The 54,051-nt window shown below is 40.4% G+C and overlaps 1 protein-coding gene across 2 annotated transcripts; it reads left to right on the plus strand.

Moving 5' to 3' along the window:
* The first annotated feature begins 23,940 nt into the window (after positions 1-23,940).
* On the plus strand, positions 23,941-52,815 carry LOC109561560 (zinc finger protein 26-like). 2 transcript variants are annotated; one of them, XM_019964098.2, is made up of 6 exons: positions 23,941-24,146; positions 44,965-45,054; positions 45,573-45,699; positions 46,344-46,424; positions 47,260-47,342; positions 47,824-52,815. In XM_019964098.2, exons 2-6 carry the CDS (start codon positions 45,022-45,024, stop codon positions 49,708-49,710), a joined length of 2,211 nt encoding a protein of 736 aa, XP_019819657.1. In that variant the 5' UTR covers positions 23,941-24,146; positions 44,965-45,021; the 3' UTR covers positions 49,711-52,815. The 2 variants fall into 2 exon arrangements, with proteins under 2 accessions (XP_019819657.1, XP_019819656.1); XM_019964097.2 differs by lacking the exon at positions 23,941-24,146 and adding an exon at positions 24,153-24,319.
* Positions 52,816-54,051: the final 1,236 nt, after the last annotated feature.

Raw genomic sequence — 54,051 nt, forward strand, 5'->3', positions numbered from 1 at the left:
CTGAAACCTTTTAAATTAACATCTTTCACCAAAGTCTTTATACCTTTTCCCTCATACAAAGTGTACTGGGACTTGTGATCCCAGTTGACAATGCTGATTGTCAACTTCTCAGCAGCAAACTGACCCAGAGACCCAAAAATCAGAACACAGTCAGAAGAGGCACTAAACAGGCCCAGGTGAGGGGAAAAAAAACAAGTCCCCCCCGAGAAGTGGCAGAGCCCTTCCTTCTTGAGAGAGGTTACAACTGACAGTGACTTAGAAACCCCTGTGGGGAAGTCCTCAGTATCATCAGCAACAGTGAAATTAATGCACTATTGTGAGGTAAATTGGCTGGCTCCTTCCACAGGAACACAGCCATGGAGATGGACTGCATGATTGCCCTATTGTGGACATAACCGTAATGATGATGGAAATGACTGTGACTGTTACCCCGCTTTTCCTGGGTCATGAACGCTTCACACTGGACTTTTCTTTTTCCGTGCAGCTTGATGTGTGGGATCTTAGTTACCTTACCAGGGAAAAAACTCTCATTTTCTGCAGTGGAAGAACTGAGTCTTAACCATTGGACCACCAGGGAAGTTCCACACATTGGCCTTTTCTGCCCCAGACAACTTTGGACATGGCTGTCAACCTCAGTCCCCAGTGGTGCCATCCTTTGAGTTTCCCATTTGCTTTGTCCTCTGTTTCTGGGACCCTGCAGTCAATGGATTTCTGGTTCTTTCTTCCCTCTTTGCCCAAGCCTGCTGCTCTCACAGGCAGCTGTCTTCCTGTGGCCTTTTCTCCCTCCTCCGTGTTCTGTCATTTGTTACATAAAGGGTGGCCTGTGCATCCCTGTGGCAGGGACATTATAAAAGATGTTATTGCACCTCAGCAGTGTGTTTTTCCACATGGCATAACAGCAGACAAGTATCTCTTTAGTACAGGAGCTTTGAGGGGGGAGCTGCTGCTGCTGCTGCTAAGTCGCTTGAGTCGTGTCCAACTCTGTGTGATCCCATTGACGGCAGCCCATGAGCCACCCCCCCCCCCCGCCCCCATCCCTGGGATTCTCCAGGCAAGAACACTGGAGTGGGTTGCCATTTCCTTCTCCAATGCATGAAAGTGAAAAGTGAAAGTGAAGTCGCTCAGTCGTGTCTGACTCTTCGCGACCCCATAGACTGCAGCCTACCAGGCTCTGTCCATGGGATTTTCCAGGCAAGAGTACTGGAGTGGGGTGCCATCGCCTTCTCCATTGAGGGGGGAGTGGGGGGTGTTATTCGTTAAAGTGGGATTAGATCAGGGTCAGCTTACATTTGTGCTACATGAGGGGAGGAGAGATCTGCACTATAATTATTTCAGTGGAAGATGTGACAAGTTTTGTCCAGCTGCAACTGGACAACACCTTGCCATAGGCCCGTGCCATATACCTCCTGCTTTCTGCCTTAAAGCTTCTTTGATATTACACTATGGGACACCTGAGAGAATCTGCTCTGTATTCAGAAATGTACAACTCAGACATAGAGGTATGCTAATTTCTCTGGGACCACCTCTGGCCCATAGAATGGATGAGCTGCTTTCTTTTCATTTACTGACTGGAAAGTTCTGAGAGACATATCATGAGGTACTTCAGAAGGGGGTTTAGCTCCAGTCATTCATAAAGGAATCAAATTGATAATGATTGCTTTAATTGGTTTAGTTTTCTGTCCTTCCCTGGTGGGTAATAATAGATGATATATACTACACACACACACACACACACACACAACACACACACACAAACATCAAGACCATTCCCATGGAAAAGAAATGCAAAAAAGCAAAATGGCTATCTGGGGAGGCCTTACAAATAGCTGTGAAAAGAAGAGAAATGAAAAGCAAAGGAAAAAAGGAAAGATATAAGCATCTGAATGCAGAGTTCCAAAGAATAGCAAGGAGAGATAAGAAAGCCTTCTTCAGCGATCAATGCAAAGAAATAGAGGAAAACAACAGAATGGGAAAGACTAGAGATCTCTTCAAGAAAATTAGAGATACCAAGGGAACATTTTATGCAAAGATGGGCTCAATAAAGGACAGAAATGGTATGGACCTAACAGAAGAAGAAGATATTAAGAAGAGGTGGCAAGAATACACAGAAGAACTGTACAAAAAAGATCTGCATGACCAAGATAGTCACGATGGTGTGATCACTCACCTAGAGCCAGACATCCTGGAATGTGAAGTCAAGTGGGCCTTAGAAAGCATCACTACAAACAAACCTAATAGAGCTGATGGAATTCCAGTTGAGCTACTTCAAATCCTGAAAGCTGATGCTGTGAAAGTGCTGCACTCAATATGCCAGCAAATTTGGAAAACTCAGCAGTGGCCACAGGGCTGGAAAAGGTCACTTTTCATCCCAATCCCAAAGAAAGGCAATGCCAAAGAATGCTCAAACTACCACACAATTGCACTCATCTCACATGCTAGTAAAGTAATGCGCAAAATTCTCCAAGCCGGGCTTCAGCAATATGTGAACCGTGAACTTCCAGATTTTCAAGCTGGTTTTAGATAAGGCAGAGGAACCAAAGATCAAATTGCCACCATCTGCTGGATCATGGAAAAAGCAAGAGAGTTCCAGAAAAACATCTATTTCTGCTTTATTGACTATGCCAAAGCCTTTGACTGTGTGGATCACAATAAACTGTGGACAATTCTGAAAGAGATGGGAATACCAGACCACCTGACCTGCCTCTTGAGAAACCTATATGCAGGTCAGGAAGCAACAGTTAGAACTGGACATGGAACAACAGACTGGTTCCAAATAGGAAAAGGCATACATCAAGGCTGTATATTGTCACCCTGCTTATTTAACGTCTATGCAGAGTACATCATGAGAAACTCTGGGCTGGAAGAAGCACAAGCTGGAATCAAGATTGCTGGGAGAAATATCAATAACCTCAGATATGCAGATGACACCACCCTTATGGCAGAAAGTGAAGAGGAACTAAAACACCTCTTGAAGAAACTGAAAGAGGAGAGTGAAAAAGTTGGCTTAAAGCTCAACATTCAAGAAAACTAAAATCATGGCATCTGGTCCCATCACTTCATGGGAAATAGATGGGGAAACAGTGGAAACCGTGTCAGACTATTTTTGGGGACTCCAAAATTACTGCAGATGGTGATTGCAGCCATGAAATTAAAAGACACTTACTCCTTGGAAGGAAAGTTATGACCAACCTAGATAGCATATTCAAAAGCAGAGACATTACGTTGCCAACACAGGTCCGTCTAGTCAAGGTTATGGTTTTTCCTGTGGTCATGTATGGATGTGAGAGTTGGACTGTGAAGAAAGCTGAACACTGAAGAATTGATGCTTTTGAACTGTGGTGTTGGAGAAGACTCTTGAGAGTCCCTTGGACTGCAAGGAGATCCAACCAGTCCATTCTGAAGGAGATCAGTCCTGGGTGTTCTTGGAAGGACTCATGCTAAAGCTGAAACTCCAATACTTTGGCCACCTCGTGCGAAGAGTTGACTCATTGGAAAAGACTCTGATGTTGGGAGGGATTGGGGGCAGGAGGAGAAGGGGATGACAGATGATGAGATGATTGGATGGCATCACCGACTCGATGGACATGAGTTTGAGTTAACTCCAGGAGTTGGGAGGCCTGGCGTGCTGTGATTCATGGGGTTGCAAGGAGTCAGACACGACTGAGTGACTGAACTGACTGACATACACACATATATACATATGTATCTACTACCTAAGTGTCTGTATATATACGTATATATACACATTTGTTCTGTTTCTGGATAATCCTAATAACTACCCAAAAGAAATGAAAATATGTCTGAACAAAAGGATATACATGAATTTTAAAGCACCATTACTTATAACATGCACAAAGTGGAAACAATCCAACCCAACATTCATCAACTGGTGAATAAATAAATGGAATATTTCTGCAATAAAAAGAAATTATGTATGCTATAAAGGACATGAATCTTTAAAAATACACTAAGTGAAAAAATTATTGATGACTTTATTTACGTGAAATTCTAGAAAATGCAAATGTATAGAAATAGCGGAATCACGGCAGTGCAGATGTTAAGTGTGTGGGGAAATGGTGTAACAGCTAAAGGTAATGGAACCAAAATTCCAGTATATTTTTACCACTAAATTTTAAAATTACATAAATCTATTTTTATCAAGAGTCTGATACAGGCATATGTAAATATTAACTGGCACAGAAGAGTCTGAAATCTAATATAGGTATATATAGGACTTTGTTATTTATTAAAGGTGAAATTTCAAATTAGTATGTCAAGGATAGATTATCAGTAAACAATTGGCTGTCTTTCCATAGGAAAATGTAATTGGAAATACTACCCCACACCACATGCCAAAATATATTCTTCAAAGATTAAAGACTAAAATGTCAGTTAAAAAAATTTTTTTTAATTTTATAAGAAAATTAGGAAATCTATGAATCCTGGAGTTGGAAGAGAATTTTAAGGCCAGCAAGAAACCCAGAAATTATTTCAAACAAGAAGAGAGTCCTTTGGCTAAATGAGTTGTTTTTTTTTTAATTTAAATGTATTTATTTTAATTGGAGGCTAATTACTTTAGAATATTGTATTGGTTCTGCCACACATCAACATGAATCTGCCACGGGCGTACACGTGTTCCCCATCCTGTACCCCTCTCCCACGTCCCTCCCCAAACCATCCTTCCAGGTCATCCCAGTGCACCAGCCCCAAGCATCCTGTATGGAACCTGGACTGGCGATTCATTTCTTATATGATATTATACATGTTTCAAAGCCATTCCCCCAAATCATCCCACCCTTGCCCTCTCCCATAGAGTCCAAAAGACTGTTCTATACATCTGTGTCTCTTTTGCTGTCTCGCATACAGGGTTATTGTTACCATCTTTCTAAATTCCATATATATGCATTAGTATACTGTATTGGTGTTTTTCTTTCTGGCTTACTTCACTCTGTATAATAGGCTCCAGTTTCATCCACCTCATTAGAACTGATTCAAATGTATTCTTTTTAATGGCTGAGTAATACTCCATTGTGTATATATACCACTGCTTTCCTATCCATTCATCTGCTGATGGACATCTAGGTTGCTTCCATGTCCTGGCTATTATAAACAGTGCTGCAATGAACATTGGGATACATGTATCTCTTTCAATTCTGGTTTCCTTGGTGTGTATGCCCAGCAGTGGGATTGCTGGATCATAAGGCAGTTCTATTTCCAGTTTTTTAAGGAATCTCCACACTGTTCTCCATAGTGGCTGTACTAGTTTGCATTCCCACCAACAGTGTAAGAGAGTTCCCTTTTCTCCACACCCTCTCCAGCATTTATTGCTTGTAGACTTTTGGATAGCAGCCATTCTGACTGGCGTGAAATGGTACCTCATAGTGGTTTTGATTTGCATTTCTCTGATAATGAGTGATGTTGAGCATCTTTTCATGTGTTTGTTAGCCATCTGTATGTCTTCTTTGGAGAAATGTCTGTTTAGTTCTTTGGCCCACTTTTTGATTGGGTCATTTATTTTTCTAGAATTGAGCTGCAGGACTTGCTTGTATATTTTTGAGATTAGGTCTTTGTCAGTCACTTCATTTGCTATTATTTTCTCCCATTCTGAAGGCTGTCTTTTCACCTTGCTTATAGTTTCCTTTGTTGTGCAGAAGCTTTTAAGTTTAATTAGGTCCCATTTGCTTATTTTTGCTTTTATTTCCAATATTCTGGGAGGTGGGTCATAGAGGATCCTGCTGTGATGTATGTCAGAGAGTGTTTTGCCTATGTTCTCCTCTAGGAGTTTTATAGTTTCTGGTCCTACGTTTAGATCTTTAATCTATTTCGAGTTTATTTTTGTGTATGGTGTTAGAAAGTGTTCTAGTTTCATTCTTTTACAAGTGGTTGCCCACTTTTCCCAGCACCACTTGTTAAAGAGATTGTCTTTTCTCCATTGTATATTCTTGCCTCCTTTGTCAAAGATAAGGTGTCCATAGGTGCATGGATTTATCTCTGGGCTTTCTATTTTGTTTCATTGATCTATATTTCTGTGTTTGTGCCAGTACCATACTGTCTTGATGACTCTGGTTTTGTAGTAGAGCCTGAAGTCAGGCAGGTTGATTCCTCCAGTTCCATTTTTCTTTCTCAAGATTGCTTTGGCTCTTTGAGATTTTTTGTATTTCCATACAAATTGTGAAACTATTTGTTCTAGCTCTGTGAAAAATACCATTAGTAGCTTGATAGGGATTGCATTGAATCTATAGATTGCTTGGGTAGCAATGAGTATTTTCACTATATTTATTCTTCCAATCCATGAACATGGTATATTTCTCCATCTATTAGTGTCCTCTTTGATTTCTTTCACCAGTGTTTTATAGTTTTCTATATATAGATCTTTAGTTTCTTTAGGTAGATATATTCCTAAGTATTTTATTCTTTTCATTGCAATGGTGAGTGGAATTGTTTCCTTAATTTCTCTTTCTGTTTTCTCATTACTAGTGTATAGGAATGTAAGGGATTTCTGTGTTTTGATTTTATATCCTTCAACTTTACTATATTCATTGATTAGCTCTAGTAATTTTCTGGTGGAATCTTTAGGGTTTTCTATGTAGAGGATCATGTCATCTGCAAACAGTGAGAGTTTTACTTCTTTTTTCCCAATTTGGATTCCTTTTATTTCTTTTTCTGCTCTGATTTCTGTGGCCAAAACTTCCAAAACTATGTTGAATAGTAGTGGTGAGAGTGGTCACCCTTGTCTTGTTCCTGACTTTAGGGGAAATGCTTTCAGTTTTTCACCATTGAGGATAATGTTTGCTATGGGTTTGTTATATATAGCTTTTATTATGTTGAGTTATGTTCCTTCTATTCCTGCTTTTGGGGCAGTTTTTATCATAAATGGATGTTAAATTTTGTCAAAGGCTTTCTCTGCATCTATTGAGATAATCATATGGCTTTTATTTTTCAAATTGTTCATGTGGTGTATTACATAGATACTCCAGTACTTTGGCCACCTCATGTGAAGAGTTGACTCATTGGAAAAGACTGATGCTGGGAGGGATTGAGGGCAGGAGGAGAAGGGGACGACAGAGGATGAGATGGCTGCATGGCATGACCGACTCAATGGACATGAGTTTGGGTGAACTCCGGGGGTTGGTGATGGACAGGGAGGCCTGGCATGGTACAATTCATGGGGTCACAAAGAGTCGGACATAACTGAGTGACTGAACTGAACTGAGGGAAGATGTGGAGACTCTCTGGAAAAATACTCTTCACTGGAAGAGGTTCTAGATCCCAAGAAGGGAGAGAAAGAAACAGCCAGAACTAGAAAAGACTAATTTCATTTGAAACTAAAGCACCTTCAAAAAACAGGGACTTCAATGTTACACATCAAGTAAATATGAGACTCCCCCAGTCTCACTATTTTACAAGTCAAGCCAATGAGGACGGACTGTTTTCTGCCACATCAGTAAAGAAGGATGTCACAGTCATCAGCAATTGCAGCCTTCCTTCATGAACCTGTGAGCCCTGAGGGAACACAAGAAGAAAAAGATTACCTGCCATCTAGCAGCTATCTGAGCACAGCCCCTATGGTGAGCCCTGAGGAAACTCAAGATGTGAAATCTTAGGATACTGGCCCTACATAGCTGATATGCATATCAAAGGAATAATCTTGGTAAACCCAGACTCTTGAATCTTCACAGGCATAGAAAATCACTAAATTCCTAAAGTGGCATACCCAATTTTTTTAATTAACAATAATCTTTTGACATTCAGACTACTTGCCCTTGGTTATAAAACTTCTATATAACCTGGCTGCCCCCTCCTCACCTTCTCAAAGAAGTTCTCTCCGAATTCCTTTAGATGCTGCCTCCCAGGCTTGAAGTCCTAAAAATCCCTGCTGAATAAAACACAGCTTTGAACTTTTAGGTTGTCAGTATTTTTTTTTTAATCTTTTTTTTAAATTTTATTTTATTTTTAAACTTTACATAATTGTATTAGTTTTGCCAAATATCAAAATGAATCCGCCACAGGTATACATGTGTTCCCCATCCTGAACCCTCCTCCCTCCTCCCTCCCCATACCATCCCTCTGGGTCATCCCAGTATTTTTAAGTCAACTCCCAGTACTATCTCTCTATTCCTTCTTATTCCAGCAGCACATCCTGAGAGACACACTCTCTGATGTTTATCACTGAAGCTTTCTGTTCTCCATTGTCTGTTCTTGGGAAGCCCAGTTGTGTTTTCACTTGGCTAGAGTCAGAAAATTATAGGAATGGGACAACAGAAGAGTTTTAAAGTCTCCAGCATCTCAGAGGTTGGATCCTCAAAGCTCCACATTAAGTAAACTGTTCTATTGTCTCTGCTCTCCAAACAATTCACTTCCTTTGGGGTGCATAGATAAAGAATGGAAAATTTTCAGCCAGTGTGGTGTCTTTGCAAGTATCCTTGGAGGGAGATGGATTCATTTCCTCCAAGGAGAAATTTTTCTTTCTTTGTTTTGACTTAAAATTACAAGGTGTCCCCCAGAGAAACTTTAATTTCTACAGGAACCAACTTTCTATAATGCTCTTCCCTTGATGAATCTTTGGAGGTTTCATGGATTATTTGGTGTCCACAATATCATGGAGAAAAAATGTCCTTTCTGAAGAAAAACAAACTGGTTAATAGTTTTGGTTTTCTTGAAATAACTATCAAAATGAAGACTGAAAAATATCCCCTGGTATTTGCTTATGTCAGGAGACCTTTGTTGCTATTAGAGAGGTCTCCATTTATTATCTCTAAAGAGAGGGACAGAAATAACCCAGGTAAAGTGGGTTGAAAAATATTAAAGACGTATATGTGGCAAATATAAAATAACTATAAAGAGAAGGAAAGAGGAATGTATAGTCTAAAAGGAGTATAAAATATAGGAAAGATTAAAAATTTTAATAGAAGACACAGGAAGAGGTTTAATTTCATAAAGAATGATCATATTTAGTGTAGGCATTTGAACACACAGGGTATTCTAACTAATTTGCAAAATGCAGTATACACTCTAAGTCAATGACAATCATTATGTGCTGTATCTCCAACAGAGTACATGGGTCTCTAAATGAAGAATTTGATGTGGGGAAATGGGCTTATGGAACATAACTCCTGTTGGGAAAAACTGCACAACATGACAGTTACGAGTTAAGTTGTTTTGTTGCTGCTTTTTGTTGTTGTTGATATTGTTTTTTTGGCTGCACCTCATGGCGTGTGGGATCTTAGTGGCCAGACCAGGGCTCAAAACTGCATCACTTGCATTGGAAAGCAAAGTCTTAACCACTGGACCACCAAGAAGGTCCCCAGCAAGTTAAGTTTTAGTGGGGGCCAAATGAGAAGTGTATCCTGGGAAACAGAATTTCAGATAATCTGAGAAACTGTTCCAAGGAGGTGAGAGATGAGCTAGGATATAGAGGAGCTTTTGCAACAAAGACCAGGTAACCTGAAAGTCAAAAGATTATTGTTAATTAAAGAAGTCAGATACGTCAAGGTAAGGAATTTAGTGATTTTCCGTGTACGGGGAGATGCAAGGGTCTGGGCTCACTGAAATAATTTCTTTGATACTCTCTTTCATAGTTTCCATGGGTTGTTTTTAGGGGTGAGGGTGAGTAAGATAAACCTCTACTTAAAAGAGGGTCAATGGGTCAATCTATAGCCTCTACTACTGTAGGTGGCCTCAGGGCCACAGTTGATTCTCATTGTCTCCCTCGTGCACTATCCATCCTCAACTCTTACCCCCAGATAATACTCTGCTAGATCAGATGGCTTAGTTGGTAGGGTGACCCTGAACCTCATCCCTGAGTGTTGTCAGCCCTGGTCATCATTTCTTTCTCATGTTGTATTTTACCATTTACTGTCAAAACTGGGAAAGGCAATTCCAAGAAATGCCCATTTTCCAATTTTTAAATCTTTTTCCTGGAGACATTTTTGGCTTCTCTGGTAGCTCACCTGGTAAAGAATCCACCTGCACTACAGGAGAACCTGGTTCAATTCCTGGGTCAGGAAGATCTGCTGGAGAAGAGATAGGCTACCCACTCTAGTATTCTTGGCCTTCCTGGTGGCTCAGCTGGTAAAGAATCAGCCTGCAATGCAGAAGACCTGGGTTATTTTTATCACCCCAATAGGAAACTCTACCCATTCAGCAGTTAACTATTTTGCTCTCTCTACCAGGCCCTGGAGACCACCAATCTGCTTTCTTTCTCTATGGATTTACTTATTCTCAATATTTCAGATAAAAGGAGTCATACAATGTGAGACCTTTGTATCTGGCATCTTTCACCGAGCATGTTCATGAAATTAGTATTTCATTCCTTAGAAAATATTTCTGGCTGTGTTCAGCTCAGTTCAGTTGCTCAGTTGTGTCCAACTCTTTGCGACCCCATGAACTGCAGCACACCAGGCCTCCTTGTCCATCACCAACTCCCAGAGTCCACCCAAACCCATGTCCATCGAGTTAGTGATGCCATCCAACCATCTCATCCTCTGTCGTCCCCTTCTCCTCCTGTCCTCTGGCTGTGTAATCGATATTTAATTGCTCCATTCTTTTTTATGACTGAATAATGTTCCACTGTATATGTATACCACAGTTTGTGTATCCTTTCATCCAGTGATGAGCATTTAGGCTCCATGATTTTTAACTGGGAATAGTGCTGTACGTATTGGATTGCATGCACATATTGGTTTGGCCAAAAAGTAACGTCTTATGAAAAACTCAGACTTTTTTGCCAACCCAATATATTTGTTTGAGTGTTTTCAATGATTTAGGAGTAGAATTGCTGAGTCATATGGTAATTCTGTTTATCCCCAAAACATGCCCCAAAAAGCTTCCTAAAAGTCTGTCCTTGTCTCAGAATCAGCTTTTCAGGGAGCATGACCTACACTAGTATGAACAGTGTCTGATGACAACTTATTTGTGCTGCATGGGGTTCCATAGTTGGGAAAGGCTTTTCTTAAGAAGTGACAGCTAAACTGAGAACAAATTCAATGTTTTTTCCTTCTTTCTTTCATTCCTCCCTTCCTTTCTTCAGAGGGATGGCATAGATTTTTTACACAGTATGTACTTTCAAAACTTTTGCATTTGAACCCTGAACTTATTGATAAGACAAAAAATATAAGCAGGGTATTAAGGCTAAAATTATTAATATCACAGAAGCATTATAGTGAAAACTTGGATTGGAAACAATTTATTAGTAAAAACTATGGGAGTTTTTTTAAATAATAATTTTGATAGAAAACTTGACAAATGAGAGTGTATAGAGAGAATATTGGTTATTTGGAAAATTGGAAGCACTTCCCTAGTGGTTCAGTAGTAAAGAATCTGCCTGCAGTGCTCAAAAGGCAGATTCAACCCCTGGGTCAGGAGGATCCCCTGGAGAAGTCAGTGGCAACCCACTCCAGTTTTCCTGCCTGGGAAATCTCATGGACAGATGAGCCTGGTGGGCCAGAGTCCATGGGGTCACAGAAGAGTTGAACAAGACTTAGCAACTAAACAACAACATCATAATATTGATGGGTTACACAAATTCTTCCATTTACTTGAAAAAAGGAGTTTTAAGTCAGCTTGGGTTGCTGTAAAAAAAAAAAAAAAAATATATATATATATATATATATATATATATATATATATACCATAAGTGGGAGTGGGGTGGAGGTGGAAAACAAGAAAAATGTATTTCTCACAGTTCTACAGACTGGAACTCTGAGATCTAGGTACCAGCAAAACTGTGAACCTCAGATTGGGACTTGAACCCATTACAATACTCACCTGGTGTCTGAAATTACCGAGGCTCAGATTCTTTGTGTCTCTCTGAACAGATGGAATTCAGCAAGAGGCAAAGTAGTAGGCATGAAGTTGATCTGTTAATATATTAGGACACTTGTGAAAGATGCAAGCAGGCCATGTGGAGGGGACTCCACCCCAAGGATTGGTGGTGGTGGTGGTTTAGTTGCCAAGTCGTGTCTGACCCTTGCGACCCCATGGACTGTAAACTGCCAGGCTCCTCTGTCCATGGGATTCTCCAGGCAAGAATACTGGAGTGGGTTGCCATTTCCTTCTCCAGAGGACCTTTCTGATCCAGGAATCGAACCCGTGTCTCCTTGCTCTTGCATTGCAGGCGAATTCTTTACCTCTGAGCCACTAGGAAAGCACTCCCAAGGATTAAATAGGCTATATTTTTATATTCAAAAGAGAGTGGGGGAGAAAGAAAAGACCTCTTTCTTCCTTGTTGTTCAAGTAGTTGTTAAGCTTTTGATACCAGCTCCCTCTTCGTATGGGGCAGAAGAGTGTCCGACCCTATGAGGTCAAACTAGGACTGTCATAGCGCTTATTCACATCATCAGAAGATTGATAACATTTTTTTTCTTTCACTTAATGAGCTGGGGCATGTCTCATACTTTATACTTAAGCGAGCCTATTTCATTTCATGAGGTTTTGATAGCCTTCTTTTTTTTTTTTAATTTTTAAACTTTACATAATTGTATTAGTTTTGCCAAATATCAAAATGAATCCACCACAGGTATACATGTGTTCCCCATCCTAAACCCTCCTCCCTCCTCCCTCCCCATACCATCCCTCTGGGTCGTCCCAGTGCACTAGCCCCAAGCATCCAGTATCGTGCATCGAATCTGGACTGGCATCTCGTTTCTTACATGATATTTTACATGTTTCAATGCCATTCTCTCAAATCTTCCCACCCTCTCCCTCTCCCACAGAGTCCATAAGATTGTTCTATACATCACTGTCTCTTTTGCTGTCGTACACAGGGTTATTGTTACCATCTTTCTAAATTCCATATATATGCGTTAGTATACTGTATTGTGATAGCCTTCTTAAGCGATCATTAACTAACAAAGTTCACTAGGTTTCTTTCCTTCTGTATCTGTAATCCCCTACCAGGATTTCAGTAGCATATTGGGCACCTACTGATCTGGGGAGTTCCTCTTTCAGTATCCTATCATTTTGCCTTTTCATACTGTTCATGGGGTTCTCAAGGCAAGAATACTGAAGTGCTTTGCCATTCTCTTCTCCAGTGGACCACATTCTGTCAGATCTCTCCACCATGACCCGCCTGTCTTGGGTTGCCCCATGGGCATGGCTTAGTTTCACTGAGTTAGACAAGGCTGTGGTCCTAGTGTGATTAGATTAACTAGTTTTCTGTGAGTATGGTTTCAGTGTGTCTGCCCTCTGATGTCCTCTTGCAACACCTACCATCTTACTTGGGTTTCTTTTACCTTGGACATGGGGTATCTCTTCACGGCTTCTCCAGCAAAGCGCAGCCACTGTTCCTTACCTTGGACGAGGGGTATCTGCTCATCGCTGCCCTTCCTGACCTTCAACGTGGGATAGCTCCTATAGGCCCTCCTGTGCCGGCGCAGCCACTGCTCCTTGGACATAGGGTTGCTCCTCCCGGCCGCCGCCCCAACCTCAGACGCAGGGTAGCTCCTCCCAGCCATCACCCCTGACCTCGGATTGGGTAGCTCCTCTCAGCTGTTCCTGCGCCGTCGCAGCCTGGCACTCTCAGCCGCTGCCCCTGACCTCGGACATGGGGTAACTCCTCTTGGCTGCCGCCTTTCGGGCATGGGGTTCTCCCGGCTTCTGCCCCTCACCTTGGACATGGGATAGCTCCTCTCGGCCACACTTAGTGCACCAGTCGCAGCCGCCCGCGCTAAGCAAAAACAATACCCAGCTGTGGATGTGACTGGTGATAGAAGCAAGGTCCGATGCTGTAAAGAGCAATATTGCATAGGAACCTGGAATGTCAGGTCCATGAATCAAGGCAAATTGGAAGTGGTCAAACAAGAGATGGCAAGAGTGAATGTCAACATTCTAGGAATGAGCAAACTAAAATGGACTGGAATGGGTGAATTTAACTCAGATGACCATTATATCTACTACTGCGGGCAGGAATCCCTCAGAAGAAATGGAGTAGCCATCATGGTCAATAAAAGAGTCCGGAATGCAGTACTTGGATGCAATCTCAAAAACAACAGAATGATCTCTGTTCATTTCCAAGGCAAACCATTCAATATCACAGTAATCAAAGTCTATGCCCCAACCAGTAATGCTGAAGAAGCTGAAGTTGAATGGTTCTAAGAAGACCTACAAGACCTTTTAGAACTAACACCCAAAAAAAAAATGTCCTTTTCATTATAGGGGACTGGAATGCAAAAGTAGGAAGTCAAGAAACACCTGGAGTAACAGGCAAATTTGGCCTTGGAATATGGAATGAAGCAGGGCAGAGACTAATAGAGTTTTGCCAAGAAAATTCACTGGTCATAGCAAACACCCTCTTCCAATAACACAAGAGAAGACTCGACACATGGACATCACCAGATGGTCAACACCAAAATCAGATTGATTATATTCTTTGCAGCCAAAGATGGAGAAGCTCTATACAGTCAACAAAAACAAGACCAGGAGCTGACTGTGGCTCAGACTATGAACTCCTTATTGCCAAATTCAGACTTAAATTGAAGAAAGTAGGGAAAACCACTAGACCATTCAGGTATGACCTAAATCAAATCCCTTATGATTATACAGTGGAAGAGAGAAATAGATTTAAGGGCCTAGGTCTGATAGATAGAGTGCCTGATGAACTATGGACAGAGGTTTGTGACATTGTACAGGAGACAGGGATCAAGACCCTCCACATGGAAAAGAAATGCAAAAAAGCAAAATGGCTATCTGGGGAGGCCTTACAAATAGCTGTGAAAAGAAGAGAAATGAAAAGCAAAGGAAAGATATAAGCATCTGAATGCAGAGTTCCAAAGAATAGCAAGGAGAGATAAGAAAGCCTTCCTCAGCGATCAATGCAAAGAAATAGAGGAAAACAACAGAATGGGAAAGACTAGGGATCTCTTCAAGAAAGTTAGAGATACCAGGGGAACACTTCATGCAAAGATGGGCTCGATAAAGGACAGAAATGGTATGGACCTAACAGAAGAAGAAGATATTAAGAAGAGGTGGCAAGAATACACAGAAGAACTATACAAAAAAGATCTTCACGACTCAGATAATCACGATGGTGTGATCACTCATCTAGAGCCAGACATCCTGGAATGTGAAGTCAAGTGGGCCTTAGAAAGCATCACTACAAACAAACCTAATAGAGCTGATGGAATTCCAGTTGAGCTACTTCAAATCCTGAAAGATGATGCTGTGAAAGTGCTGCACTCAATATGCCAGCAAATTTGGAAAACTCAGCAGTGGCCACAGGACTGGAAAAGGTCAGTTTTCATCCCAATCCCAAAGAAAGGCAATGCCAAAGAATGCTCAAACTACCACACAATTGCAGTCATCTCACATGCTAGTAAAGTAATGCTCAAAATTCTCCAAGCCAGGCTTCAGCAATACGTGAACCATGAACTTCCCGATGTTCAAGCTGGTTTTAGAAAGGGCAGAGGAACCAGCGATCAAATTGCCAACATCTGCTGGATCATGGAAAAAGCAAGAGAATTCCAGAAAAACATCTATTTCTGTTTTATTGACTATGCCAAAGCCTTTGGCTGTGTGGATCACATTTTTATAAACTGGAAAATTCTGAAAGAGATGGGAATACCAGACCACCTGACCTGCCTCTTGAGAAATCTGTATACAGGTCAGGAAGCAACAGTTAGAACTGGACATGGAACAACAGACTGGTTCCAAATAGGAAAAGGCATACATCAAGGCTGTATATTGTCACCCTGCTTATTTAACTTATATGCAGAGTACATCATGAGTAACACTGGACTGGAAGAAACACAAGCTGGAATCAAGATTGATGGGAGAAATATCAATAACCTCAGATATGCATATGACACCACCCTTATGGCAGAAAGTGAAGAGGAACTCAAAAGCCTCTTGATGAAAGTGAAGTGGAGAGTGAAAAAGTTGGCTTAAAGCTCAACATTCAGAAAATGGAGATCATGGCATCTGGTCCCATCACTTCATGGGAAATAGATGGGGAAACAGTGGAAACAGTGTCAGACTTTATTTTTCTGGGCTCCAAAATCACTGCAGATGGTGACTGCAGCCATGAAATTAAAAGACGCTTACTCCTTGGAAGGAAAGTTATGACCAACCTAGATAGCATATTCAAAAGCAGAGACATTACTTTGCCAACAAAGGTCCGTCTAGTCAAGACTATGGTTTTTCCAGTGGTCATGTATGGATGTGAGAGTTGGACTGTGAAGAAGGCTGAGCGCCGAAGAATTGATGTTTTTGAACTGTGGTGTTGGAGAAGACTCTTGAGAGTCCCTTGGACTGTAAGGAGATCCAACCAGTCCATTCTGAAGGAGATCAGCCCTGGGATTTCTTTGGAAGGAATGATGCTAAAGCTGAAACTCCAGTACTTTGGCCACCTCATGCGAAGAGTTGACTCTTTGAAAAAGACTCTGATGCTGGGAGGGATTGGGGACAGGAGGAGAAGGGGACGACAGAGGATGAGATGGCTGGATGGCATCACTGACTCGATGTACGTGAGTCTCAGTGAACTCCGGGAGTTGGTGATGGACAGGGAGGCCTGGCGTGCTGCGTTTCACGGGGTTGCAAAGAGTCGGACATGACTGAGCAACTGAACTGAACTGAACCAGGATTTCAACAACTATCTGTATGACTATCCTGTTTCATCTCTTTCACCAGGATCAAGTTATCTTCCGGTTTGCGGATTGTTTCCTTCTCATTGAGTCCTGACAGGGCAGAGGGCAGAAAGAAAAAGCAAGCTCTCTCGTGATTAGCAAGGGTAAGAATCACGTCGTAAAGGCTTCACCCTCGATAGAAATGAGAGCTTCTATCGAGGGTGTGAAGCACTGCTACAAAGATCAATAGACCATGTGTTTACAGAGAGAACTACTGGACTGGCCAAAAATATCGTTTGTGTTTTTCTGTAAGATATTATGTAAATAATACAATATATAATAAGTTGCTCACAGAATAGATTCATCTGTCTTCCCCAAAAAAGTCTCTGACATCAGTGGTCCATTCCTGGAAATTCATTATTCCTCAAGGAAATCTATACTCTCATTTAAAAAAAAAAAAAAAAAGAACAACAAATGAAGTTACATGAAAGACACAAAGGACTTTTCCGGCTCTAAGGTTTGTTGATTAAACCTGTTAGTCCAAACTTAGTTCCAAAATGTACCTCAAATATGGTTTCATTCACTTAACAATATTTGAGAGGCTCACTGTGGTACAGACTTGCTATGCAAGCCAAAGTTGGCCAAATATATATCTTGACTCCTAGGGAGTATATAGTCTAGACTTTAGAAAAGAGTAGGGAAGAGAGTGAGTCAGGGAGAAGCAGGACTAGAAGAAACCTAAACAGGAGGCTTGAGATAATTTATCAATATAATCGAAGGTATTTAGGCAAATTAGGTTAATTTTATTTCATCCCTGCAGACCATATACACTTCCTTTGATTCTGAGGGTTTTAGTTTATGCAGTCCAGGCCCCTTTAAGGAGGAGGTGAACATTGTCAGTCTTGCTTTCCTTAAGCCTTGTGCAACAATGTGTTTTGCCTGAGATCTGGCCTTTCTTTAGGAGCTAATGATTACACAGCATAATGTCTTACTCATGGAAATGCTTTTCTCAATGGCACCCCACTCCAGTACTCTTGCCTGGAAAATCCCATGGATGGAGGAGCCTGGAAGGCTGCAGTCCATGGGGTCACTGAGGGTCGAACATGACTGAGCGACTTTACTTTCACTTTTCACTTTCATGCATTGGAGAAGGAAATGGCAATCCACTCAAGTGTTCTTGCCTGGAGAATCCCAGGAATGGGGAAGCCTGGTGGGCTGCCGTCTATGGGGTCACACAGAGTCGGACACGACTGAAGTGACTTAGCAATAGGCTCTATGGTAATTGTTATAATTGTAACAAATCTTGCCTGGGAACCTGTGTCTCAAGACTTGTAGCCCAGATTACACAGCAACAGTATATCTTGCTCAGAGAGCTTGCCCAGAACCTGCTATCTCTGGCTAATCTTGTGCCCAAATTATCTCAGGATGTATGCTTTGGGAAAAGGTCTGATGGAATTCTTTCCACCTTGAGGTATCATTTTTGTTTATTCCCAGCAGCCAGTTGAAAATTATATAATGCCCCACTTAAACTAGTGATGCGGGCACTCTTGTGCCCCTTCCAGTGATTTTATCGGAAGCTTTCTCTATCACTGTTACTTTAATAAACTTTACTGCACAAAGCCCTGAGTGACTGGGACTGTGTCTTTTGGTCCTGGACTGAAATCATCTCTTCTGGGGCCACGAACCTGTTTGACACTGGTCTCAATGCTAAGCTATCAATTCTAAATTTCATATAGTAAATAAAACTTAAATTTTGAATGACATATATTAATTTTGAAGAGACAGTTTTCAGTGAACACAATGTCATGGCTTTATATAATTGGCATTATCTCATTTTTATTTTCTTAAATTAAAAAAATATGTATTTGTTTATTTATTTGACTGCATCAGGTCATAGCTGTGACTAACAGGATCTTGCATTGTGGCCTGTGGGCTTCTCCCTAGTTGTACCTTAGTTGTTCCACGGCATGTGGGATCTAGTTCCTTGACCAGGGATTGAACCCATGGCCCCTGCATTGGAAGGTAGATTCTTAACCACTGGACCACCAGGGAAGTCCTATCTCTTTTTTATTTTAATTGATGCATAATATAATAACATAATAAGATGCAAAAATATTAAACACATGAAGAGTTTTTACTAATATATATCTTCATAGCTACTCACCTGATGAAGATATAAAACACTTCCATCACCCAAAATGTGTCTTTGTGACCTTTCTCAGTCAACATTTCCCACATTCAAAGTACCCACTATACTGATTCCTATGTCCATCAATGAGTTTGACTGCTCCTAGATTTCATAAAAATGGCATCATATAATGTATACACTTTCATGACAATCTAACTTATGTCTGAAGTTTGTCAATGTTGTTGTGCATAGGAGTATTTGTTCTTTTCATATTAATGTGGAATTTTCTGTATTTTGGTGTGCCATATTTTGTTTATCCAATCTAGCACTGATGGGCATTTGAATTATTTCCATTGTGGTGCTATCTTTCAAATTGCTGCTGTAAACATTTTCAGACATGTTCTGTGAATATAAGCACTCATTTCAGTCAGGTGTATACCTAAGAGCAGGAGGGCTATGATGTAGAGTAGGAGTATAATTAGATTTAGTGCATGTGCGTGTTTCCAAAGTAATGGAATCCATTTATGCTCCAGTATAAATATCCTAGTACACTAGTAGTATATGAAAGTCCCCATTGCTCCATGTCTTTGCCAGCCCATGGTATTTTTAATCTTTTGAACTTTAGTCATTCTGGTGGGTGAATTGATGATTTTTTTGCAGGAGGGAGAGGGGCACATAGTGTGCCATGCGGGACCCCATTTCCTCAACCAGGAATCCAATTCAAGGCCCGTGCAGTGGAAATAAAGAGCCTTAACCACTGCACAACTAGGGAAGTCCCAGTGATTATCTTGATATGCCTAATGGTATATGAAAGAGACCAAGGATGAACACCTTTGCATGAAATGTTCCCTTGGTATCTCTAATTTTCTTGAAGAGATCTCTAGTCTTTCCCATTCTATTGTTTTCCTCTATTTCTTTGCACTGATCACTGAGGAAGGCTTTTTTATCTCTCCTTGCTATTCTTTGGAACTCTGCATTCAAATGGGTATATCTTTCCTTTTCAGGAAATGCCTCCTCAGACAGCCATTTTGCTTTTTTGCATTTCTTTTTCTTGGGGACAGTCTTGCTCCCTGTCTCTTGTACAATGTCATGAACCTCCATCCATAGTTCATCAGGCACTCTGTCTATCAGATCTAATCCCTTGAATCTATTTCTCACTTCCACTGTATAATCCTAAGGGATTTGATTTAGGTCATACCTGAATGGTCTAGTGGTTTTCCCTAACTTCTTCAATTTAAGTCTGAAACTAAACAAAAACTATAAAAAAAAAAAAAAGACCTTCATCACCCAGATAATCACGATGGTATAATCACTCACCTAGAGCCTGACATCCTGGAATGTGAAGTCAAGTGGGCCTTAGGAAGCATCACTATGAACAAAATTAGTGGAGGTGATGGAATTCCAGCTGAGCTATTTCAAATCCTAAAAGATGATGCCATGAAAGTGCTGCACTCATTATGCCAGCAAATTTGGAAAACCCAGCAGTGGCCACAGGACTAGAAAAGGTCAGTTTTCATTACAATCCCAAACAAAGGCAATGCCAAAGAATGCTCAAACTGCACAATGGCACTCATCTCACACACACACTAGCAAAGTAATGCTCAAAATTCCCCAAGCCAGGCTTCAACAGTAGGGAACCATGAACTTCCAGATGTTTAAGCTGGTTTTAGAAAAGGCAGAGGAACCAGAGATCAGTTTGCCAACATCTGTTGGATTATGGAAAAAGCAAGAGAGTTCCACAAAAACATCTACTTCTGCTTTATTGACTATACCAAAGCCTTTGACTGTGTGGATCACCACAAACTATGGAACATTCTTAAAAAGATGGGAATACCGGACCACCTGGCCTGCCTCCTGAGAAATCTGTATACAAGTCAGGAAGCAAGAGTTAGAGCTGGACATGGAACAACAGACTGGTTCCAAGTAGGGAAAGGTACATCAATGCTGTACATTGTCACCGTGCTTATTTAACTTATATGCAGAGTACATCATGAGAAGCGCTGGGCTGGATGAAGCACAAGCTGGAATCAAGATTGCCGGGAGAAATATCAATAACCTCAGATATGCAGATGACACCATCCTTATGGCAGAAAGTGAAGAAGAACTAAAGAGCCTCTGATGAAAGTGAAAGAGGAGAGTGAAAAAGTTGGCTTAAAGCTCAACATTCAGAAAACGGAGATCATGGCATCTGGTCCCATCACTTCATGGGAAATAGATGGGGAAACAGTGGAAACAGTGACAGACTTTATTTTCTTGGGCTCCAAAATCACTGCAGATGGTGACTGCAGTCATGAAATTAAAAGACGCTTACTCCTTGGAAGAAAAGTTATGACCAACCTAGATAGCATATTCAAAAGCAGAGACAGTACTTTGCCAAAAAAGGTCCATCTAGTCAAGGCTACGGTTTTTCCAGTAGTCATGTATGGACGTGAGAGCTGGACTATAAAGAAAGCTGAGAGCTGATGAATTGATGCTTTTGAACTGTGGTGTTGGAGAAGACTCTTGAGAGTCCCTTGGACTGCAAGGAGATCCAACCAGTCCATCCTAAAGGAAATCAGTCCTGAATATTCATTGGAAGGACTGAAGCTGAAACTCCAATACTTTGGCCACCTGATGGGAAGACCTGACTCATTTGAAAAAACCCTGATGCTGGGAAAGATTGACAGAGGGAGAAGGGATCAACAGAGGATGAGATGGTTGAATGGCATCACCGATTCAACGGACATGAGTTTGAGTAAACTCCAGGAGTTGGTGATGAACAGGGAGGCCTGGCGTGCTGCAGCCCACGGGGTCACAAAGAGTTGAACACAACTGAACAACTGAACTGAACTGAACTGAAGGATGAACATTTCTGCACAGGAAAGAGATCATAAATTTCACTAAAGGAAGTTCTTGAGAATCAGTTACTTCTGTTTCATTTTTTACTACTTATTTTTTATCTTATTTTTAATTATACTGGGTATTCATTGTTACAGGCTGGCTTTCTATAGTTGTAGCTGGCAGGGGCTGCTTTCCAGCTGTCATTGGATGGCTTCCCATTTCAATGGCTTCTTTTGTTATGGAGCACAGACTCGAGGTGCACTGACGTCATTGGTTGTAGCACAGGGCCTCAGTCACTGCGGCTCATGAGCTCTAAATCATGGCCTCAGTAGTTGTGGTGCTCAAGCTCCTCAGTATGTGGAATCTTCTTGGACCAGGGATCAAACACACATTCCCTGCGTTGGCAGGTGGATTCTTATCCACTAAGCCATCAGAGAAGTCCAAGAATCAGTTGCTTTAGGAAGTGAAAACTTAGAAGAAGCTCAAGCTATGGTATTTCAGAAAAAGAGTGACAAAGCATACACTCAATGAAGTTGAAGATTAGGTATTTCTGATTGCCAGTGTATTTATATAGGTTATTACAGTGATTCTCCCATCCCAACATCCACGTCTCCTCATAAGGACAAGAAAAACATGCTGGCAAGTTTCCTCAGGGCCCCATTCATATCCCTGTCCCTCAAGCTGTAGATGAAGGGTTCAGCATAGGAATGACCACAACGTACCTTACTGAGACAATTGCCTGCTTTGAGGAGGAGGGGGAGAAGGCAGAACTGAGATATACTCCTAATCCTGTCCCATGGAATAAGCAAATGACTGTTAGGTGAGACCCACAGTACACAGAAAGCTTTGTAGTTCCCCTCCACCAAAGAGATGTTCAGTATGGAGGAAATAATCCTAGAGTAAGAGAAAAGGATCCCAGAAAGTGGAGGAATTCCCAGCAATGCAGTCACAGAACACAGCATGATGTAATTGCTGAGAGCATCCAAACAGGCAGACTTGAGCACCACAGCAAATTCACAGAAGTTCAGAATTTCCATGTGTGTGGAGAATGAGAGATGTAATACCATCAGACTGTGCAAGAGGCTGACTAGGACACTGAGAAACCTAGAGACTAGAGCCAGCAGGGCACACAGGTGGGGACTCATGGTGACTGTGTAGTTCAAGGGGTGGCATATGGCCACATAGTGGTCATCGGCCATTCAGTTGGGAGGAAGTTGTCCAAATACCCCAATACCAAGAAAAAATACATCTGGATGATACAACCTTCATAGGTGATAACTTTGCTCTGTGTCTGGATATTTGCTAGCATTTTTGGAACTACAGTGGAATTGAAACAAATATCAGAAAGAGACAGATGGGAGATGAAAAAGTATATTGGGGGTGGAGGTGGGGGTCAGAGCTGACAGTGAGGATGATGAGGTTCCCGAGCACCAGGACCAGGTACATGGACAGGAAAAGCATGAAGAGGAAGGGCTGCTGGTCTGGATCTTCTGAGAGTCCCGAGAAGAGGAATTTTGAGACAACTTTTTGGTTTTCTGCATCCATGTAGCTGATCACTGTGCCAGGTAACTGACAAAGCAAAGCTAATTCAAACAAACAGGAGTCCCCAAATATAAAGAAACTTTATCCTATTAATGAACACCCCCAGAAAAATGGACATGAGTTTGAGCAAATTCTGGGAGATAGTGAAGGCTAGGGAAGCCTGGCGTGCTGACGTCCATGAGGTTGCAAGGAGACACGACTGAGTGACTGAACAATCAGAAAAACGAGGGAAAAACCACACACATTTTGACTAACAATCGAATATTCCTTCCCTGAGAGCATGATAAACACCATTATCTTGTACAGATATTATTTTAGGGAAAATTTCTTCCTCTCTTCTAACTTTTTCACAAATGAGACTGCCTTCAAGACCATCAACTTTTGTGGTGTCCAGCTCAGCTTCAGCCTATTTCAGGTGTAGCATGTCAATGGCTCGAACGTTCTTCCTTCTTTGGGGTGGAGTTTTGCCTCTTGGATAATTCTGCTTTTTCCAAAATTTCTGTAGTAGTCGAGCAGCTCCATATGTGTTTGTGGTGCACTTACTTTGCTCTGTGGCCCTACCCCCTGACAACAACGAATTTGATCAGAAATTGGTGTCTGGCCGAATCTGGCCATCTCAAGGATTGCCAGGTTTGTCAATATGGGAGAATCTAATTTTAAGCGCTCCCGGAATCTGAGAACAGGCAGGCAGAAAAGTTTTTGAGTCGCATCGTCTTGGGTGGGTAACCATCGCCAGCCTCTCCTTTCTGCCCTCCAAACCCAGAACTGTTACTCGTCCCAAAACTCGCCTCCAAAACTATATCCTGTTATGGGCCCCGCCTTCTGCTCGCAGCTCCGCCCATAGACTTAGTTCTGGCCTCAGCCGCTTCCGCTGGGCCTATTTCTGCCTTCAGTCCGCGTTCTGAGCTGACCTAGAGGTCTCGCCCCAACGCGACGAAAACTACCGTAACGCCAAGGGAACTTGCCAATCAATCGAACTTGAATGGCAGCCAGCGTCCTGGAACCCCGCCCCTCTACAGCCGTGGCACTAAGCGGAAGTGGCGTCACAGGCTCGCGACAGCATTTTGGTCAGGCTGGTCTACGCCTGGTGGAAAGAGGTAGGCTAGTCGTCCTGTGTTTCACATTGTTGTGGGTGAGTCTTGCGTGGAGGCAGGGTTCTGGGCTGCACCGAGGTCGTTATACAGCACGTTGGGCCTGGCTTCCGGGGGGACTCCTGAGAGAGGCCTGGCCCCTCCTTTCGCGTCCGTAGGATCAGAGTCACCGTCGGGTGGTAAGTGCTGTGAGGGCGCGTCTGCGGGGTGTAGACATTGACTGTGCTTTCCTATTCGAAAGCCTCCAGTGAGTTCTTTATGACTTTCGTCCACGAGGAAAAGAATATCCGCTGTCCCAGTGTGCGTTGCTCCGTCCCCCACGTCCTCCGGGTGTTACGAACCTGGCTACCCTGTCCTGTTGCTCAGAGTATTGGGGAGAGTTGGTTTAAACGCCTGCTTCTTTTGTATGAAAAATAACGTTTCACCAAACAATTTGGCTTTCTCTTTGCGCGTTGTTTTTGAATATTTCATAGAGGTACAGATTCCTCGGATCAAGGAACGCGCATATTACTCTGTTTATATGTATGTAGATTACAGAACTTGTTTTAAAAACGCACACATACACACAGCGAGAGCAGTTAAGTCATCTGAAATACCTAGGGTCGTAAGATCCCACAGTCAAACACGGGTCTCCAGGAGATACGATGGAGGCTTTTTGATACAAGTTCAAGAATGAGAAACCATAAATAACTTGTTTGGATTAGATGTGTATTTCCCCACATTATGTGATTGTGTAACGCCTAGAACCTCAATAAAATGTGACCTTCCAGTACAGTGAATGTTCGTTGTCGTAGATTCATTTAGTTTTAGAATTTTCCATGCTTGTTCTCTCCTCAATTTACGAATACACCATGGTGAGCTGTTTGACAATAAGTTGAAAATAAATCGCATACATGATGACTTGCCTTTTAAATACTTGGTAATACTTCTTCTAAAGATATGGGCATTATCCTACTAAATATCTGAATTCCATTATTTCACATAAGAAAGATAAAAATAATAATATTTTGAAGTATCTACTATAATAAGTTAGCCTCTCCACGTGGTTCCAAAATGTGTTTTTGGTACTTTGGGGATCTAGAACCCAATCAGGGCTTTTATGTGACAACTGTTAATGCCTTTTTGTCTTTTTTTAACCGAGATCACTTCCCGTTGTTTGTCTATTAAGTTCATTATATTGACACTTTGAGGAGTCACACATTGTTTAAAAAGTCACAGTTTTATATTTGTGCTTTTATATTCACAGTATGTTTAAGTTTTCCTTCATATCGTGTAGTTTCTGTCAGTTGGTAATTGGTTGAGAGCCATGGTTGGCAAACTTATTGTCTGAAAAGGTCCAGATAATTAGTGCTTGATGTGTCACGAGCAATAAGGTATGGAATTACTCAACTCTGCCTTAGTAGTAGAATAATACTGTCGACTTAGGGAAACAAATGGGCATATCTGTGATCCAAATAACTTTATTTACAAAAACACACCCTATGACCAAAATGTGCCAACTCCTGGTATATTCTACTGGTTATTTCTTAGGCATATTTTGAAGGTGATGTTGTGTACATCAAGTTGGATTCCATCAGGAGATGTAAATTTAGGATATCCCTTGGTTGTGTTGCTCAGTAGGACTATTTGCTTAAGCTAGGAATCATCAGAGTTTTCTATTTTAAAAGTAGACTTTCCTATAAAGTCCTATGTGCGGTGATATTCTGATCCTCAGAATAACTTGTTTCCCAGCACCTTCCTATAATTTCTTTTAGCATCTGTTATTGTGTGAATAAACTTCTCTGTATATTGTTTCATCTTTTGGGGGTGTACTTTGAGGGTCAGCTTCTAGATTGTTTTTCTAGGTCATCAAACAAATATATATTTACTTCAGTGGATATTAAATTCTCTTAGATCTTATGCCATTTTGTAGTTTCTGATCAACTTTTAAAAGGCATGTCTAAAACTGATTATGAAAAAATGCAAGGAACAGATTTTAGTTTTGACATCAGGATGCTTGTTTTTAAGAAGAATGTCCCAAAAGAATTTTTTCATCTTCAATGAAAAATACATAGTTTTTCAGAACTATAGCATTTTGATTTATATGTTTTTGTTCCAGGACATTTCATGTGAGTCTTACTTTATTTTTATGTTGCAGTCCTGTTTTTTATATTCCCTCAATTGTGTGTACTGTACTAGAACATTTTGTGAAAAGTGGCAAATTGTCTGGCAGTCCACAAGTGATTGTAGAATAACTTTAATGAGTTAGACTCTGTGCCAGGGACAGAGAAACAATGGTGGTATGTATACCTGTGGCTGATTCATGTTGATGCATGGTAGAAACTAACATAATATTGTAAAGCAATTATGCACCAATTGAAAATAAAAAATAATAAGTCTGTTGTTGTTCAGTTGCTCAGTCATGTCCAACTCTTTGCAACCCCATGGGCTACAGCATGCTAGGCTGCCCTGTCCTTCACCATCTCCTGGAGCTTATTCAAACTCATGTCCCTTGAGTCATTAATGCCATCCAGCCATCTCGTCCTCTGTTATCTGCTTCTCCTCCTGCCTTCTATCTTTCCCAGCATCACGGTCTTTTTCAATGAGTCGGCTGTTCACATCAGGTGGCGAAAGTATTGCAGCTTCAGCTTCAGCATCAGTCCTTCCAGTGAATATTCGGGACTGATTTCCTTTAGGATTGACTAGTTTGATCTTTCAGTCCAGGGGACTCTCAAGAGTCCTTCTCCAGCACACAGCTGTAAAACAAATTCTTTGGCACTCAGTCTTCTCTCACATCCATACATGGCTACTGGAAAAACCATAGCTTTGACTATACAAACTTTTGTCAATAATGTCTCTGCTTTTTAATATGGTGTCTAAGTTTCTCATAGCTTTTCTTCCAATGACCAAGACTTATCTTGCGGGTGCAGTCACCATGTGCAGTGATTTTGGAGCCCAAGAAAATTAATCTGCCACTGTTTGCATTGTTTCCCCATCTATTTGCCGTGAAGTGATGGGACCAGATACCATGATCTTCAGTTTTTGAATATTGAGTTTTAATCCAGCTTTTTCACGCTCTTCTTTCACCTTCATCAAGAGGCTCTTTAGTATATCTTTGCTTTCTGCCCTAAGGGTGGTATCATCTGCATATCTGAGGTTATTGACATTTCTCCCAGCAGTCTTGATTCCAGCTTGTGCTTCATCCAGCCCAGCATTTCGCATCATGTACTCTGCATATAAGTGAAATAAGCAGGTGACAATATACAGCCTTGATGTACTCCTTTCCCAATTTTGAACCAATCTGATTTTCCATGTCCAGTTCTCACTGTTGCTTTTTGACCTGCATACAAGTTTCTCAGGAGGCAGGTAAGGTGGTCTGGTTTTTTTAATCTTTTTAAGAATTTTCCAGTTTGTTGTGATCAACAAAGTCAAAGGCTTTAGTGTAGTCAGTAAAATAGAAGTAGGTGTTTTTCTGGAATTCCCTTGCTTTTTCTATGATCCAGTGGATGTTGACAATTTGATTTCTGGTTCCTCTGCCTTTTCTAAATCCAACTTGTACATATGAAAGTTCTCAGTTCACATACTGTTGAAGTCTAGCTTGAAGGATTATGAGCATTATCATGTTGGCATGTGAAATGAGTGCAATTGTGTGGCAATTTGAATATTCTTTGGCATTACCCTTCTTTGGGGTTGAAATGAAAACTGATCTTTGCAGTCCTGTGGCCAATTAAAAATAAAAAATAAGAAATTTAAGACAAAACAACAAAAAAAATTCATATAGCAATTGTCTTATCTGCGAATTCATTTTTTAAATGAAAACCAGGCATTGTGTGACATGGACAAAGAGTGTCTTACTATGAGATGGTAATATATATTGGAAGGGGTTGATATTTAACTTATGAAGCAAAACATGGGTTGTTGTTGTTTAGCCCCTCAGTCGTGCCTAACTTTTTGAGATCTCATTGACTGCAGCATGTCAGGCTTCCCTGTCCTTCACCATCTCCTGGCGCTTGCTCAAACTCATGTCCTTTGAGTTGGTAATGCCATACAACCATTTTCTCCTCTTTCATCCCCTTATCCTCCTGACTTCAGTCTTTCCCAGCATCGGGGTCTTTTCTAATGAATCAGCTCTTCACAACAGATGACCAAAGTATTGGAGCTTCAGCATTAGCATCATTAGAGCTTGCAGTGAACATTCAGTGTTGATTTCCTTTAGGATGGACTGGTTTGACCTCCTTGCTGTCCAAGGGACTCTCTAAGAGTTTTCTTCAACACCACAGTTCAAAAGCATGAGTGTTTTGGCGCTCAGCCATCTTTATGGTCCAACTCTTACATCCATACATGGCTACTGGAAAAACCATACCTTCGACTATACAGACCTTTGTTGGCAAAGTAATGTCTCTGCTTTTTAATATGCTGTCTAGGTTTGTTATAGCTTTTTTTCCAAGCAGAAAGCTCTTTTAATTTCATGTCTGCAGTCACCATCTGCAGTGATTTTGGAACCCAAGAAAATAAAATCTGTCACTGATTCAATTGTTCCCTCATCAGTTTGCAATAAAGTAATAGGACCAGATGCCATGATTTTTGTTTTCTGAGTGTTGAGTTTTAAGCCAGCTTTTTCACTCTCCTCTTTCACTTTCAACAAGAGGCTCTTTAGTTTCTCTTTGCTTCTGCCATAAGGTTGGAATCATCTGCATATCTGAGGTTATTGATATTTCTCCCGGCAGTCTTGATTCCAGTTTGTGCTTCATCCATCCTGACGTTTCACATGATGTACTCTTCACATAAGTTAAATAAACAGGGTTACAATATACAGCCTTGACGTACTCCTTTCCCAGTTTTGAAATGGTCCTTTGTTCTATGTCCAGTTCTAACTGTTGCTTTTGACCTATATACAGGTTTCTCAGGAGGCAGGTAAGGTGGTCTGGTATTCCCATATCTTTAAGAATTTTCCACAGTTTGTTTTGATACAAACAGTCAAAAGCTTTAGTTTAGTCAATGAAGCAGTAGTAGATGTTTTTCTGAAATTCTCATGCTTTATCTGTGATCCAGTGGATGTTAGCAGTATCTATTTAGGTCACTGAGCAATAGTAAGGATTCATAGAATGGGTAAAAATTTGTCAGATGACGGGAACTTCATGAGTAACATACAGTGTAGTTGAAAGCGCAGTGTATGTTTTACTGAAGAAAGAGTTTGCAGAAGCAGAACAGATAGTAATGAGATTTAAAGCGGAAAAAAAGGACAGGACCCAGGAAGGAGGTGCTCTGGGCATATTCTTAAGTCCATGTCAATTTTAGAAACATTGAGTCTATGTACATCTTAAGTATAACTGACTAACTGCTACTTTGGAAAAAGACTTCAGGGAAGATGAGACCGAAGGCATTGAGTCAAGCTAGACTCTTATGCTGATTAAGTTTTAAAAGACATTCATGTTTATAGCGGTGTCATAATTATTATAGAAAATTAAGTAAATGATTTGAGAGTTTTGTAGAAGGTAAAAATGAAGGAATCCAGTGATTACCTATTTCCATTTACTAGATGAAATGCCCTACTTAAAAAATGCTTGATTAGCACTCAGTGAAAAAAATCAAATCCAGGGCTATCTTAAGGAGCCTTTGGGGAAGGCAACCATGTATTGTGACTAATTGAATAGAGCTCTGGAGCTAAATAGAAGATAGTATTTTTTATCTTTATATGGTAGTAGGTGAAGGAAAGAAGAGAGAGTTGACACTGAAATCATAAAAAGACAAAGCATTCAAATTTGCCATATGGGAATTGATGGGAGTAGGAGGACGGGAAAAATTTGCATGTTTTGTTGATTCCATTTCTAGGGTGGGACAGTGAAACGCATGAAGACTTACCCCCAGATTTGATGAGACAATTTATTTGATTGGGAAAATTGCTCAGGGAAGAATTTAATTTTCACTATTTATCTATCAGGATCAATAAGAGATATCTTCTTTTCTTTTTTTGCCCGAACCCTGCAGCATGTGGAGGTTTTGGGGTTTTTTGTTGGTTGGTGTTTTTAATTTATTTGGCTAACTCTTAGGATCCATTTAAAATCTCATCCTGATAAAAGTCCTTTATGCAAAATTACATAGTGAAATAAAAGTGCATAAATGTAAGTAGTGTGGGAAACCCTTCCATAATTCCTAGAGACTTAAAGTAGATATGAAATTTCATAGTGAAGAGAGGCCGTTTCCATGTGACAAATGTGGAAAATTCTTTAAAAGTTTTTTGTATCTTAAGAGTCACAATCAAATTCACACTGGAACAAAACCATATAAATATGAGGAATGTGGTAAAGCCTTCATCTTGTCTTCTTTACTTACTTTACATATGGAAACCCATGATAGAAAGTTTTCATGTGAACACTGTGGTGACTTTTTTGTTAGATCTGAGATTAGGACACATTGAACATCTCACGTTGGAGAGAGTCCTTTTTTATCTAAGCAATGTGGAAAATACTTTAAATGTTCCTTATGACTTCAGTGTCACAAAAATATTCACTCTGGATTAAAACCCTACAAATGTGAAAAATGTGGGAAAGCCACATTTGTTGATTGGGTTGTTTGTTTTTCTTTTTTGATAGTGAGCTCCATAAGCTGTCTGTATATTTTGGAGTCTAACCCTTCTGTATTGCTTTCTTAGAAAAGTTTTTGCTCCCAATTGGAGGGTTGCCTTTTTATCTTCTCTGTAGTTTCCTTTGCTTTGAGAAGTCTTTTAAATTTAATTAGGTCCCCTTCAATTTCTTAAATTTTCAGTAATTTACTAGGTAGGTCAAAAAAGATCTAATTGTGACATGTCAAAGAGCGTTTCTCCTATGTTTTCTTCTAAGAATTTTATAGTGTCTCGGCTTATGTTTAGGTCTTTAATCCATTTTGAGTTTATTTTTGTGTAGGATGTTAGAAAGTGTTCTAATTTCATACTTTTACATGTATCTGTCCGGATTTCTCAGCACCACTTATTGAAGAGTCTGTTTGTTTGTTTTTTTTTGTTTTTTCCATCAGATATTCTTCCCTTTGTCACAGATTAGGTAACCAAAGGTGGGTGTGTCTGTCTCTGGGCAAGAATACAAAGAAGAACTATACAAAAAAGGTCTTAATGACCCAGATAACCACGATGGTGTGGTCAGTCATCTAGAGCAAGAAATCCTGGAATGTGAGGTCAAGTGAGTCTTAGGAAGCATTACTACAAACAAAGCTAGTGGAGGTGATGAAATTCCAGCTGAGCTGTTTAAAATTCTAAAAAATGATGCTATTAAAGATGATGCTGCTGCACTCAATATACCAGCAAATTTAGAAAACTCAGCTGTGGCCACAGGACTGGAAAAGGTCAGTTTTCATTCCAATCTCAAAAAAAGGCAATGCAGAGAATGTTCAAACTACAGCACAATTGCACTCATCTCACACGCTGGTAAAGTAATGCTCAAAATTCTCCAAGCGAGGCTTCAACAGTATGTGAACTGAGAACTTCCAGATGTTCAAGCTGGTTTAGAAAAGGCAGAGGAACCAGAGATCAAGTTGCCAACATCCGTTGGATCATAGAAAAAGCAGGGGAATTCAAGAAAAACATCTACTTCTGCTTTATTGACTATGTGAAAGCATTTGGCTGTGTGGATCACAACAAACTGTGAAAAATTCTTAAAGAGATGGGAATACCAGACCACCTTACCTGCCTCCTGAGATATCTGTATACAGGTCAGGAAGCAACAGTTAGAACCGGACATGGAACAATGGACTGGTTCCAAATTGGAAAAAGGCTGTATATTGTCACCTTGCTTATTTAACTTATATGCAGAGTTGCTGCTGCTAAGTCGCTTCAGTCGTGTCCGACTCTGTGCGACTGCATAGACGGCAGCCCACCAGGCTCCGCCGTCCCTGGGATTCTCTAGGCAAGAACACTGGAGTGGGTTGCCATTTCCTTCTCCAATGCATGAAAGTGAAAAGTGAAAGGGAAGTCACTCAGTAGTGTCCGACTCTTAGCGACCCCATGGACTGTAGCCCACAGGCTCCTCCGTCCATGGGATTTTCCAGGCAAGAGTACTGGAGTGGGGTGCCATTGCCTTCTCCGATATGCAGAGTACCTCATGTGAAATGCTGGAGTGGATGAAGCAAAAGCTGGAATCAAGATTGCTGGGAGAAATATCAATAGTCTCAGATATGCAGATGACACTACCCTTATGGCAGATAGTGAAGAGAAACTAAAGAGCCTGTTAATGAAAGTGGAAGAGGAGTGTGAAGAAGCTTGCTTAAAACTCAACGTTCAGAAAACAAAGATCATGGCATCCGGTCCTCGGCAAATAGATGGGGAAACAGTGACAGACTTTATTTTCTTGGACTCCAGAATCACTGTAGATGGTGACTGCAGCCATGAAATTAAAAGACACTTGCTCCTTGGAAGAAAAGCTATGACCAACCTAGACAGCATATTAAAAAGCAAAGACTTTACTGACAGAAGTCCGTGTCGTCAAAGCTATGGTTTTTCCAGTAGTCATGTATGAATGGATATGAGAGCTGGGCCATAAAGAAAGCTGAACACTGAAGAACTGATGCTTTTGAACTGTGGTGTTGGTGAAGACTCTTGAGAGTCCCTTGGACAGCAAGGAGATCAAACCAGTTAACCCTAAAGGAAATCAACACTGAATATTCATTGGAAGGACTGATGCTGAAGCTCCCATATTTTGGCCACCTGATGCAAAGAACTGACTTAGTGGAAAAGACCCTGAGGCTGGGAAAGATTGAAGGCAAGAGGATAAGGGTTTGACAGAGGATGAGGTGGTTGGATGGCATCACTAACTCAATGGACATGAGTTTGAGCAAGCTGCAAGAGTTGGTGCTGGACAGGAAGGCCTGGCATGCTGCAATCCATGAGGTCACAAACAGTTGGACAGGACTGAGCAACTGAACTTATCTGTCCATGAAACATTAATCTAAGAAATTTTTGGAATTGTATTTGAGCCATATTAGAGGATTAGCCCTGGAAGAACATCACAGAAAGCCCTTGTTTAGTGTGTATTTGTGTGTGTGTTTATTTATTTGGGGCTTCTCTGGTAACTGAGTAGTAAAGAATCCGCCAAGGTAGGAAACTGGGTTCAATCCCTGGGTCAGGAAGATCCCCTGGAAAAGGAATTGGCAACTCATTCCAGGACTCTTGCCTGGAGAATCCCATGGACAGAGGAGCCTGGTGGGCTACAGTCCATGGCACTGCAAGTGTCAGATATGACTTAGCCACTAAACCACCACCATCATTTATTTATGTATATTTTTGGCCCCACCATGGTGTATGTGGGATATTATCTCCCAGAGGCATGCACGATCTTATTACCCCAACAGGAATTGAACCCCTGACCTCTGCAGTGGAAGCTTCCCTGTGCTTCCCAATCTGCTTGAGTTTGCTCAAACTTGCATCCACTGAGTCAGTTATACCATCCAACCATCTCATCCTCTGTTGCCCCCTTCTCCTCTTGCCCTCAATCTTTCCCAGCATCAGAATCTTTTCCAGTGAGTCTGAATAATATTTCATTTTTGAATTTTTTTCTTCCATTCATGTGTTGATGGACACTTAGGTTGCTTCCATAACTTGCCTGCTGTAAATAAAGTTGCTATGAACATTGGGGTGCATGTATCTTTTCAAATTACTGTTTTCATTTTCTTTGAAATGAAAGAAATGGAAATTTCTTTCCTTTCCACACCCAAAGGAATGGAATTGCTAGATCATGGTGTCGTTTCTTGAGGAGTCTCCATACTATTTTCCGTAGTGGCTGTACCAATTTACAGTCCCACCAGCAGAATACCAGTGTTCCCTTTTCTTCACAGTCTGGGCGAATTTGTTATTTGTGACCTTTTTGATAACCATTCTGCATGAAGCAACAGCTCACTGTAGTTTTGATTTGCATTTCTCTAACGGTAAGTAACCTTGAGAATCTTCTCATGAACCTGTTGGCCATCTGTGTGTATTCCTTGGGAAAATGTCTTTTCAGGTCTTCTGTTCATTTTTTTAATAGGATTATTTGGGTTTTTTTATCTTAAGTTGTATGAGCTATTTATGTATTTTGTACTTTAATCTATTATTGGTCATATCATTTGCAGATATTTTCTGCCATTCGGTAGCTGGTCTTTACTTTTTTTTTTTGTCTTTACATTTTTTGATTGCTTATTTTGCTTTACAAAACTTTTACGTTTACTTCAATCCCATTTGTTTATCTTTGCCTCTGTTTTCTTTGGCTTAGGAGACAGAGCCAAAAGCATTCTGCTGATATGTATGTCAAAGAGCGTTCTGTGTATGTTTTCTTCTAGGAGTTTTATGGTTTCTGATGGTGTTTTAGTCACTATGTCGTATCCGACTCGTGCGACTCCGTAGACTGTAGCCTGCCAGGCTCCTCTGTCCATGGAATTCTCCAGGCAAGCATACTGGAGTGGGTTGCCATTTCCTTATCCAGGGTATCTTCCCAATGCAGGAATCAAACCCAGGTCTCCTGCCTTGCAGGCAGATTCTTTACTGACTGAGCTACAAGAGAAGCCCAAGGTTCTAGTCTTGTATTTAGGTCTTTAATCCGTTTTGAGCTTTTTTTCATACATGATATGTAAAAATATTCCAATTTTATTCTTTTACTTGAGCTCTCCAGTGTTTTCAGCACCACTTATTGGCCGTACTGTCTTTTCTACATTGTATATTTTTGACTGCATTGTAGATTAGTTGACTCTAAGTGTGTGGGTTTATTTTTTGGTTCTTTTTACTATTCCATTCATCTATGAGTCTGTTTTTGTATCAGTTTTATACGGTTTTCATTGCTGTAGCTTTGTAGTGTAGTGTAGAACCTGCCTGCCAGTGAGGGAGACACCAAAGATACAGGTTCGCTCCCTGGGTCCGGAAGATCCCCTGGGAAAGGAAATGGCAACCCTCTCCAATATTCTTGCCTGGGATATCCCATGGACAGAGGAGCCCATGGGGTCGCAGAGTTGAACACAACTGAGCACACACACACACACACGTAGTGTAGTTCGAAGTCAACGACTGTGATACCCCTAGCTTTGTTCTTTGTTGTCTATACTGCCTTGGCTCTTCAGAAGAATTATTTGTTCTAGTTCTGTGAAAAATATCATGAGTACTTTCCTAGGGGTTAAATTTCTGATTGCTTTGGGTAGTATGGAATTTTAACTGTATTGATTCTTTCAGTCCATGAGCACAGGATATCTTTCCACTTCTCTGTTATATCATCTTCAATTTCCTACACTGTTAGATGGTTTTCAGAGTATAGGTCTTTCTTTGGTTAAGTTTATTTCTAGTAATTGAATTCTTTTTGATTTGTTTTTCAAAGGAACTTCTTTTTTCTGCTTTCTTTTTTTGGTAATTCATTATTGTATAGAAAAGAAACATTTCTTTATATTAATCCTGTATACTTTCCACTTTACTGAATTCATTTATTAGTTCTAATATTTTTTTGATGGTGACTTTAGGGTTTTTTTATATATAGTACCATGTAATCTGCAAAGAGTGGCAATTGTACTCATCCTTTCCAATCTGGATGCCTTTTGTTTCTTTCTCTCATCTGATAGCTGTGGCTGGGACATCCAATACTGCATTAAAGAGAAGTTATGAGAGTGGGCATTCTTGTCTTACTTCTGATTTTAAATGAAAAGCTTTCTGTATTCCATTGAGTATGATGTTAGCTGGGGCTTGTCATAAATGGCCTTCATTATGTTGAGATGTGTTCCCTCCATACCAACTTTGATGAGAGTCATTATCATGAATAGATGGTGAATTTATTCAGTGTTTTTCCTGCATTAATTGAAATTATCTGTGATTTTTAGTACCCTTTTATTAATGTAGTGTATGACATGGCTTGATGATCAGATTTTGAACCATTTTTTCATCCCAGGAATAAATCTCACTTGATCATTGTGAATAATCCATTTTATAGACTGTTGAATTCTACTTGCTAATATTTTGCAGAGAATTTTTGTATCTCTATACATAAGAATTATTGGCCTGTAATCTAATTTTTTTTATACTACCTCTTTCAGGTTTTAGCATCAGGGTAATCATGGTCTCATAGAAAGAATTTGGGAGTATTTCCACCTCTTCTTATTTTGGGAATAGACATTAAGGGACTTCCCTGGTGGTCCAGTGTTTAAGACTATTTCAATGCAGGGGGCACTGATTCAATCCCTGGTGGTCAGAGAACTGGGATCCCATATGCTGTGTGGCACAAGCATATGTATTCAGCCTTCTTTATATGTGGGATAGAATTCTCCTGTGCAGCTGCCTTGCCTGGACTTTTAATTTGGGGGAATTTTGATTGCTGATTCAGTTTCAACATTAGTAATCAGTCTACTTAGATTATCCATGGATTCCTATTCAGTTTTCAAAGGTTTTGTAATTCTAGATACATATTTCTCCTAGTTCAATTTATTGACGTATAACTTTATAGTATACTTTCTTTTTTCTCATAGTATTCCCTTTTGATTATTTCTGTGTGTGGAATCAGTTATAATTTCTCCTCTTTCATTATTTATTTTGCTTATTTGGGTCTTCTTTTTCCTTAATGAGACAGGCTAAAGCCTTATCAACACTAATTATCTTTTCAAAAGACCTGCATTTGGGTTCACTGATCTTTTCTAATGTAGGGGACTTGGGGTTCTCTATTTTCTCTCTGATGTTTATTACTTCTTTCCTTCTGCTAACTTAAGGCTTTGTTCTTCTTTTTCTAATTCCTTTGGATGATAAGTTAGGTTGTTAACTTGAGATTTTTCTTACATCTTGAGATAGGCCTGTATCATTATAAAATCCCCTATCATGACTACTTGTGCTGCATCCCATCAATTTGGGGATGTTTCGTTTCTATTTTCATGTGTCTTGAGGTATTTTCCAATTTCTTTGTTGACCCATTCATTTTGTAGTAATGTGTTGTTTGGTCTCCACATATTTGTTCTTTTCCCATTTTTCTTTCTGTAATTGATTTCTTTATTTCACAGCATTGTGGTCAGAAAAAATATTTGATATTATTTTGGTCCATTAAATTTGTTGAGCAGACATGTCATCTGTCTTGGAGAACATTCCATGTGCACTTGTGAAGAATGTTTATGTCTCTGTTTTGGGTTGGAATGTCCTGTAGGTATCTATTAAGTCCAAGTGGCCAAATATGTCTTAAGACTACTGTTTTATTCTGGATTTTCTGTCTGGATGATCTGTCCACTGATGCTGCTGCTGCTGCTGCTAAGTCATTTCAGTCGTGTCTGACTCTGTGCGACCCCATAGATGGCAGCCTACCAGGCTCCCCCGTCCCTGGAATTTTCCAGGCAAGAACACTGGAGTGGGTTGCCATTTCCTTTTCCAGTGCATGAAAGTGAAAAGTGAAAGTGAAGTCGCTCAGTCGTGTCTGACTCCCAGCAACCCCATGGACTGCAGCCTACCAGGCTCCTCCATCCATGGGATTTTCCAGGCAAGAGTACTGGAGTGGGTTGCCATTGCCTTCTCTGCCACTGATGGTAGTTGGATGTTAAAATTCCCTATTATTATTGTATTACTCTCAATGTCTCCCTTTATGTCTGTAAATACTTAATTTATTTAGCTTCTCCTGTATTAGATACACATATGTTAACAGCTGTTACATTCTGTTGTGTTAATGCCTTTATCATTACATAATGTCCTTTGTCTTTTATTTAGACTTTGTCTTAAAGTCTACTTTGTCTACTCTGAGTATTGCTACTCCAAATTCTTGTTCGTTTGCCTTTATATGGACTATCTTTTTCCTATCCTTTCACTTTCAATCTGTATGTGTGTCTTTAGCTTTACTAATTTGTGATTATCCTGGGATTCATATGTTGACCTGTAACTAGATCTGCTTGTTTTAAACTAATAGTGATTTAATTTCAAGAACATTCTAAAACATCTATGTTATTTCTCCCTTATTACACGTTTTTTGTCTTTAATGTCATATTCTTGTTTAACACGTAATTGATTGTTGTAGTTATAGTTTCTTTGTACTTCCTTTGTACTTCCTTACTTAATCTTTGTACTTCCTTACTTAAATGGTTATTACACAGGCTTTACTATATATTTACTTTACTAATGGGACTTTTCTTTCCTATACATTCTTCTGCTCGTAGCCTTTTCTTTTCCACTTAAGAGAAGACCCTTTACTATTTCTCTTAGAGTTGTTTTAGATTTGATGAACTCCTCTAGTTTTTGCTTACCTGAAAGTTCTTTGTCTCGCCTTCGATTTTGAATGATAACCTTGCTGGGTAGAGTATCTTTAATTTGTAGGTTTTTACCTTTTAGCACTTTCAAAGTATATGCCCCACTGTCCTGCAAGGTTTCTGCAGAAAAATCAGTTGATAGCCTTAAGTGGGTCCCTTGTATATGACTCCTTGTTTTTTCTTACTGCCTTTAGAAGTCTCTGTTTACCTTTTGAATTTTAATTATGATATATTTTGGTGTGTGTCTCTGGGTCCATCTTGTTTGACACTCTGTGCTTTCTGTAGCTGGATATCTGTTTCATTCTTCCATTTGGGGAAATTTTCAGTCATTCTTGTTGTTGTTGTTGTTCAGTTGCTAAGATGTGTCTGACTTTGTGGTCTGTGGACTGCAGCACGTCAGTCTTCACTATCCTTAAGTATCTCCCAGAGTTTTCTCTGGGAAATTCATGTCTTTGAGTCAGTGATGCTATTTAACCATCTTATCTCTGCCACCCCCTTCTCCTTTTGCCTTCAGTCTTTCCCAGCATCACGGTTTTTTCTAGTGAGTCAGCTCTTTGCATCAAGTGGCCAAGGTATTGGAACTTCAGCTTCAGCATCAGTCCTTCCAATGAGTATTCAGAGTTGATTCCTTTAGGATCCACTGGTTTGATCTCCTTGTATTCCAAGGGACTCTCAAAAATCTTCTCCAGAACCACATTTCAAAAGCATGAATACTTTGGCACTGAGTCTTCTTTATGATCCAACTCTCACATCCATACATGACTACTGGAAAAACAACTTTGAATAAACAGAACTTTGTTGGCAAGTGATGTCTCTTCTATTTAATACACTGTCTAGGTTTGTCATAGGTTTTTTTTCCAAAGACCAACCGTCTTTTAACTTCATGGCTGCAGTCACCATCCACAGTGATTTTGGAGATAATGAAAATATGGTTTCTGCTTCTACTTTTCTGCCCCTTCTCTTTGCCATGAAGTGATGGGAACAGATACCATGATTGACTTAGTTTTTTTAACGTTGAGTTTTAAGCCAGCCTTTTTACTCTCCTCTTTCACCCTCATCAAGAAGCTCCTTAGTTCCTCTTCATGTTCTGTCATTAGAGTGGTATTATCTGCATTTCTGAGGTTGTTGATGATGTCTCCTAGCAGTCTTGATTCCCACTTGTGATTCATCCCGTCTTGCTGAAGGCAATGGCACCCCACTCCAGTACTCCTGCCTGGAAAATCCCATGGATGGAGGAGCCTGGTATGCTGCAGTCCATGGGGTTGCTGGGAGTCAGACACGACTGAGCGACTTCACTTTTACTTTTCACTTTCATGCATTGGAGAAGGAAATGGCAACCCATTCCAGTGTTCTTGCCTGGAGAATCCCAGGGACCGGGGAGCCTGGTGGGCTGCCATCTATGGGGTCACACAGAGTTGGACACGACTGAAGTGACTTAGCAGCAGCATTGAAATTAGATAAGCAAGGTGACAATATACAGCCTTCTTGTACTCCTTTCTCAACTTTGAACCATTCACCCTTCCTTGACTGCTTCACTTGCTTTTTGATCCACATACACGTTTCTCAAGGAACAGTTAAGGTGGTCTGGTATTCTCACTCATTAGAATTTTCCACAGTTTGTTGTGATCCACCCAGTCAAAGACTATAGCATACTTAATAAAGCAGAAGTAGATGATTTTCTGAAACTCCCTTGCCTTTCTATGGTCCATAAGTGTTGGCAATTTGATCTCTGTTTCCTCTGCATTTTCTAAACCCAGGTTGTACATCAGGAAGTTCTCGGTTCATGTATTGTTGAAGCATAGCTTGAAAGATTTTTGAGCGTAGCCTTACTAGCATATGTGCTGTTGCTGCTGCTGCTGCTAAGTCACTGCAGTCATGTACGACTCTGTGTGACCCTGTGGACAGCAGCCCACCAGGCTCCTCCGTCCACAGGATTGTCTAGGCAAGAATACTGGAGTGGGTTACCATTTTCTTCTCCAGCATATGTGAAAAGGGTGCAATTATATGGAAGTTTGAACATTTTAGGGCATTGACCTTCTTTGGGATTGGAATGAAAACTGTCCTTTTTCAGGCCTGTGGCCACTGCTGGGTTTTCCAAATTTGCAGATGTATTGAGTGCAGCACTTTAACAGCATCATCTTTTAGGATTTTAAATAGCTCAGCTGGAATTCCATCACCTCCACTATCTCTGTTTGTAGTAATGCATCCTAAGGCCTACTTGATTTCACACTCCAAGATGTCTGTCTCTAGGTGAGTGAGCACACCATCGTGGTTATCCGTGTCATTAATACTTTTTTTTAATAGGTCTTCTGTGTATTTTTGCCACCTTTTCTTAATCTTCCCTGGTTCTGTTTGATGATACCGTTTCTGTCTTTTATCATGCCCATGCTTGCATGAATATCCTTCATATGTCAAATTTTCTTGAAGATATGTCTAGTCTTTCCCATTCTGTTGTTTTCCTCTATTAACTTTGTTTTTTTTTTCATTTAAGCAGGCCTTCTTATCTCTCCTTGTGGTTTTCTAGAATTGTGCATTCACTTGGGTATATATCTTTCCTCTTCTTTGCCTTTTGTTTCTCTTTGCACAGCTATTTGTAAAGCTTTGGCTTCAGACAACCACTTTGGCTTTTTTCATTTTTTTGTTTGGGATGGTTTTGGTCACTGCCTCCTGTACAGTATTATGAACCTCCATCCATAGTTCTTCAGGCACTCTGTCTACCAGATATAATCCCTTAAATCTGTATGTCACCTTCACTTATAATGGGTATGATTTAGGTCATACCTGAATGGCCTAGTGGTTTTCCCTGCTTTCTTCAATTTAAGCCTAAATTTTGCAATCAGGAACTCGTGATCTGAGCTACAGCAAGCTCTGTGTTTTCATATTTTTATCAAATACATTTTTCCCCCTCTTTTTCTCTCTTCTTCTGAGACCCAATTACGAGAATGTTAGAATCATTTATATTAGACCAGAGATTCCTTAACCTGTCCCTTTTTCTTCCACCACAACACACAGTTTGCAGGATCTTAATTTCTTGATGAGGAATCAAACCCAGGCCCACAGTAGTGAAAGCACTGAGTCCTAACCACTAGTCTGCCAGGGTATTGCCATACTGTTCTCATTTTTTCAAATTTTGTTTTCTCTTTCTGTTTTTCTGATTGGGTGATTTTTGTTATTCTATCTTCCATATCAGTTGTGCACTCTCCTGTGCCCCCTGATCTGATACTTCCTAGCATTAATACTTCCTAGCATGTTTTTTTGGAGAAGGCAATGGCAGCCCACTCCAGTACTCTTGCCTGGAAAACCCCATGGATGGAGGAGCCTGGTAGGCTGCAGTCCATGGGTTCGCTAAGAGTCGGACATGACTGAGCTACTTCACTTTCAGTTGTCACTCCCATGCATTGGAGAAGGAAATGGCAACCCACTCCAGTGTTCTTGCCTGGAGAATCCCAGGGACGGGGGAGCCTGGTGGGCTGCCGTCTGTGGGGTCGCACAGAGTCGGACATGACTGAAGCAACTTAGCAGCAGCAGCAGCATGTTTTTTATTTCAGTCATTTTATTCTTCACATCTGACTGGTTCTTTTTTATTGTTTCTGTTCCTTGTTACAACTTTAACTATGTTCATTCATTCTTTTCTCCAGTTATCATTCTTATTTGTTGCTCTTCTTTAGTCACCAAGTCATGTCCAACTTTTTGCAACCCTTTGGACTAACAGGGTCTTCTGTCCATGACATTTCCCAGGCAAGAATCCTGGAGTGGGTTGGCGTTTCCTTTTCCAAGGAATATTCCTGATCAAGGGATTGAACCCATGTCTGCTGCATTGGCAGATGGGTTCTTTACCACTGAATGACCTGGAAAGCCCTAGCATCCTTGTGCTTTACATTTTGTGTTGGTTTCTGCCATATAACTGAGAATCAGTCGCAAGTTTACATAATATGTATGTATGTATGTATCACTTCTGTTCTGAGTCTCCCTCTTCTTCCCACATCCCACCCCTGTTGGTCATCACAGAGCACCAGACTGGACTCCCTTTGTTATTAAGCAACTTCCCACTAGTATTTTACACATGATAGTGTATATATGTCAGTGCTGCTTTCTGAATACAGCCCACCCTCTCCTTCCCCTTCTGTGTCCACAGTTTCTTCTCTGCCAGGTTCATAAGTACCATTTTGCTATGTTCCATGTATATGCGTTAATATATGATTCTTGTTTTTTTTCTCTGACTTCACTCTGTATAAGATGGTATAGGTTCATCCACTATAACTGACTCAGACTTGTTCCTGTTTATAGCTGGGTAAAATCCACTGTATTACTGTACCATAATTGCTATATCCATTCATCTGTCACTGGACATCTAGATTGCTTCCATTTCGTAGCTATTGTAAATATTGCTGCAATAAATACTATAATTTAGTAGTGAGATTTCTGGGTCATATGGTAGATTAATTCTTAATTTTTAAAGGAATCTCCATATTGTTTTCCATTTGGCTGTATCAGTTTCCTTTTCCACCAGCATTTCCTTGGTGCTTTTAATCATTTTTCTTTGTGTTTAATTTTTGTTAGTTTGAATAATATGTATGTTGGTGTCGTTCTTTTGAGGTTTTTCTTTACGAGAGACTCTGGGCTTCCTGGACTTGGGTTACTATTTCCTTTCCCCTCACCCTAAGGAAGTTTCCAACTGTGATCTCAAATATTTTCTCATACCCTTTCCCTCTTCTTCTTCTGAAACCCCTGTCATTTGAATATTGGAGCATTTAATTTTGTCCCAGAGTCTTTAAGACTGTCCTCATTTCTTTTTCCTTCTTTTTTCTCTATTCTTCTCTGCTTTGGTTATTTCCACCATTCTATCTTCCAACTCATTTATCCATTCTTCTGCCTCAGTTATTCTGCTATTGGTTCCCTCCAGTGTATTTTTATTTCACTTCTTATGTTTTTCATTGTTGATTGTCTGTTTTTTGTCTCTTATAGGTCCTTGTTAAATGTTTCTTTTACATTCTCAATCTGTGCCTCCGTCCTTTATCCATGCCCACATATTATTTCTGAGGTCTTGTATCATCTTTAATATCATTACACTGAATTCTTTTTCAGGTAGACTGCCTATTTCATCTTCATTTGCTTCATCTGGTGAAGCCCTGGAGTTCTTTTACTAATGCTTTAAACTGATTATTGCATATATTATTTATCTGTGTTAAATTAGTTGTTTCATCTGTGTTTTATCCTTGTTCTTTTGTTTGAAACAAATTCCTTTATCTTCTCATTTTATTTCACTTTCTCTGTGAAATTAAGTGAAACATTTACCTATCTCATCTTTGAAGGTGTGTCCTTTTGTAGGTCCCTATGCAGTCTTTGTGTGCAGTAGCTTTGGTGGGAGAGCTGGATTTAAGCAGAGAAGAATCTTCCTTGGCAGTCCCTTGAGTGAGGCTCCACGTTCCACTACAGTGCTTGATCCCTGGTAGTGGAGCTCAGATCCCACAAGCTGTGTGGCATGGGCAAAATTTAAGAAATAAAACTTTAAAAATTAAAATAAAGGGGCTTCCTTGGTGGCTCAGTGGTGAAGAGTCCACCTGCCAATGCAATGGGTATGGGTTTGATCTCTGGTCCAGGAAGATCCCACATGCCACAGAGCAACTAAGACTGTGTGCCACAACTATTGAGCCTGTGCTCTAGAGCCTGGGTACTGCATTACTGAACCCACATGCTGCAACTACTAATAAGTCCTTTCACCCTAGAGCCTGTGCTCCAGAACAAGAGAAGCCAACCCAATGAAAAGCCCATGCACAACTACAGAGTAGCCCCAGCTCACTGTAACTGAGTATGGCAAAGAAGACCCAGCATAGCCAAATATAAATAAATAAATCTTTAAAACAAAAAATAAAATGTGGTCAGCACAGATTATGTCTTTCCTCGGGTGTCCTTGTTAGGAAGTTGTGCTGGTGATACAATGGCTAGAGCCAGAGCCATGTGTGAGCTGTTTTTCTCCTGTGCACAGTGGCTGTCACTACCCTGTCATCAGGGGCAGGAGCCAGGTCTGGTTCCAAGGTCCTGGAAGCAGAAGCCCTGAATGTTGCCTCTCAGTCGGTTCTGTTCTCTCCATGTTTGCACTCTCTCTGCTCCCACCAACTGTACCTTTGCCTTGGAGGAAGCAACGCTGGAACAGGAGGGTTTTTGTGGGCCAGACACACACTGAGACTATCTAGGAAGCCAGTCAGGTATACAGACAGCTCCTGATCCACAACCTCCACAAGTCCCAGCACTGGCCTAACTCACCTTATTCAGATACAGTACTGGGTCCAGATCTGCTGCATACCCTCAAGTGTGCACTCTACTTGACAGCAAACACTAAAACCAGATCAATTCCCCTCCTTTCCTACCTGACTCTGGATCATTTTTACAGCCTTGGTTTTAGACATCGTTCTGTCTCCAGTTTTTTTCAGTTTGAAGGGGCTCCATATAGATGTATTTTTGATATGTTCCTGAGGGGAGGTGAGCTCAGGGTCCTACTTCACCTGCTTTCCTCTCAATGTGACATTTTCTGAGTGTGCAGGGATATTCAGGAATTTCAAACTAGAATGGAATGACTTTCACACAGCGATTGTGGGAATTATGATCATCTCTGAATGCCCATGCCTTCTTTCTTTTCTCATAGGTCTTCTTTCTAAGGACCCTTTATGCGATCCTGAGGAAAAGATAGAGGCAAGACAGGATGGTAGCTGAGTGTTTGAGGGATTGTTCTCAGGTAAGAAGACAGGGCATCCTTATACAGAGTGAGCTACTGCATGCACCACATGGAAACATTTCCTTCTGGTTAGACCTATGTACACAGCTTCTTAAATAAAGCTAGTCTGAGTCCCTTTTGAATTTCCTCCCCATGTGAAAGGGGGAGTAATTGATGAGGGATTACTCTGAATAATCTTAGTATTTCAGTAATTACCTTCTGATGTTGTGTCATGATTGCTGCTGCATTTGTTTTATTTTGACTATTCTGACATGGTACAGAATGAAGGTATATATTTCTTAGTGACCTTATGTATTAGCTTGCCCAATTATGTGTAATTTGTTCAGGACTGTGTTACTGGTTCCATATCAGTCACGAGTGGGTGTAGCTAGAAAGGAGAGCTAAGACCATTGTGTCCTGGAAGAGATGATGAGAGACCTTGAGGCCCTCTGTTGATATTGGGGCTCCCTTCCTCATTCTCCACTGTACATTGTTGGAGATCTTACTTTACTGAAACTACTTTGTGTGTGATGGTTTAGGACTCAGTGACCTTCACTGATGTGGCTGTGTACTTCAACCAGGAAGAGTGGACTTTACTGAATCCCTTTCAAAGAAAGCTATATAGAAATGTGATGCTGGAAAACTACAAGAACCTGACCACAGCAGGTAAGGCTGCCATCATTCCATTACACTCTTAGAGAATGGACATATATGTGCTGTACCTTCTATGTTCCAAGATGGGTGATGCCAACCTGAACACAATGGAAACTACTAGACACTCGTATCTAAGGAACGAGTTTTACTCCAGTATACTTTCTGTAACAATGTGCTTTGAGAACTAACAGCATTATCATGACTCTTGTTTGAAATATGCATTCTCAAGAGTTCACCTTTGGCATAGTGTCAAACTTAGAAATTTGGGCCCAGTTATCTGTTTTAACAGGCAGTGGGCATGATTCTTGAAACTAGCATTTGGCAACCACTAGTTTAGCAGCTTCTCCATGAGACCAAACATCTCTTTTACATTTACTTCATTTCCCATTTAACAACATTCTCAGTGCTTTGTAAATGTTCACATAGGTTTGAATATGTTTTTCACTGACCACAGATACAATCTCTTTGACACACAGAAAGAGGAGCTATTTGCCTTTTTCTCTCTTTAAAAATTATTACCACACAACAACAACAACAAAAAGGAATTATTACCACATTCATTCTAATGACTTGATTAGATACAGGACCTGATTCATGGGAAGGTTCGTCATGCTTGGCAGGGACTTTTTCATTAGTATATCTTTCCTCATGAACAGGATATCAAGCAATCAAACCCACTTTAATCTCTTGGTTGGAACAAGACGTATTAAAAACTGTGGAGAGAGGAATCCTCCAAGGTGAGCAATTATAAAGAACTTCCCATGTCAATTCAATTTCAGTGTGTTTTGAATTTATAAGAAGGAGGCTTATTGAAATGTGCTTTCTCTCAGAAGGCTGAGGATATTGGTTTCTAATGTTCCGTGGCTTCTTGAACTTCTCATACGTACATACATTTAATCAGACTTTCCTGTGATCTCACAAAATAGCCTTTTTTTTCTGTATTAGTTAATTTTTTTTTTTTTTTTTTTTTTTTTGAGGGGTGGGGGCTCTGTATATAGGCTTTTTGTTGCTGCTTGCAGGCTTTCTCTAGTTGCAGTGATCAGGGGCTACTCTACTTTTGGTGTGCAGGCTTCTCATTGGATAGTTTCTCTTGTTGCAGACAATGAGCTCTAGGGCCTCCAGACTTACTAGTTGTGTCACTTGGGCTCTACACTGCAGGCTCAGTCGTAGCACACAGCCTTGGCTCTTCCACAGCACATGCCATATTAGCTTCAGGACCAGAGATCTCACATGTGTCCCCTGCATTGGTAGGCAGATTCTTAATCACTGGACCACCAGTGAAGTCCCTTAGTTTTATCATGTAGATATATATTCTTTGTCCAGAACTTTCCCTAATAATATTCTCTTTTCTTCCTTTTTACTCTCCATAGACTCATCTTTTAAATCAAGTACTCAATACATATATATATTCTTGCTTAATTTTTGTCATTGTCAAATTCCTCACGTGTGTCTTGCCTTTTTAAAAGATATGTTAAATTGGAAAGTTACACAGATGAGCCTTATTGTTTTTAACCCCTTTAACATCCACTTCTTTGTGCAAAGTCTTAAATTTATTATTCTCTTTTCCTTTAGAATGGGAAATGCAACTTATATCCAATGACTTGGGAATTCAGCAGGATATTTTGCCAGAAAAAACATCAAATAGGGTACAAATGGTAAGATCAGTAAGTTTCATTCATAAAAAGTACTTATTTTCCTTTTAGTTAATATTGGGATTTCCATACAGCATGAACATTAGTGATAGATATTTGAGTGGCATTCACCCCAGATAGCAGTGTCTGTCAACAAATTCTGATTATGATCAACTTGGGAATATCCTAACCCAAGGTTCAAAATAGTTGCTGCAGACTTCCCACAAGGAATCATTCCCATGTATATAATTAGACAATGAACTTTGAGAACAATTCAATGAAATTGTAGTGAACTGTTTTATGATTACAGTATATGGCACCTCATTGTGTCAAAAGATTTCATCATTTAACTTTAAAGAAATCAACAGGGCAGGAAGTGTATGAATATAACGGAGATGGTAAAAATCATCATCCTCTCTGTAATGATGTTTCTGTTTTGAGATGGGTAGGATCAGTTAATGAATCTAAGAGATCTTTGAATCATCATCCATCCATTTCTCCACAGACACAAAGCCACAATGGACAGGAACTGTATGACTGTGAGCACAGCTGGAAAGACTTCAGTGACAGTGACTACTTGTACCGTAGTACACAAAGGAGAACTGAAAATGGAGGCAATTCTCATGAATATAGTCATTATGGAAAAAGCTTCCTTATTCTGCACAATGAATCCTTTACTGGAGAAAAATGTTCCATGTTTAATCAGTGTGGAAAAGCCATCAGGCTGACTCCAAATACTGTGTACTGGCAATCCAGCATACAAGAGAAAGCCTTAGAACACAGAGATTGTGGGCAATCCTTTGCTAATGGGTCTTTTCTTCAGGCACAAGTGAGAGCTCAGAAGAAAAAAAGACATGACAATTGGAATGAATGTGGGAGAGCTTCCATTCAGTCAACAAGCCTCCAGGCACATGTACCAACTCACACAGCTAACAAACATTACATATATGAGGATTCTGGAAAAGTCTCTGATGCAACCCTAAGCCGTAGACAACATATAAAAACACACACTGTAGAGAAGCCTTTTCAGTGTGACACATGTGGGAAAGCCTTTGGATCATCCTCATACCTACGCATTCACATACGAATTCACACTGGAATAAAACCCTACAAATGTAAGAGATGTGGGAAAGCATTTGTATCCTCCTCATACCTTCAAGTTCACAGTCGAATTCATACTGGAATAAAACCCTACAAATGTAAGGAATGTGGGAAAGACTTCTCTCAATCCTCAAACCTCACTGGACATATGAAAACTCACACTAGAGACCAGCCCTATAAGTGTAAGGTATGTGGGAAACACTTCCATCGATCCTCAGACCTCACTGGACATACGAAAACTCACACTGGAGAGCAACTGTATAAATGTAAGGAATGTGGGAAAGCCTTTGGGTCATCCTCACACCTTCGTGTTCACAGTCAAATTCACACTGGAATAAAAATATACAAATGTCAAGAATGTGGGAAAACCTTCACTGGTTCCTCTCGCCTTATTGAACACATGAACACTCACACTGGAGAGAAGCCTTTTAAGTGTGACACGTGTGGGAAAACCTTCACTCAATCCTCATGCCTTACTAAACATATGAAAATACACACTGGAGAAAAGCCTCTTAAGTGTGACATATGTGGGACAACGTTTACTCAAACTTCATACCTTACTCAGCATATGAGAACACACACTGGAGAGAAGCCGTTTAAGTGTGACAAATGTGGGAAGGCCTTTGCTGCTTACTCATATCTTAGTAACCATTTCAGAACTCACACTGGAGAGAAGCCTTTTAAGTGTGACACATGTGGGAAAACCTTCGTTCAATCCTCAGGCCTTTCTCAACATAAGAAAACTCACACTGGAGAAAAGCCTTTTAAATGTGACACATGTGGGAAAACCTTCAGTCAATCCTCATACCTTTCTCGGCATATGAGAACACACACTGGAGAGAAGCCTTATAAGTGTGACACATGTGGGAAAGGCTTTGGGTTTTCTTCTATTCTTCGTAGACATTTACAATCTCATACTGGTGAGAAGACTGCTAAATGTGAAAAATGTGGGAAAACCTTCACTCGAGCCTCAGGCCTTACTCAACATATGAAAACACACACTGGAGAGAAGCCTTATAAGTGTGACAAATGCGGGAAGGCCTTTGCTGACTCCTCGTGTCTTACTAAACACTTTAGAACTCACACTGGAGAGAAGCCTTTTAAGTGTGACAAGTGTGGAAAGTCCTTTGCTGTTTCCTCTCGTCTTACTAAACATTTTAGAACTCACACTGGAGAGAAGCCTTTTGAGTGCAATACATGTGGGAAAACATTTACCACTTCTTTGTCTGTTACCATGCACAAGCGAAGGCACACTGGAGAGAAACCATATTCTTGTAAGGAACGTGGGTAAACCTTTTTATGTTCCTCAATACTTACTTCCTATGTACAGTGACATTGGGAGAGAAGCCATTGGAACATGATATGTGGGAAAGCCCTTGGTGATTACTCCTGTCTTAACATTTTGTTTTTAATATTTGACTGCATTGTGCAGCATATGAAACCTTAGTTCTCTGACTGGAGATCTAACGTGTGCCCCCTGTATTGGAAGGTAGAGCCTTAACCACTGTAAACCAAGGAGGTCCCCTACTAAACATTTTCAAAATCAACACAGGAGAGAATCCTTTTGAGGGTAATAAACATGGGAAAGGATTGATTGACCAATTCTTCACCCTTTACCATTCACTACTGTATGCACACTGGCAAAACACTGTAAATTTCAGGAATATGGGGATCAGTTTTATCATTCATATCTCAGTAGTAATGGAAAAAATAAGGAGACTAGCTCAGGTTTCCTTCTGCCTTGTCTTGTCTCTAGAGCAAAGCCTAGAGTTCTTGATCACAATACACACACACAGTTCAACCGATGGTGACTCCTGCACACCAGGTCCCTGCAGTGGCATGAAAGATGAGGTGATGCCTTTGCACCAGCCAGGTAGATTGGAGCCCAGATAGCTACAAGGGCAGTTCCAGGAGCTACTGGGCTCCCCTGAGCTGGGAATACAGAGCACTGTCTTGTGGGGGCTTCTTCCTTGAAATACTTCTTGCAGGCTGATGTGTGTCAAGACTCACCCTTCTTTTTGTAGATGACATAATCCTATACGTATAAAACTCTAAAGATGCCTCCAGAAAATCATTAGAGCTAATCAATTAATTTAGCAAAGTTGGAAGAAATAAAATTAATACGTGGAAATCCTTTGCATTCTTGTACATTAACATTGAAAAATAAGAGATACTAAGGAAACAATTCCATCACCATCACAACACAAAGAATAAAATACCAAGGAATAAACCTACCTAAGCAGACAAAAGATCTCTGTACAGAAAATTTTAAGATACTGATGAAAAAAATCAAAGGTAACACAACAGTTGGAGACGTGTATCATGTTATTAGAAGAACCAATATTCTGAAAATGACTACTATCCAGTGATATCTACAGATTCAGTGCAATACTGATGGCATTTTTCACAGAACTAGAAAAAAATTTTTTTTAGTTTGGAAATTCTAAAGACCCCAAATAGCCAAAGCAATCTTGAGAAAGAGAGTGGAGGTGGAGCAATCAACCTTCATGACTTCAGACTATACTACAAAGCTACAATCATTAAGACAGTATGGTCCTGGCACAGAAACATAGACCAATGGTAAAAGATATAAAGCCCAGAGGGAAACCCACACACCTGTGGGCACCTTTTCTTGGACAACGGAGGCAAGAATATACAATGGAGAAAAGACAGCCTCTTTTAAAAGTGGTACTGGAAAAACTGGACAGCCTCATGTAAAAGAATGAAATTAGAACACCTCCTAACACCATACACAAAAGAAATTTAAAATGGATTAAAAACCTAAATGTAAGGCCAGAAATTATAATATTCTTAGAGGAAAATATAGGCAGAACACTCTTTGACATAAATGACAGCATTCTCTCTTTGACCCACCTCCTAGTGTAATAAAAATAAAAACAAAAATAAACAAATGGGACCTAATTAAATGCTCTAGCACATGAAAGGAAGCTATAAACAAGATGAAAAGACAACCTTCAGAATGGGAGAAAATAATTGCAGTGAAACAACTGAAAAAGGATTAATCTACAGAATATATAAGCAGCTTAGGCAAATCAAATACCAGAGAACAATCCAGTCAAAAAATCAGCAGAAGACCTACACAGACATTTCTCTAAATAAGACATAGAGGTGGCCCCCAAACACATGAAAAGATGTTCCACATCACTCATTATGAGTGAAATACAAATTAAATCTACAATGAGATATCATCTCACATTGGTCAGAATGCCCGTCATCAAAAGATCTAAAACAGTAAGTGTTGGAGAAGATGTGGAGAAAAGGGAACCTTCTTATATTGTTGGTGGGAATGTAAGTTGATACATCCACTATGAAGAACAGTATGGAGATTTCTTCAAAAACTAGGACTAAAACTAATGTGACCCAGCATCCCACTGCTGGGCATATACCATGAGAAAACCATAATTGAAAACAACACATGTACCCCAGTGTTCATTGCAGCACAGTTTGCAGTGGATAGGACAGAGAAGCAAGCTTTATGTTCATTGACAGATGAATGAATAAAGAAGTTGTGGTACATATATACAACTGAATATTACTCACCAATACAAGCAACGTACTCGAGTCAGTTCTGGTGAAGTGGATGAACCTAGAGCCTGTTACACAGAGTGAAGTAACTCAAAAAGAGAAAAACAAAGATTGCATACTAATACTTATGTATGTGATTTAGTTGCTAAGTCATGTCCAACTCTTGTGACCCCATGGACTGTAGCCTGCCTGGGTCTCTGTCCATAGGATTTTCCATGCAGGAATACTGGGATGGGTTGCCATTTCCTTCTCCAAACACATATATATGGAACCTAAAAACTTATATTTTTTAACCTATTTGCAGGGAAGCCATAGAAATGCAGACCTGGAGAACAGACTTTTGGACTGAGGCTGAAAGGGAGGAGGTGGGGCAAATTAAGAGAACGGTATTTGAATCTGCTTGTAACACGGGAGACCTGGGTTTGATCCCTGAGTTGGGAAAATCCCCTGGAGAAGGGAACAACTACCCACTCCAGTATCCTTGCCCAGAGAATTCCAGGGCCAGAAGAGCCTGGTGGGTTACAGTCCATGGGGTCCCAAAGAGTTGGACACAACTGAACAACTTGGAAAACCACTTAGTCAGACACTACTGAGCAACTCACTCATTGACATATACACTACCATGTGTACAATAGATAGCTAATGGGAAGTTGCTATACAACACAAGGAGCTCAACCTGGTTCTGAGGGGTAGGATAGTGTGCGTGTTGGGAGGGAGGTTCAAGAAGGAGGGTACATAGGTATTCTTATGGCTGATTCATGTTGTATGGCAGAGACCAACACAATATTGTAAAGCAATTACTCTCCAATTTAAAAAACATTTTTTAAATAAAGTTCACCTTTCCCCACCAGCACTGACTGTCAGTGATGTCTGTCCACTACTGTCCTTGCATGACCCATTGGATTTGACCCACTCTCTGGTACCTGCCTGTGAACAGGGAATTCCTGTTTTTGTATGACTGAGGCAGCTGTACTTGTGAGACTGCTGACCTCCCCCAGCAGGCTGCCTACAGAAGTGACCCTGCATGTGAGTATTTTAAAATACTGTTTTGTGGGACTTCCCTGGTGGTCCAGTGGTTAAGAATCCAGCTTGCAATGCAGGAGATTCAGGAGACCCAGATCCATTCTCTGGGTGGGAAACAAGCATCTCACATGCAGTGGGGCAACTAAGCTATTGCACCACAAATGGAGAAAAGCCCCTTACAACCTTGAAGTCCCAGTGCATCACACACAAAGAATAATGTTTTGTGTGAGATGTTTTGTTCAGTGCACTAAGTCTTGAAATAACCAGCTAACCAGTTTCTTTATATTCTCTTTTTTCATATGCTACATTTCTCCATTTACAATCTGACTTAGTAGTTTTTTAAAAAACTAACATTTTCTAAGAATCTGAGTTTTGGTTTACTTAATTCATTTAAAATACCCATTTTAAATAAACAGCTAAAGGTCAGTTTTCATTCCAATCCCAAAGAAAGAAAATGTCAAAGAATGCTCAAACTACCTCACAATTGGACTCATCTCCCACACTAGCAAAGTAATGCGCAAAATTCTCCAAGCCAGGCTTCAGCAATATGTGAACTGTGAACTTCCAGATGTTCAAGCTGGTTTTAGAAAAGGCAGAGGAACCAGAGATCAAATTGCCAACATCCGCTGGATCATGGAAAAAGCAAGAGAGTTCCAGAAAAAACATCTATTTCTGCTTTATTGACTATGCCAAAGCCTTTGACTGTGTGGATCACAATAAACTGTGGAAAATTCTGAAAGAGATGGGAATACCAGACCACCTGACTTGCCTCTTGAGAAACCTATATGCAGGTCAGGAAGCAACAGTTAGAACTGGACATGGAGCAACAGACTGGTTCCAAATAGGAAAAGGAGTACGTCAAGGCTGTATATTGTCACCCTGCTTATTTAACTTCTATGCAGAGTACATCATGAGAAACGCTGGGCTGGAAGAAGCACAAGCTGGAATCAAGATTGCCGGGAGAAATATCAATAACCTCAGATATGCAAATGACACCACCCTTATGGCAGAAAGTGAAGAGGAACTAAAAAGCCTGTTGATGAAAGTGAAAGAGGAGAGTGAA

The sequence above is a fragment of the Bos indicus genome, chromosome 7 (genome assembly GCF_029378745.1).
Source record: "Bos indicus isolate NIAB-ARS_2022 breed Sahiwal x Tharparkar chromosome 7, NIAB-ARS_B.indTharparkar_mat_pri_1.0, whole genome shotgun sequence".
NCBI lineage: Eukaryota > Metazoa > Chordata > Mammalia > Artiodactyla > Bovidae > Bos > Bos indicus.

Coding starts and splice junctions, on each gene's coding strand:
- LOC109561560 (XM_019964098.2), top strand. CDS start 45,022: ATGGTAGCTGAGTGTTTGAGGGATTGTTCTCAG. Junction 45,700..46,343: donor CAAGAACCTGACCACAGCAG/GTAAGGCTGCCA, acceptor CCTCATGAACAG/GATATCAAGCAATCAAACCC. Junction 47,343..47,823: donor CATCAAATAGGGTACAAATG/GTAAGATCAGTA, acceptor ATTTCTCCACAG/ACACAAAGCCACAATGGACA.